Source organism: Lepisma saccharinum, chromosome 13, assembly GCF_977018435.1.
Source record: "Lepisma saccharinum chromosome 13, izLepSacc3.1, whole genome shotgun sequence".
NCBI classification, from domain to species: Eukaryota; Metazoa; Arthropoda; class Insecta; order Zygentoma; family Lepismatidae; genus Lepisma; species Lepisma saccharinum.
In genome coordinates, this window is record NC_139241.1 from 29578421 (window position 1) to 29650509 (window position 72089).

Sequence of the window (72089 nt, forward strand, 5' to 3'; positions counted from 1 at the left end):
ATGGAGTAAGCCACAATCTTTAAAATTTAATGTAACAGAAAACATCAAGAGACTTTGTGAAAACAATGGTGAATTTGAATTACCTGATGATATTTGGGATTCATAATTTTAAAAAATCTGAAATAAAAATAAAACAGACTGCTTTTTTCACAGTTAAGTTGCCAAAAAGTCACAAAAAAGAAAGACAACCTGTAAATTACAATATGAGAGGAGAGAAATGCGCTAGTGAAATAAAATCAATCAATATTAATTGAAGTGTAAAGTTTAAGTTTACCCCAGTACCCAGTTAGTCTTGTATTCCCATTTTTTGTTTTTATACACAGAAGTATATGTTCAAGATCTGTGGTACAAGAGATGCTACATTGCTACCTGCATTAACTATTTGCAATTTCTCCAGAGAAAATCTCATTCCAAATAATTTCACACACAAATTTTCTATTATATACATTCTCTATAACTTCAGTAAACACAGCACTAGCACAAATACTAAACCACTAAACACCTAAACAAATAATAAATTTTCAAATTGCCAATAGGAACACCAAGCACAACACAAAGCCACCTACCACATTCATTCAATTTATCTCGCCAATCTTCTGTTGTGTTCCTCCTTGACTCAGAATGAAATTCCCTATGATTGCTGAAAAATTCCCTTTCCCAGCTTTAAATTCCCTGCCATGTGCGAGGTTCTATAAGTTGGAATCATTGTGTTTGTTCTTTAGTTTTATATATGTTACATTCATACTCATTCATCTTTATGATCACTCTTAATCTAAAGAAAGGGAAGTGCAACGTAAAGTAACTAATACATATATAATTTATTTCTGATAGCTTACCCTTTCAAAAATGATTCATTTCCGCGAAAGAAGTAAGTACTCTTACTGGTTTTGAAGGCTACAAAGAGAAAATGATCATGCATTTTAAAATACAAAAAGGGAAAAAAAGTAAGGATATAAATAGTTTAATTACTTCATTGATAGATTGATTAAATTAAGTTATTTGACATCGCTTTTCTGCCACTTTTGGCTAATTGCGATGAGTGCTGATATGATGAAATTGATGAAGGGACTTTTTCAAAGAGATTGAACATGTATTTGAACCCTGGATCTCTGGAATTGTAGGGAGCTGTGTTAAGCACTCTGCCACAGAGGTCAGTGTAATTTCTTGAATTTTTAGTTTAAATTTTAATTTATTTAATTATCTTTATCTTTGATATTTAAGCTTTTTCTCTTTAACAAATTTTTGTTCAAATAGCAGAGATGAGGAAGACAGAAGCAAATATAAAATGAGAATTAACATAGGGTTGCTTCACAAATGTTGTTCAGATTTCCCTCTTTCTCTCGTACTTTCAGATGGATTTTACCTACTTCCCTTTTCAGAATGTAATTTGTGAACCCAGAAATTCCGTTCCTGAGAAATTTCCGCCGTAAACAACTCAGCTCCTATAATACACAGGCCATCCGGGAAGAATGGCAGAAGAGGACACCAGCCGAGGATACAGCAAAAGCTCTGGGGTGGAGATTATGACTGGTGGACTCTCTCCAGAAGGAGTTTACCCTGGCTTCAGAATCACCATACCTGAGAAGCAGTGTTTCCTCCCCCTGTCCCCCTCCCTCATCACTCCTCATCAAGGAATTTAAAAGGAGCCAGTGGAATCTCACCCTGTCAGGAGATTCCTCCAGCTGGAGAAAGGTTCTCCATCATTCAGTGGCAAACGGTTGAAAACATTCGTGTGCTGGAAGCAAAGAAATGTATTTATCGAAGATTGGTTTGGAAGAATATTGCAAACAAATAAAAAAAAACTTTAAAAAAAAATATAGTCAGGTCATCTCCAATTACCTAGATGACCCAGAGTATATGCCACTGCTATATTCATATTTTAGCCTTGTGCTGTCGTATTGATATGATATTGGGTAGAAGTATGTTAACTCATTGAATCCAGGGGTATTTAAATTGGCAATAACTCAGGAACCCGGGCATTTTATGTGATTTTCAGCAATGTGAAACAATTTATTTTTTGGTCTTACTATACATGTGTTATACATCAAAAAAGGCAATTTCTTTGCCTACACGATAAAAAAGAAACAATTAGAATCTGTGTATTCTTGCGTCTGCTAGAAATGTTCAACATAGTCTTTGTTTTTCATATAATGAAAAAGTCCATACTTGACAAGTTATTTTCCTGTAGTTTACGGTTATTACAAGCATAAGAAAACAGTTTTTTCTTTGTAACGTTTCAGGAGAACACACGCTCCTTTCATCAGACATTTATTTTCATTTTGACTAAAGATACAGTTATAACAATGGTTAGTAATTTTTAAACAAAAAGAATCTGTTATATAATGGATGTTGTCAATGTTACATTGTTGTAATATAGCAACTTAACTGTGAAAAAAACAGTCTATTTTTTTTTTTTTTTTTTTTTAAAAATTATGAATCCCAAATATCATCAGGTAATTCAAATTCATCATTGTTTTCACAAAGTTTCTTGATGTTTTCTGTTACATTAAATTTTAAAGATGGTGGCTTACTCCATTTGTGAAAAAGAAAACTCCACACTGGATCTATGTTACCATTTTCATTATTTAATTTATTCCAGTGTTCTTCTGCAATGAACGAGGCTTCCCAGACATTCAACTCTGTTTTTCCCGTTAATCTTTTTAAAACCCTTCTCTTTTTAATCAAATGCTTCTCTTCGATGATATGAGTTGACAAACCTGTTCTTGGGTTTAGATTTATAATGTCCAAATCATGTTCGTGCCATCTTATTGCCATTTTCCTTGCTGTTTGTCCCACATAATCTTTTGAACATGAACAACTTATATTATATATTCCTGTGGTTTCCACATCTGGTAGCGAGTTTCTCATTTTGAATTCATTAAATGTACATTCCAAACTTCTTGGTGATTTAAAAACAATTTTGAAATTAAAACTTCTAAAAATTTTTGCAATTTTATGTGAGAATCCCTTGTGGAATGGAATGCACACAAATTTCTTTTCAACAGATTTTTCATCTTTGTCTGTATTTCTCTTTTCCTTTAGTTTTCTTGCAACTTGTTTTTTGATTTGGTTTATTCTGGTAGTGTGAAAACCATTTTCTTTTGCTATATTAAAGAGCCTTTCTTCTTCATTTTTGATATCCTCATTATTAGAACATAGTCTTTGTGCTCTCAGGAAAATAACCGTAAACTACAGGAAAATAATTCTATCATGCAAGCAATGCGTACATACAAGAAAAACTAATACTTGACAAGTTGTGGGACAGTTATTGTTTTTCTTCTTTTGATGATAGCATAGTGGTAACATCGCCTCCTTGTAATCAAGGGGTCCCAGGTTGGATGCATGGTTGAGGTACTAGTTGTTCGGATCCCACTTTAAACTGTAGGTGCCCAGATACGATTAGCCTTCCTGTGCATAAAGTGGGTCTAGAAACAAAGCTCGACCAAGCTCTATATACAGTGGTGGGTGTGGGGAGAGGGGGGCTATACATTTTTTTGTAGCCAGCCATCTTTTTGCCATCTTTTCCTGCCTTTGGCATTCTTTTTACTGGGCCAAAGGGGAGTTATGGTACTCACCAGCCCCACTCTTTTGGGCATGTCACTGTCTGTATTGCGAAAAGAGTATGTTTGTAAAAGATTCTGTATTATTGTATCAAAGAAAACATAAACATAACTCTACAGGGTGTTTCATTTACAATGCAATCCTGAGTTGAGGAAAATACAACTTTTGAACCGAAAGTGGTACACATATAATCCTTATACCAAATTGAAGCCTTGTTCATGCAAATATTTTTAAACTGGGGAACAATGATTGGATTTCATTAGTGGCAGATGTAATGGGAAGTGTAAATAATTTTTTTTACAAAGCCTGAAAAATGGCACATAACACACATGTATGGACATGCTGTCGGTAATTTGCAGTTTGGTTAGGTGAATTAGCTCGGCATCTATGGCAGCGAACAAAGAAATGTTCATTTCTACCGATAGCCAATCGGATGAGGCATCTTTAAGGGGGAACTAGGAAAATCGTTGTTTTTAGAAATTAAGACTGTGCATTGGCAACACTGTTGGTGTTTCAGTGCTACAAAAGGTGTGTTTCGAAACTGTATACATCATGCAATTACTGAAGACAATAAAAAAGAAACTTGGAAATTTTCATGAAAATAGTGTTACCTACATGCACCTGGCAACCATGCCATGAGATTACATTTCCCCCCAGCTTGGTTGTCAGTTTTAAAAGAAGCAAAACAGTATGATTATTGCATTTTGCATTTCATTATTTTTTTATTGATACAATACTCATATTACTTTAAAAAAGTTGCGGTACAATAGTAAGCTTCAAAAATTTTAGGAAAATTAAATTGAAAAGTTCTTTTGATGCCTCAGCAGTAACTGTTGACTCAACACAAACTTATTGTACATTTTTCTTTCTTCAAACTATACACATCAATCAAATCGTCTAAGACCCGCTATTGCGGTGCAATTACTGCACATGCCATCATGCCTAATGTCAAGATTTGCGGTATGGCTTCATAACAAAAATGTAGTAACTGAACTTAATCATGTGTTATTTTTTTAGTCTTTTTTAAGTTGGGGGGTCTGGCCTCGCCAGAACTCTGCCTATGCTCTTGATCTTATTTCACTTCTTTCTTTCTATTTCTCTCTCTCTTTCTCTCTCTCTGCATTTGTGTGTTCTTCTTGCTTCCAGTATGTTGATTAGTTTTTCCCTCTGTACATCTTGTTTCTGTTATTTTATTTCTTTCTCTCCTCCTCTATTGCTCCTTTCATATCTCTATTTTCTCTCTTTTTCATAACACCCTTTATACGTATGATGATACTTAAAAATAAAAATAACAAAGCTAAACTCCATGGTGCAACAGCCCTTTTGAGGACCAGGACCAGCAAAGCAGCTTTTTGTAGGGTCATGCAGGGTAAGTTCTTCAAGTTTCATCAAAAGAGTTTCTTTCTTCATAACACTAGAGTCTACTGCTAATGCTTTCAAGTTTGCTTTATTTTTCTAATTGTCCTTACTGGTTCAACACCAAAATTTTGAAGCTCCTATGGGGATTGAATTTGTACCAGTGTGCATCAAAGGTAAAAGCACTAACCATTTAGCTACACAAGAGCTTAATAATTTTCATTGACTTAAATCAATTGATATGGAAAAGCAGGAGCGACTCCACGGGGGCACGTTGGGGGTGCTTCCGCACCCCTTAATTTTCTTCTGCACCCCCTTCAGCACCCCCTATGTTCAACTGAAAACACTAACCTTAGAGTGTCATATTATGTCATGTCGTCATATTTAGCACCGAATGTTAGGTACCGAAGTAAGACTGTCATTATTGTATGCAACAGGAAAGCATTGATACAACTCTGAAAGAGATCCTGATATACATACTTTCCTGTACTGGTGGCAGCCTCTATAAAGACCAGCAGCCATTTTTTTCTCTTTCGTCAGCATTGTTGTTATGAATTTTTCTTCTTTTGTTTCTTCAAGTGGTCTGTTTGTGGTTTTCGATAATTGCCTACAGCTTAAAGTGAGTTATGTTTTTTCTTTCTTATTTGCATTGTTGATAAATGGTTTATTTTCCACCTACTTGTTCTTTCTCACACTGGAGCAAAAATTTCAGCAGCTTTCAAGGTACGAGGTACCTTGTATCACCAAGTCACGCTCAGGAAATTATTTAATGCGAGTTGTGATTTGAAGGTTAGTTTTGTTGTTAATACGTTCTATGTATTTGTTCCACATAACATGCCTAGTAAATGTACAATTTCAGGCTTTTTCAAAAACTGTTAGGAAGAGGCCCAATGTTCACAAAGAAATTTTACAGTTCATTGTTGGGGATAGTGCGGCAGCAGAAGGGATTTTAACGAAGACAAAGTTGCTGGCTGTGCACTTTGCGTTTTGTCCTGAAGTGGCAGACGGAAAGTACAATGTACTATGAATGTTGTACCTCTAGGGGTTACATTGAAAATGTTCAAAAATTGTGTTTTTAATGATAAGGATAATTTCATTTTGTATTTCACTACATAGTTCAATAAGACTGCAATGTGTATATAAATGTTTACCTTGTACGACCGTTTTCTTGGAGTATAAGATTTAATTGGGAGAGGGACAATTTTCCCTAGGTCCTTCCTTCTGAGGCAGCTGGGAGCACTGTTGCCAACTTAGCTTTTTTGGGGCCAGATCTGGCTCTTTCGTACCCTCGTTTGGCTGTGAATTGTGGCAGTAGCCCACTGCTCCACTATGATGCCATCACTAGCCCTGGCCCACATAGACCAACTTTTGCCATGCACATACATTTTGCACATGACGTGATAATGTTATATTGGCTGCATCTTCCTTCCCTTTACCTCTCCAACTACTTTTATATAGGGGCTTGGATATGACAATATTGTTATCCTGTAATCTCTTATTTTCGATTCATACAACCATCGGTAGATTATTGAGATGGGTGATGCAGTAAGATCTAGACGGTGAAAACTAAGAATAGATAGTCATCACTTGAAAGTTACTGGTAAAGCAGCGCCCACCACCCCTTTGACAACTAAAGTTATCATGGGAGGCACTTTATCCAGCCTTCGTAAATCTAGCTCCTTGAAAGTCAACTTTAGCTCAATTTAATGTGAAATTTAGCTCTTTTATGCGCATCAGGTTGGCAACACTACCAGGGTGGCCGTAGAAGGCAAGTAGAAATGCACTACGTTTACGGGAAAAAAAATTTATTCATTTTTTGGGGGATATCAAACTTCCAATGGCGGAAAAAAATATGATCGAGTAGAGGATCCATTGAAGATGATATTTGCACTAGAAATAGTCAAAATTCCCTTTTGTTTAGCAGTAACTTGAATTTGAAATTGTCTCTTCATAAGGAATACATGGGATTCTGCCATACTTATTAATCATTTTTTTCAAACACAGTATCTAGCTTAATAATCAACTTTAAAAAACAGCTTCCATTTGCAATATGGGTAGAAATTCATACTCTCAAATTATGCTTGGATTTTCTTTAGTAGCAGTGCCCATTCCAACGATATTTAAATAAATGCATGCCTGGTGCGAAATTGTCACACCTCACCTTAATGCATATCAAAATGGATGTCCAGGTGGAGAGCAAGGGGACACAGCCCCTCTGGGAAATGAAAGTCAATCTAAAGTTATTATATTTCACACATATTATTTAATTTCAGTCAGTAATTTATGTTAATCAGTGGCGACGATTAGGAGTGAAGTTGCCCTCGTTTTTTGCTACTTTTGCCCCCGCACTATGCTAAACCTTATCTACCAAGGGCAAGTAAACTATCCTTGCCCCCCCCCCCCATTATGGCACCTTGCTTCCCCAGTTTTCAAAGGTTACTTGCGTGTTTCATGCTTTTCCTTATTTTCAGCATCGCACCCCCTAAATTTATTTCCTTCCGCACCCCCTCAGCACCCATAGATAATTAATCCTGGCTGTGGATAAGTCATACACTACAAATGCATTACTCATGTACAGTGTCAAGTTTATAGGATTTATTATTTTCTAGTTCTCATCAGTGCATACAATTCTGACTATCATGAGTGTTAAGCCGAAGTTATATTTCCAAAGGCATACCAATGAATAAGTACACAACAATATTATTGTATCGGGAAACATAGCCAAATTCACATGCAACATGCCATCAAGGCATATGAGGTATGTGGATGTAAGGCTCATCACATTCACATTCTCGGCGTAGCAAGGGGTGAGTGAAGCGGGCGACCACCTGGGGCCTCATGCCTGAAAGGGTCTCGCGCTCCCAGGTGAATACGTTACATGTTTAGCATTTGAGAAGCTACATATCTATAAACAAACTAAGAATAAAAGAATTTTCCTTTTTATCAATTTTCTGTCTATTATTCATTCGTTTTATGTGCTTGGAAGCAATGTTGGAAACCTTTGAACATAAAATGGGCCAGTTTCTGTCTCCGACGGTATGCTTGGTTTAAGCTTGACGAAAGAATGAAACTCAAACAAGAGAATAGTCTTACATATTGTTACAAACTTGCAACCCACAGCAGTAGATGTCACAATGCATTGAACAAACAACAAAAGAGATGGAAAAATCCAACAATTTTCCATTGTTTTGGAGTTCTGTTAAACACAAGCGTTATTGCGATTGTTGTAACTGTAAGATCTTCACTGCTGACATATTTTGAAGCCTTGAAGCCAGACACAGCAATGCACACAGAATGTTGTGCATGGTAACAAGTGGTTCTTAGTGTTGCTCGCTTTATTAACTCTCCACTGTGTTTAGTGTTTGGTAGTGATATTACAGTAATGTCAGGTAGAGATCGCGATGTGGGAAGAAAATTCCCATCCAGTGCATCTAAGAGAAAAAGAAAAACTGAAATAACAAAACAGAATAAAAGTTCATGTGGTTCACTGATGAAATATCTGAAAACAAATGCAGGGGGAAAGTGTTGCAAGTGATGTTAATGAAATACATGAAGATGAGTGTCAACCGGTACATTCAGAGGATGGTGCATGTGTAGATCATAGTGCAAGTGAATTACATTGTGTTACTGCTATAGAAGATAATTCAGGTTCCTGTTCGTCAGTAAGCAAAGACTTAGCGGAACCAAGTTTCAAAGATTCAGCTAAGTGGATATTACCTGTAAGTGTTCAACAGCGCTGCGAACTAGTACGCAACGGTCCATTACACCCTTTGCTGAGTGATTAACAGTACCCAAAGGATGATCAAAGTAGACATTTTAACAATTTTCACTATCACAGAATAATGAAAAATGGCGAGAACTTGAACAGACGTTGGTTAATATATTCCGTCTCTAACAATTGCATTTATTGTTTTTCAGGTAGATTATTCTCTGTAACACAGACCTCCCCAGTGCTAAGCGGATGTCATGACTGGAAACATATGAGCAGTGTTACAGAAACATGAAAACAGTGAAAGTCACATCAACTCCATGTTAAAGTGGCTTCAATTAGAACAGCATTTGTTAGAAGGGAGTTCTATTGACCATGTAACACAGTCATGTATTCAGGAAGCTAAAAAACTCACCATGCTATCGATAGAGAACGATATTGCTTCAACTCTGGACTATTTAGAAATTGTGAACGAATTCAACTCCAGGAAGAGCAGAGAATGACATTTTTAGGGTGAGGAGAATAAAATTATAATATTTTCACTTTCATAAGTTTATTGTTGTTGTTAAAAATTTGCTAACGTATGACTGGAGATTTTGTATCGAACAACACTGTGTTTCAAATTTAGAAAATGGAAGGTGGTCTCGCATTTCAATCTCACCCAGGGCCTCGCGATATGTTACTATGCCACTGCTTATGCATGTTACAGAAAATAACGTGCTTAACAGATGGTTAAATCAACATTCCATAAACAGTTCATTATAAGAGGGGCGGGGGGTAAAAATCCGAAGTAATCTCAATGAACAAAAAGGGGTTTATAGGATTGAGTGCGACTGCGGTATGGAATATATTGGACAAACTGGCAGGAACATGCATGTTAGATGGGGGAACACGATAAGAATATCAAGGAAAGGGATCCGAAAACGGGGCTTGCAGAGCATGTAATAAACAGTGGGCATAGAATAATAAATAGGGGGGTTATCAAAAGAAGTAACAGTAAATTGGATAGGAACATAAATGAAACGACACTTATTTGTGCGGGAAACAGAAATAAACTGAACCGAGACGACGGCAATTTGTATGATGTATGGATTAGCTTTTTTAAAAAGTGAGACAATATGAATGACAAAAGTGCACTGATAGGCTTCCATGTCACCTCGAAGGTAAAGAAGATAGCCAAAGTGGAACGCGAATTCTCCTTGGATTGGTGACGGAAGAAAAAAAAGGGGAGGGACCTCTCGTGGGATGGGAAGTACCCCACAACTCTGTAGCGTGGCGTCAGCTGCTTGCACGCTTCACCTTGGCAAGGAACTAGGGCTTTCAACGGGCACTCAAGTACACCATGGTGGTGATTTTAACATGTTTTTTCGTGAGTTTTAAGGGATTTTAACAAAGGTAGTTTTACTTCAGGATCCTCGCATGACACTTCTCCGACGTGGCTTGATGTTCCAAGCCTAAAATACGTCCACCTGAAGAAGGAAGCAGTAAAGCTTCCGAAACGTAGTTTACAACGAATACATACTTACGTAAGTAGACGAACTTCAATACTCTAACGTATTTTTGTTTACAGTTTATCAGCTAGAAGTTCTTGTGAGGATAAGGAAATGAAAATTCTTGTCCTATGAACTTCTTGCATTTATTTTATACTCTAAAATTAGGCCAACAACCCTCCTTTTTAAAACTTTCTGTATCTGTCAATCACTGTGCATATGGACGGGGTAAAGTTACAGTGGTGTAAGTCACTTTTTTTAAAAAAAACACTTAGACATAGAAACCAGATCGAGATAAGTTAATCTGTTAACAGAGAACGTGAACTAAATCAGAGATTCATTAACTGTCAACAGATGAGAGTTTAAGGTCTTGTAGTCTTGTAATAAAGGAAACAGCTGTTGTGTTGATAAGCAAGGTGCTGTGAGTCAAACTGTTTTCTCTTTTTAACAAAGTGACTTACACCACTGTAACTTTAACCCGTCCATATAATGTTATCAGTTGCTGCTGTGAAATATTTTATATGTGGTGCCGAGTATTCATTTGTCACTACAATTATGTATATGTATATCCACGGTGGCTCAGTCGGTAACGTCTGAGCTAATGATCCCGGGTTCGATCCCTGGCCGGTACAAATCCAGGAACTTTTCTAACGTTGGAAGTGGCCCCGGCGCCCACCCAGCATCAAATGACATGGGTACCTGGGGAAACTGTGGGGGGTAAAGGCGGTCAGGGGCATAATGCTGATCACATCACCCCCACTCACGACCGGATCAAGAAAGTGTGGGACGTTACCCCCACACCACCTATATGCCTTCATGGCGTAGTGCTAAGCACAGGGGAGCACTTTTCTTTTTACTTTCTTTTATATCCTTTTCTTTTTTTTATTTGCTTTTAGGCATTTATCTATGTGTCAGTTAATTTATTAATTTTCTTTGCTCTTTTTGTTATAATCTCTCTCTCTTTCTCTCTCTCTCTCTCTCACACACATGCATACACACAACACAACACACACACACACACACACACACACACACACACGCACACACACACACACACATACACACACACACACACACACACACACACACACACATATATATACGAGGGTCACTATTTATATTTTGAGCCTTGGCAACACTGATTGAAGTTAGGCGCGATTTGACGTTTGCACGGAATCGTCTGGCATTATTGACCATAACGTACTTCAAATGTTTTGTCAATAGCTTCATTTGTGTTGTTTATGTTGCCTTGGAGATTGCGCGACAACAATAAAATGGAATTAACTCGTGAACATTTTCGTGTGATGATTTTTTACGATTTTCGATGTGGATTATCAAGACAAGAGTGCATCGATCAACTTACTTCCACATTTGGCGATGAAGCCCCATCCTTTCCCACTGTGAAACGCTGGTATAACGAATTTAATCATGGCCGCCATTCGCTCACCGACGAGATTTGCGAAGGTCGTCCAAAATCAGTTGTTGTTCAAGAAAACATTGATGCTGTGCAAAACCTAATACTGCAAGATCGTCATGTGACATACTGTGAGATTGAAGCAACCATAGGCATTAGTTCCACCAGCATATATAAAATATTACATGATCATTTAGCTGTGAGAAAGGTATGTTCTCGTCGGATCCCACACAATTTGACAAAAACTCAAAAAGACGCTCGCGTCAATTGGTGCAAACAAATGCTCAATAAATACAATCATGGTGCTTCAAAAGACGTATATAAGATTGTAACAGGTGACGAATCATGGATATATGCATATGAGCCGGAACGTAAACAGCAGTCGACTGTATGGGTGTTTCAAGATGAACCCAATCCAACAAAAGTTGTTCGCGCTCGAAGCACATCGAAACAAATGGTCGCCAGTTTTTTTGGGAAAACTGTGGCAACTGTGCCTTTAGAGGAACATAGAACGGTCAACTCTGAATGGTACACAACAATTTGTTTGCCGGAGGTCTTCGGTCAAATACGGAAAACAAACAAACGCCGTCAGATCATTCTTCATCAAGACAATGCCAGCTGTCACACATCTCGTCTAACAACCGACTTTATGAACAGTCAAAAAATCGAATTGATGGGTCATCCACCGTACAGTCCTGATTTGGCACCCAATGACTTCTTCTTGTTCCCGAATGTCAAGAATAAATTGCGTGGACAACGATTTTCGTCAGCGGAAGACGCCGTTGATGCGTTCAAAAACCATATTATGGAGGTGTCTCAAGAAGATTGGAAAAACTGCTTTGACAAATGGTTCGAACGAATGCAAAAGTGTATTGACCATAAAGGAGAATACTTCGAAAAACAATAAAGCAGTTTTCAATGCCAAATTCCTGTTTTTTCATTGTTAGGCTCAAAATGTAAATAGTGACCCTCATATATAGTGAATAACAGAAAGGAGGGCCACAAGAGATAAATAAAAAGCAAAGGAGGAAAAAGAAAACACTCGCCAGACAGTAGAAAAACTCAAATTTTGGTGGCCATGAGCCGCGTCGTCAATGGTGATTCAGTAAAATCATACAAAATGGAAATGGGGAAATATGTGTTACACCACTGAACAATTTGAGATAGGAAACTTAAGCCCGAAGCAGCCAGCATACCTAGATATGGACTGAATCATGCACTTAAGACCATTCATAGGAATGATATGTAAGTGACACGTATTGACAGGTAGCGACACTGCTGGCGTAGAATGAGTGGTGACATTTATTTGGCATTGATTTATGCATATCAATTACAATCTTGAAATTTGGGAACTAGTGTCATAGCGCTGACAAACAGTATACAACTAAGTACCTCACAACAGTTGTTCAAAATGATGACAACTAACCAGAATGCTGGTTCTCCTATTAACAAATATGACCTGTTTTGTGTGCCTTTCTACAAACTGAAAATTCTTCATAAACTTGAAGAAAATTTCATATATGTGTAAATCAAGTGGTCATATATTCATTCAATATATTGTTGTTTCTAAATCAGCAGTGTTTCTTAGCAACACTGATGGCCCACTAGTGTTGCAATACACTATTCTAAATTTGACAAAAAAAAGTACCTATTATCTGTGAGACAACAGATGTTGTATAGTTTGTTTGTTTCAAAATCACTGGTAATCTAGCATTAAAAATGTGAGGATGCTTTTGTACAAGCAAGAATGAAAAATTCAGGTAATTCCAATAGTTATTTTATCTATATGAGAAAACTCATGGCACATGTATTTCGACTTATTGAAAAGTTACTTGAACATTGTGGCTCAAGGAAAGATTGAATCAGAGACTTTCAATTGTGTGATATTGTTCCCCCAATGAATCACCAAAGTAGCCTCTGACTTCTGTGTAAGGATGTTTGTGTAAGTTGTTTATGCTCATTCCATATCTAATTATGAGTCCAGAATTGTTCACTGGTAGAACATTGACATAACGGGACTCCCCGCTAGTGCAGAGGTAACGTCATCACTTTGTAATCAAGGGGTTCCAGGTTCGATACCCTGTGGAGGCACATAGTGATTCGGATTCCATTCTAAATTGTAGGTCCAGTCCCAATTAGCATATCTGTGCATAAAGTGAGCTTAAAACAAAAACTCAGCATTGACATGGAATGCTAAGGACCCAGGTTTGATCTCTGAATGAACCACAATTTTCCAATTTTTTTTAGTAAATTGGCTGTTATAAGTAGTTTGATGTATCAAATTCAGTTTATTTAGTTCCCTCAACAATGTTCATATTCTAGGTTGTACAATACCAGTCAATGCCTGCAGTCCACTCCCTCAAAATGACGCCATCGGTGGGAGATGACAGAAGGAGCAAATACTCTCCTGATTGACCAGTTCATCTCCCCTGTTGCCTCCAGCAAACAAGAAATACTACATAAATAAATGCCTTTTAATCCCTGACTCCCCATTCAATTTCTTCAGGCACTGTCACTCATCCCACAAACAACTAATTATGAATTATGAATAAACCTTGAAGTTGACGATCACACAGTAATAAAGGAAATGACGTTTATGATTAATTATGCACGCCTTCACAGTCAAAGTTTTTCCACTTTCTTTATGTACAAATTCCCTGGATTTAGCTTTGCAAGAATGAAATACTCATATTTTCACCTGAAATTGTCCTTATCTGGGGCATAATAAGAGGAAAATGCATCACTCCCTTCCAGACATCTAAAATCTACAATGAATCATCAGTTAATGTAAGAGTAACCATATCCCCTTTACTTGACCTCCAACAGTAACATAGCCATGGTAGCTTAGTCATTAGGGCATCTGACTACCATGCGAGGGACCAGGCTTTGATCCCCAGCAGGGGAGAACCTAGATTTTTTTCAACCTGTTCAAGCAGCTCCGGTGCCCACCCAGCGTCGTGTAAAGTGGGTACCTGGAGCAAACTGGAGGGTAAAGGCAGCCAGGGGTGTGGTGCTGATCACATCACCCCCAGGTCGACCGAGATCAAGAAAGTGTGGTGCCCTAACTCCACAACCCCTATATGCCTTCGTGGTGTGGTGCAAATCACAGGGGAGCACTTTACTTTACTTTTTTACAGTAACAAGACAGCAAAGGAGGCAGCAAAAAGAACCTCTGTATCTACCACTGATCCTGCTGATGGTGATGGGAATATGCTAATCACAGTAAATCTATCTTCTAAATCATCATGCTATGTTTTATTTAACATTTGGACATTTTTAAATCCAAGACTCATGCTAGAAAATATTAGACAATAATTACTTCAATCCAAAAAGATATAAGCAAGTTGTTTTTGTCGTGTTAATAGACAATAGAAAAACAATATTCTCATATTTGAGGTGTGTGCGACTTACTCATGTTATGAATATTAAAAGTCTAATATAAAAATATATACACTATGAAATATTTACATTTTTTGAGTATCTGTTTTGTGAAAAAACAACGTTTCAGGATCCTACTGTTCCCTTCTTCAGGTTTTCGTCTATGCCAGAATGATCATTACAAAAACAATATGATTTTTTATTATATCAGCTTGTGAATACTGTGAAAAATGTCCAATATAGAGGAAATAATCAGTGAATGGCTAGTCGTCACAGATGGTGAAGTTGATACTCCAGCTCCAGCTATCTTCTTAGTTTGAAGACTCTCAAGACAGATGTCGGCAAAGTTCAAAAACAGTGATCTGTGAGGAATAAGTCAATGGTGATGAGGAGGAATATAAAGATTTAGGTCTTGCAAAAGACAAAACTATGTTGTGGAATGAACAGGTGTTCTTGGGTTACCAACCAGGTTAGATTGGAGTTAGCTTCCAACGTTTCGAGCACATACATTGCTCTCATCATCAGGGAATATAGAAATGGAGAACAATGTAGGGTTCGGCTCTAGTAATATTGGATTTTGGTAGGACCTCTCCTGTGGGTCCAGCTGACTTCATGGTGCACTTCTTCTTTGGCATCTAAAGTCAGGCCAATAAGAGCTCGCTCTATGCTGGAAATGATGTCCTCGGTGGGTAAGGCTTTTGGTGCCAGAGCAAAATTCAGTCCCTTCTTCAATATGGAAGTTTGGGCATCGTCCAGTTGCTTGTCAGTGAGGTTGATGATGACCTTGTTCGTATCCAGTTTTGGTCTACTGGGTCTTGAAGTAAGTTGGAGTCTATATGCTTGGCTTGATGTCATGATGTCAACCCATTCCCAGTCAGAAGGTGAAATCTGCGAAGAGATTTTGAGGTGTAATGAGAGTAGGGCACAATTGATGCAATCCAACTGCTGCCGGGTGTAGTGTATCCTTTCGTTCACCAAGAAGAGGTTGGTGCATTGAAGAATCTTGCTTATGGCTGGAGGATGATGAGAGCAATGTATGCGCTCGAAACGTTGGAAGCTAACTCCAATCTAACCTGGTTGGTAACCCGAGAACACCTGATTGAATCACGTCACCAGGAAAGCTACAATTCCTATTTATGTTGTGGAATGTTTATTCATCATTACAGCATCGACGGAAAAGGCAAAATATAGTTATTTATCCACCAGGAGTCCAAGCTGTTGCACAAGGTGTAAAAATTATCCATCAAGTTTTTTAGGTTCTGTCATTGATCAAGTTATCAAAGAGATAACTCAATAATAATTCTTGAAGCTTTCCTGGCGGCGAATATTGAATAAGTTTTCTCAGGCAATCAGCCAGGTGATCTCCGGATAGGCTTCCGAGCCTTCAAGAGTTAACGTCACTCTCATCTTCAGGGATTGAAGTGCAGAGATAAGTCAGGGTTCAGTTATATGAATTTGGTGTGGGAGGGGTCCAGTGTAGGTGGTGTGTCTGCACTCCCAGTCGACTATCGCTAACCAGGCTGGGTCCAGTTCGAGTCCCGTGTCCCTGTTGAAGTTTTCCTTTTCCCCATGTATTGCTATGCTTCTTTGATGAGACTGTTCAAGTAATTTGATGATTTATTTCGAAACCCTAAAGACGACCTAGGACAGAAGACACCTGGGGCTTATTGTATCAGCTGTTCCTGTGGTAAAGCCTACATTGGACAAACGGGGAGGACAATCGAACAGCGTTGCAAAGAACATGTCAGGTACATCAAGAATTTTCATCCTGAAAAACCAGATTTAGCAGAACATTCCATTCAGGAGGGCCATAGAATTGACTTCACAACCACCTAGATCATCAATAAATCAAATTACTGGGACTGTCTCATCAAAGAAGCAATAGCCATACACCAGGAAAAGGAAATCCTCAACAGGGACACGGGACTTGAACTGGACCCAGCCTGGTTAGCGATAGTTGACTGGGAGTGCGGACGTCGGAGAAACGTCACCTGATTGGCCCATCACCTACACCAGACCCCTCCCACACCAAATACATATAACTTCACCCTGACTTATCTCTGCACTTCAATACCTGAAGATGAGAGTGATGATTAGCTCTCAAAGGCTCGGAAGCCTATCCGGAGATCACATGGCTGATTGCCCGAGAAAACTTCTTCAAATAACTCAATATGCTAATACAAACATGAAGACTATCAGAGAAAACTAAATCAAAGGAAGGAATGCTTTTGACACAAATCCAGATGAGATTATGGCTGTCATAGGGCTTCTCTATTTAGCTGGAAGATTTGTGGAGCACAGGTTAAACTGCACCAGAGTTCTTCAGGGCAGTTTTGAGGAACCACCCTTTCTTGTCAGCACTGAGATCTCTTTGCTTGGACAATGTATTACTCTATTTAAAAAAAATGAAAAATCTGGACCTTGGTTCAAAGTGGTATCAGAATCAATATACCATGTGCTTCCACTGGGGATCAAACTTGGGACTCATTGATTACAAGGTGACATTGTTGCCACTACACCATCGGAGATAGAGAAAAATAGCAAAACTGTGTATATTTTTGACGTTAGTTAATACTAATCAAATGTGATGTTAATCATTCTCTTAATGTCAGTGAAAGTGGTTCTTTATTATCGTGTATTGCTAATTGGACATTATCCATTGTCTAAAGCTTATATTGCTTATAGTAGTAATTCTAGCAATTTGCTGCAAATATGATCTTCCTTCTCAGAAAATATAAATAGTAACTTAAATGATGTAAAAGTAATATAGAATTGCAGGAGCATTTGCTTAGTGCACCAGATTTGTATGAAGGTAACCAAGAAAGTTCTGTTGGATTTTCACCCAACACCAAAAGTAATGTTAAATGGACCTGGCAGGTCATCCAACATGTTCTGGAAGACTGTGGATTTCAATGTGAGTGAACTCTGTGGAATGTAAACCAAACAAGGCGTCTAGTATTATTTACACTTCAACTAGGTTTCGGAACTGTTGACCACTAAGGTGGTTGTCAAGTGAATGGAACATATGGTAATCGGATGGGACAATGTCTGGGGAATAAGGTAGATTCGTCAGGTTTCCGCACCAAGATTGAGAATGGTATCATTTGTGACCTTAGCCATGCATACACTCACATTATCTGCTAAGTAGAGGACACCTTTGTGATTCACGAGTACTTGGTGATGGATTTTTCAGTTTCTCATGAACACTTTCCAGCTGCTGAGATTACACAGTTGCAGTGATTGTCTGACCAGCCGACAGAAGTTCCCAATGACGGATACTCTGAGCAGTCCACCAAACACAGAGCATAATCTTCTTTTGATGCAGTTCACTTGTTTTGGAACAGGCTCGTGTGATGCTAACCAATTATATTCTTCTCCAGACGTGACAGCAAAAAAATGCAAGCATATGCATTTGCTCGGGTCACCTTCTGAGCTTCAGCCAAGGCATGTGGGATTTATCAACCCACCTTATACTGTTTTCCAAGCCGATGGAGATGTGGTTGAATGGTTTCTGTACTAACATGCAATTCTTCTCTCAAGTCGCCACAATTTTAACTATTGTTCACCTCAATAACCACCTGTAGAGCATTGTTGTCTATGGCTGTCAGTCTTCCATAACGTGGTGCATCTTCAAGGAATTCATCGCCATCATTTGATCTTTGAAACCACCATTGTACTGCCCTCTTTTTCACCAAATCATTCATGAAAGTCTGGCACATTCCCTTTCCCCTTGCTGTTGTCTTTATTCCAATTTTAACTCATACAGCATATAGGCCATTATCAAGCTGTTTGGTGTACCTGTGCTTCAGCTGTCCACACTGACTTTCACATTAAACTGTACCTATCATAACCTGCTGGTTGAATGTGTTTACACTCACCCACAACTGACTTCTTATCTGTCTAATCTTGGAACTTACAGTGTGTGGATCATGTGACAATCAGCATCATCAGAAACTGACCAAATAGTAAAATCACAGGTCTGTTGTAAATTTGATGGCTACCACTAGGAAAAAATAATTGTTCACCTGAAGATGAGGGAAGAAGTATGTAGTGTTACAACAGACTGCATAAGGTCCAATTGACATTACATGCTAAATATGATTTTATACCATAATAATCATTTTTCCACTCTTCACTTGTATATTCCAGCCAGGAGTGAAGTTCTGATAAGACCTGTGCTATTAGATGTTGATGAAAATGAATTTCTAGTTCCTTCTAAGCGAGCTCTTGGACCTTTGACCCCAGGTAATACAATAACAGTTAATATTTAATTCATGGACTGAAAAGTTTGACTTTGTGTTGTTATAAACTGTACAATTAGTATTTCTCAAGTGTGAAATATATTGAGGAAGGATGCATAGTTATTAAACTATAACACTAACCAATAAGTCATCCAAGTCATTCACTTGGACCACAAGCTCATCAAGAATTTCTCAGCTACCAGCAAACATTTCTCTCTTTGCTACCACGTTGCTTCTGGAACATCTAGTATTTCCAAAAGGTAATAAAGCATTCCTAAAATAGAAATTCAGTGCAATTTGAAAACTGAATACCTGCAATGAGCATGGTTATGACATGTCAGTGTACTGCCACACCTCCATTGTCAAGAACTGAGTCTAGTCTGAGATTAAGGAACAACCATTATAACTACCCACTGTCCACTGGGTGTTTAAGAAAGACCATAACCTGAGCTGAGCTTCTCTCTGATGCATCCTTAAAAACTCTGAGTTTTTTTAGTTTTGTTATTTAACATTGCTTTTCTTCTACTCTGGGCTAATCACGATGATGTGGATAAGTGGTGATATGATGAAATTGATGAAGGGATGTTTACAAAGAACACACATGCCCAGACCAGGATTTGAACCTGGGACCCTTGGAGTCATAGCATACTGTGATAACCAGCTGCGGGTCAAAGGGCAGAGCCGCCCTCAGAAGAAACTCATACTTTGCCAAAGTATTGTTAAATTAATATATTTATAATTTACATACAAGAAGATTCTAATCTTGCAATCGGTCAAGCTGACGATCGCCCCAACCTCCATGCTGCATCGCCAGCTGTTTCGTACCCTCGCGAGGCAAGGGTCTGAGCCATCCAAGAGCTGACCTAACCAAGTTGACACATGTTGAAGAAGTCTCAGCAGGGAACAAGGTGGTTGGAGGGGATGGGGGGTAGCCATAAGACATCAGCCGAGCCCGTTTTTGCTTGGCACGACGAGGGACATAGCTGCCCTGCTACCTTTAGAGATAAATCACTAAATATGACTGATTTGTAAGACCCGTTAAGAAGTAATTCGTGAGAAAGGTACTATCCACTTTTCTGCCTACTTTTGAGAAAAACGAACATAGTATTTATCCAAAGTTAAATGACAATTAGATATAAGATAGATGCATCCAAAGGGCCATCCAGACTTTTATATTTTTTATAAACTAAAAAATTATATGGTGATGCCAGTTTTCTTTGACATTTCTTTTACAACAAATGTCTAGGATATTTTTGATGTCCAGTTGGAATACGTGTGCATTGAGGGAGCAGAAGGTGAGAGGGTTTGTTTTTCTCTTCCTCTTTTTGTAATTGTGCTTTTAGGAAAGTGTCCTGTAGTGTATAAAAGATAGATAAGTGAGTGCAGATTAATCAGATTAGTGCGTTATTACTTATTACACACACTGTTTTCCACGTTACCTAACGAGGATAAATTAAAAGTTAAACATCTTGGCCAGTGGTGCAACCACAAAGATAGATGGCATGGGGGGGAGGGGCATTGCGGAGGTTTTATTTTTTTTCGATTTCTTGATCACGTTGGCATCACCCATCAGAGTAGCCGCCGGCCACCACTGGTGATAACCACTCTACCACAGAGGTCTGCACATCCTTAAAAACAAATCAGTGATCCCTGTAATCTTACTTCACAGATTGCATCACGCAACAATAAATATATTGCTTATGAAACAAATGACAAGCAGTTCAAATTATTTGTAACTTACAAAATATAATTAGAATTATACCATAACAATTTACTAGAGATTTCCTTTAATAAATTCATAATTTCATGTAAGATAATCATTTAACCACAAAATCATAATTCCCACAAGAATTATACTGTTGCCAGAGTAATGAAAATTATGCATTTTGCATAATTTCCAGGGTATATAGACTCCATGAAAGTGTCGCATGGCATTTTTGCAGACTCTGTGAGGTTCCTGAATTCCAGAAAAGTCTACTGATACAGTCATTAAATTCTATTGGTATTGGCTCAGCTCTGATATTAAAATTTTATATAAATATTCTATTGATAGGACATAGCATTATACTACATTTGTAAATATCAGATCATATAAATTATCAGTATTTGTACTGATAAGTTGATATGTCAATATATCATTAGCTGCCATTATCTTCCAATTAATTCTCCTCATCCACAGTGTTTACTTTGAAAAGAGAAAAACATTATATCTAGGTAATAGTGTACTTAAAACTGTGTTTTCATCACCTTTGCTCTCTACTCTTATAATTCATATTCTTTGTTTCTCTTGATCGCACAAGGTTGAGGAAAATGTTCAAACTTCATTGTTTCTTACAAGCAATTTAAATTATGCTTTAACTTTGTTTCAGTGGCCCTGTCTTCACTAAGCAGTGATGAGAGGAAGACCCAACAGCCACGCTCTCAAGTCAGCAGGAGGAGCTTAGATAGAGCAATAAGAGCTCATCGGGCATTTGTGACAGAACACCATCCACTTCTCAAGTATATTTTTGTGCTTGTTAACAGCTTTGGACTGGTATGTCTGAAATCATGTTTTTTTTTGTTTTGTTTTTTTCGGTAGTGTGCTATATGAGAATTCAAATTTAGGACCTTTTGATTACTAATAGGGTGTGCCAACCATTACTCTTTCTGTGCTTAGTGTAGCAAGTGTCTAATAGAATATATGTATATTAATAGGAAACACCATTAAGCCTTGTTTCCATGATAACTAGAAGCTCAATATGCTGACCAAGGCAGAATTTATTTTATTTTAAAACATAAACTAAACGTTACGTTTCAACCTTCTAGCAAAGTCTTCATCAGATTTTTTTTTTCTTCATTTGTATTTGGTACAGCATCTGATGACGACCTTGCTAGAAGGTTGAAACGTAACGTTTAGTTTATGTTTTAAAATAAAATAAATTCTGCCTTGGTCAGCACACTGAATTAATAGGTAGTCTATTGGTGTTGGCCAGCTCAAGTAATCAGAACTGTTGGGCCACAGTTTTTACATGGGAAAGGTTGGTTTTACGTTAGTTAGCAAATTGGAGTTGGTCTTATGTTGGGCCAACAGTTGTTGCCAATGCTTGCCCAACCATGGAAAAGTGAGTCAAAATTACTTTCTCCTGTTAAGACAACTCTCAAGAGTATGCTATAAATGCTAGTGTGTAAAATAAATTATGTATGATAGTGTTTCTTTCCGAACATTTCAGTCAAAGCACATACTGAAAATATAATATTTTGTTACTGAAAGTAGAAGTTAGTCACTCACCATTCCTTTGTCAGCTGCCATGGATGAAAGGTGTGTTGGGAATTGCTTATGGTTTGTCTGTTTAGCTGTAGCAGAACAAGAACATTTTTATATGTATTCATGTATTCTTGTGAAGGTGGTTCATGATCTATCTACTCTATCTATCTATATATGTATAAAAAATGTTATGTGCAGACCAAATTCCATGAACAATGGAAAACTAAGTAAACTCTAGAAAGTGTTTTGTGCTACCACTTGAAGGTACCATGAAAACAATAATACCATATGAATGAGAAAGTGCTGTGTATTTTTTTAATCATACACAAATAATTTGCACTGGTCTCCTCAGGGGGCCTCCCCGATGGCGCAGTGGTAGAGTTGTCGCCTTGTAATCAACCATCGATTATGTAACAAATGCTAATATTTTCATTACTTAATTTTAGTACTTGGTAAGTCTTTCAGGGGTCTGGACCCCTGGACCCTTCCCCACAAATATGTCCTCCCTGCCCTTCAAAGTAGCTGTATGATCCTAATATAATCCTTGTCTGCCAATAAGTTCAGAGGAAATTATACAACAAATGATAAACGAGTACATTTTCATTATTTAATTTTCGTACTTAATAAATCTTTCAGGTGGGGGTGAGGTGTCCAGACACCCTAAATACATCCTTCCTAATCTTCAAAGTCATATGATCCCAATATAATCCTTGTCTTCCAATACGTTCAGAGGAAATTATACAACAAAGGCTAAACGAATATATTTTTCATTATTCAATTTTAGTACTTGATAAGTCTTTAGGGGGGAGGGGTCCGGACCCCCATGGACCCCCCCACCCTAAATACGTCTTTGGTTGAAACCAGAGCATAAATTGCCATTGTCCAATGGTATAGTCTTACATTTGGCCAACCATTTTTAGTATGGTTGGCTCAACATTGGGCCAACCTCTCTTGGTTACTTGGGAATATGGACATATTGGTTTATCAGTAAAATTACGAAGATTTTACTGATCTGACTGGCCTGTAATTTTGCAAGTTTCTTTTTTACCATTTTAATGAAGATAAACATAAATCATATGCCTTGAAATCTCAATACAAAGTTTCACTTTAAAAGGTAAAACCCATTGAAGCTACAGTAATTAAGGAGGTTAATGAAGTATTTATGTTCTTCAAGGAAAATTTCAAAATTTATATTGGATTCATAGAATAATAGTTATCAGTAGAGGTACTTTTATGGTATCAGCGTATTTTTTAAAATTTTCATCAGGGTATAAAAAAATGACATATTTTATTTACATTTCCTTGAGGCATGCAGCACTAAAGAAAACACTAATGAAAGGTTCAAGTGCTTTGAGAACACTAATTAATGCATTGGATTGCAATGAGGAAGTTTTCAAGTGCCAGAAATCTTTATTGATATTTTAATGCTGTTTATTTCAAGATCATGTAAGGTGCATCTAAAATTATTGTAAGTAAGTTATATGTTATTCACTAATTAATATAGCACATTTTTTGTAACTGCCCTGCAGAAGAGTTTCAATCAAAGTTTGTGTAGTAAATAAATATCATTCATGGCTTGTTGACCTACCACATTATTTATAATTCCAATCAGCTATGTGTAGATTTGTTATGATGTGATACATTTCTTAATATTAATCATCTCATTTCTCTTCAGTTCATAGGTTTAGTATTTGCTGGTGCTGGGATATGGTGCCTTGCAAGTAAAACATTACTGGAGATATTTCTCCCATATATTGTTCATTTAACATTCTCTTCGGTTCTTGCTTCAACTGGCCTCTTCATGGTGGTAGCCTCTCACATTGGATTTTGGTCTGTGCTGAAACAAAGGAAGTGGGGGATGTTAGTGGTATGTGCTAGTAACAGTAAGTGAAAAATAGTTGCATGATAGTTTTACAGTCTTTCATAGTATACTGGTGTGTTTTTGTTGTTGTTTATTATTTTAATAATGTGTTGCTGCCTTGGTGGACAAGTACAAACAATAGCAAGGGTAATAGTAGATCTCATGGCGAAGTGGGTTAGAAACCATGCATGCTTCAGGACAGCTTTGATAAGGTACCTGAATTGTCTCGAGCTAAACCAGGAAATGGATGATCTTTAATCCTCAAGGCCATTCTGCAAAACGAATGCCAGAAGAGGTTTGTGTGTGGATTTGCTGGGTGATGATAAGTGGATATGTTCTTGTTTTCTGTTTCCATTATTTTACATTGCTTTGCTACCTCTGGAATTTGAATGACGGATAGAGTGATTTGATGAACTGAAAACCAACTCTGTGGCAAATTGGTTAGCGTAATGCACTTCAAAGTCGAATAGCTGGGTTTAGAACCTGGTCTTCATCCCACCCCCACCTATCCCATCTTTAATCTTTATTATCGCAATTAACAGAGACTGGTCGAACAATGGAATGAAATAACAAAAATCTAACCTTCGGTGTCGGCTTCTGAGCTTGAAGCATTGTTGTTTCGTCAATCAATAGCAACGATTGACCGTGAGAGTGAAATGAAATAATTCTTATTTTCGAATGAATAGTAACAACAGAAGAGCAATAGGTATTACTTGTATTTTCACAAATAAATAATTTTCAGTCTGTGGTGATAATGGACTGAGGACTAAAAGTGGCAAACGTTGTAAGTGCCAAAAGTGAAAATGTTGGGAAATCGTATCGTTCCGCACATCAGCCCTTAAGAACGTGCACACTAGTGACATCTTTACACGACCTTTGAACTACTTAGAGGGCTACCAGCCACATTTCACGTTTACCACATTATAAAGCATGCCACATTTCACAGTTTAACATGGAAAACGGTGTTTAAATTATTGTGGCACTTACAGCATTTACCAATTTTAGTCTTCAACTCTATTTAGTGTCCGAATATGTTTAAAATGAATGCATGTTAATCCATGCAGATGTAACCCATTACGGAGGGCCTTCACGATGACGTAGTGATAACATCAAACCTTGCAATCAAGGGGCCTTGGGTTCCATACCCGGTGGAGACATATAAAGGTTTGGATCCCATTTTATACTGTAGGCCCAGTTCCGATTAGCCTATCTGTGCATAAAATGGACTTGAAACAAAAACCCAAACTAATTAAGAACTTATTGTAAAATGCTGCCTATTTCAAGAATGGTAACAATGAAAATGATTTCGAAAAGCAACAACATGCAAAGCATCTCAAATCCCCACTGGCTTACAACATGATACTATTCATCACATAAGAATTATTATTTGAGAGTTCAAACCAGGGTGCAAAACTGGGAGGGGGGAAGGGGGGTTTTCTCCCCACCAACAATCTTGGCCTTAAAAATTCCCCCACCAAAAATTTCAGGGGGGATTTTTCTTATAACAAACAAAAGATAAGTAATTACTTTAATTTTAAATATACTTTACTAAGAATAATATCGAAAACACACACAAATTACTGTAGTGTGAGTATTCTCTCTCCAGAGATCATTAACAAATCTACATTAATACACACAATAAAAGTAATAACACTACAAATATGTATATCATATTATTTACAAATGTGTTTGTGGAGGAGGGACTTTGTAGATGAAGTACTTTCTCTCCCCCCACCAGTTTGCAATGATTTCGCACCCTGGTTCAAACTCTGACATTTGTAGAATTGTGCAGCCTTGAAATTCATTGTTTCTCTCAATGATTAAGTGCTTTCTTTGCTTTGCATTGCTCTGGTTCACTCAGTTGCTATCTTTGTGTGAGCTTAGATTAAATGTGATAAAAGCTTACAATCCTTCACACAACTTTGCTATATGCTTGCTACAGGTTTGACATCTTAACAGAACTTCTATCGAACATCGCTCATGAAATGTATCTTAACCTATCATCCTTAACCTATCAGCTCTTAATTCACTTTTTAATTTTCACATACTGTATATTTTTGTTTTTTTATTTAGCGTCGCTTTTCTGCCACTTTTGGGCAATTGCGACGATGAAGATGAGTGAACATATGATAAATAGAACATTCAAAAGTAAAACCAATGACCAGGCCGGTATTCGAACCTGGGACCTCTGACGTAAAAGTGTCTAGTGCTACCACTCAGTCAATTTTTACATAGAAACTTACACTTACACATCTCTTCCTTACATATATATTTCGTTTTACCTGCTGCACTTCTCTTATGGTGAATACTTTCAGGTTTATCTAATGTTTATAGCTATTGCTTTATAGTGAATGATAATCCTATTAAGCCCTCGTGAATCTTATTTCGAAGAAAAACCCTGTTAGAGGATTACATGCAGTGGTGGCACCAGGATTAATCATCTAGGGGTGATGAGGGGGTGCAGAATGAAATTTAGGGGGTGCAACGTTGAAATTAAAGAAAACATGAAACTGGACCTACAGTTTAAAGTGGGATCCGAACCACAATGTGCCTCCACTGGGTATCGAACCCCAGATACCTTGATTTCAAGGCAAAACCAATTGAGATACAAAATTCAGTTATTAATCAAATGTCAAATCCGTTGTATAGGTGACAACTGCTGAGTGTTCAGTCTGTGTACGTTGGGTAAAAGAAAGAAATCACTACTATGAAACCTGAAGAAGATAACACAATAAATACCAAATTATGTAGTCACTTTCATGTAATTATCAACTCACTTTTTTTGGACTGTTTTACTTTTCTGAAAATGTTCTGTTGCTTTGTTACCTCTCTTTTCTTATGCATTCGTTTTACATAATACATAGCCTACCTTCCATCTGCCCAGATGCGGTGTTGTCAGAACAAATGCTAAGTGCGCAGCAACTTCTTAGTTAAAATCCGTTGGGCAGCAATGTCCCTAACAATGAATATTTCTTTTAGAATTTTTGGCCTCTTGATAACAGTCTTTGAAAAAGTCTGAAATGGTATGTTTACTAGAATAAATAGAACGAATTAATAAGGAAACGATCCTCACGATACAACTCACATTAAATGATTTCCCGAGAACTGCCTGATGATACTTGAAAACAACTGAAATTTTTGTTCCAATGCGACTTGAAAAAAGAGGAAGAAAAAGTAGGCGGACAATAAAACTGTGTATCAACAGTGCAAAGGAAAACATACAATAACTAACACTGAACTATAGATATATATTTACCAAAAACCACAAACAGACTACTTGAAACATAAGAAGAAAAAAATGTTAACAACAATTCTGAAGAAATAAAGACAAGTGCTACTGATCTTTATAGACTGCCAACAGTACAGGAAAATGCATGCGGAGTCTCTTTGAAAGTAGGATCAATGCTAGCTGTTGTAATTAATAACATCAGTCTCACATCAGTACCTAACATACTGCTCTCAATATGACAATGACATGACATAAAATGACACTGTAAGAGATAATGTTTTCGTTAGAATACAGATTTTGGATAGGGCGTGCGGAAGAAAATTAAGGGGTGCACAAGCACCCCCTCGAACCCCCCCTGGCACCACCCCTGATTAAGTGTGTAGTGTTATTCATAATATATAATATATGGGTGGGTCATTCCACGTCAATTCATCCAGGCCATGTCACCCACCATCACCGATTTTGATGAAATTCGGTATACTTATAGAACGTTCGATGCTGATTACAAAAATGACAACTTTTTTAAAATTGGCCAAGGGGTTCAGAAGTTACGAGCTTTTTAAGAACTCCCTGTATGTCACATGCAGCTCCACTTTGAATGACACTCATTAGGTTATAAACGATCATATTTTCCCTCGGGTTTGCCGTAGAAACTTCAAGTTTGTTTTCTTTTGTTCACAATAATATAATCATTCAGATGAATGCATCAATAAACATGTATTTTTATTTATAGTTTTATGTATTTTTTTAGAGAAATAAATGACTAACTTCAAGAGCGAATTTCATGCAATGCCCCCCTTCAATTTCCCCCCAATTTGATATGTAGCTAGCTCAGAGTGTGTACTAATGCCTGATGGAAAAATTGGGATGGGCGGTTCAGAGACAGGGTGATAAAAAAATAATTTGCATAAAATGACATTAAAAGTAAATCTTATTAAAAATGCTTATGTATTTAGCACAAAGCCTGAAGTACATTATATTTCAAGCTACAATATTCAAAATTTATGTTCACTATGTGTGAATGTAAGCATAGGCGTAACCTGGTGGGTGCAAAGGGAAGCTCTTGCCCTCTCCCAAATTTATATATTAATTTAAAATTTGCAAGTAATCATTACAGTGGAACCCCGATTTAAGTTCCTCGATTTTACATTTTCCTTCATTTGCATTAAATCGTGGTGGTCCCAACATAGCAAATTGTTTAGAAATTTTCCAAGATTTTACATTTTCTCATGTATTAAGTTTTTTCAGCTTGGTCTCCTGGATAACTTAAAATCGACTTTCCACTGTAAATTAGTTTCAACAGTCTTCATTTTCTAAAAAAAATTATATATTATATAATTATATACATAATCATCATTATTAACATTCCCAAGTTTAGCAAATTTATCTTCGAGAACATTCTTTTTGTGTATTTTATCTCAATATGGAAGTTCTTTTTTGGCTACTCTTGATGGGGATACGTAATATGAAGTAAGAATTAATACTACACATTTGAGCTGATTGAACTTTTTTGAAATGGAGCTTTTTCGCCACATACCACAGAAAATATCCTTGTGACGGGATGCTTGGAACAGTAAAAATACTTGTATAGACTTCTATAGTATAAAGCAACAAGTACGGCAATTATGTACCAATTCCGTAGAAATAGTATTCAAGGCATAAATTTCTTAGTAATCATCTAGGGTGAAATGACAACAACCCACAGTACAATGTGTCAGTGATTGCAAAGTACTACAACAGTACCAGGAAGTATGCACTAATTTGAATTTACAGGTTCCGTAAGTTACTTTTTACAAGTAACTGAGTTACAGTCAATAATTAAAAAAGTTACTCAGTTATTGTTACTGGTACTTCGAAAGTAACTGAGTTTCTTTTACAGTTACTGTAACAGTAACGTACTGTTAATGATCATTGATTTGTGTAAAAGTTACACAATATCAATGATCATGAAGACTTCCGGGTTTTACTTATGTTTCTAGTACATAATATGCATTTATATATTTACATTATTACTGCTAATAAATGATGGAAAACACAGTCAGCTTTGCTTGAACGATTATAATTTAAAAAAATCATTTGTATGCTGACCAAGGTATTTTGAATATGGTGTCATTGATTCCACTTGCACCTATTTCTTTCTCCTCCATTCCAAGTTCAACAAGATCCAAAGATCCACTCCCTCGACAATGACTTTTTCCTAGCTGGACAACAACATTCCAAACAAACGCAGCAGTCTACCAAAAACAATGGAGTTTTCACATAGAATTAGAAATGAATTACAGTAAAGCGTGGATGTTCTAAATTTAGCATGCAACAAAGCATAGCTTCCTTGCCAGCAATTCCAAGAAAATCCTTTCACTTAGCATCCGGAGAAGGTACATATTTTATTTTTATAGTCTGGAACAGAATTGTCCAATTTAGCTATTTCCCTACTGCAAAAAGTAACTCTGTTACCGCTGTTAACGTTACAGGTACTTACTTTTAAAAGTAGCTAGTTACAGTTAGAATTTCTAAATAAAAAGTAACTGTACTTGTAACTTTGTAACTATTTACTTCGAAACACTAGTTGTTTAACAGCCAGAGCAAAAATAGTACTATCTTAATGGGTGTCACTTGGAAACTATCTTCGGGTTGGAATAATCACAAAATTTTCCATCGCATAAAAATAGTGTCCAGGATTATTTGATAAATAAATTTGAAAAATCACAATTATTACTCTTTATTCGTTCGTTCCTCAAGTGCCAGGAGGATCACAAAATATATTTAACTTGTAAATTTTAATTAATATATAAATTTGGGATAGGGCAAGTGCTTCCCTTTGCCCCCGCCAGGTTACGCCTATGCTTATATTCACACATAGTGAACATAAATTTTGAATATTGTAGCTTGAAACATAATGTACTTCAGGCTTTGTGCTAAATACATAAGCATTTTTAATAAGATTTACTTTTAATGTCATTTTATGCAAATTATTTTTTTATCACCCTGTCTCTGAACCGCCCATCCCAATTTTTCCATCAGGCATTAGTACACACTCTGAGCTAGCTACATATCAAATTGGGGGGAAATTGAAGGGGGGGGGGCATTGCATGAAATTCGCAAATACATAAAACTATATATAAAAATACATGTTTATTGATGCATTCATCTGAAACGTTATTTCAATGAAAGGTTATACTATTGTGAACAAAAGAAAACAAACTTGAAGTTTCTACGGCAAACCCGAGGGAAGATACGATCGTTTATAACCTAATGCGTGTCATTCAAAGTGGAGATGCATGTGGCGTACAGGGAGTTCTTAAAAAGCTCGTAACTTCTGAACCCCTTGACCAATTTTAAAAAAGTTGTCATTTTTGTAATCAGCATCGAACGTTCTATAAGTATACCAAATTTCATCAAAATCGGTGATGGTGGGTGATATTTTCACAAAATTCTGGATGATTTGACATGGAATGACCCATATATTATGTATAATAAAGTCTGCTTTGGTCAGCATTTTTAGTGTATTTAATGTAAATTGCATTTTCATTTCATGTTGAGGCACATTTTCGTCACCCAGATTTTGCATGTAAAAAATGTAGGTCAAGTATATATTAGTCATTGTGAATTCGAGTCAATTAAAACCTTTTACATTGTTGCAAGATTATCTATTAGATAAAATTTGGACATAATGAATGTAAGTAGAGAAAATACAACTTGTATATCAAAATTGCCATGTCCAAATGATCTCCGAAAGTAGTGTTTAGCACGTGGCGGCCACCATGACAGAGTGGTTAGCACATCACACTACGATGCCAGGGTCATCAATTTCATCATATCATCACTCATTCATCCTCATCTTAGCAAATTAGCCAAAAGTGGCACAAGAAGCAAAGTAAAATAAAGCAATATAATCAATCAATTCAAGTATAGGCCATGGTTGTATCTGGTATATGAACTAGATGTGTCCCTCCTCTCAAACAATACGTGGCTTGCCCCACCAAATGAAGTGTGGATTAATGTCACTTATAAATTAATTGTCCGAAAGCAGGTATTAGGTATGAACAGAACAAATACCGCCTGAGGAATTACAAATGTTATAAGCCAGTTCATGGCCGGGAGTATTGACGGTCTACGCCAACCTATCCACTTTAGATTCCTGTTTTGAGTCCTGGTCTGGTAATTTAATCTGATTATCATCAATCTTCATAGTTGCGATTAATTATAAAAGTGACATAAAATCAAAGCAAAATAAGAACAAATAAAAATAATTGGAAATGACTACAATATCAGAACTACATTTGAGAAATAAAATGGTAGCAGAAGATTCATCTTCAAACAGGCATTTGGGGAGAATTGTGTAGACAGACAGTATGCTCCCAAAAGTTGCCAATCCGCGTGTAGCATGACCTTCGATACTAGAGTTGTGCTTTTCAAGAAAGTTTGCTCGACGCTCCTCAAGCGTCTTATCAAGAATGCCTCAGTGTTTGCAGCATTGCCAACTTATTTTCCATTGGGAAAATATTTTTCCTGCTATTTAATTTGCCGTTGGCTGTACATTTATGATCTCAACACCAAAGGTTTAAGTTCAAGTCCTGTATATTGTGAATATCTTCCCCAATTTAATCTAATCATCATCGTCATGATAATAAGCATTGTTATATCTGAGTTTCTGGGATCAGAGTCATGCTATGTAGTACACCAATATTTTATGTACAATATATTTTTCTGAATTATTGGAGGGGACACATCGCCCTGCCACTTACACTAACAATACCTGTGGCCATGATTTGCAAATAGTGGCTGAAAAGTAGCACAGAGTCAATACAAATACAAAAATGTGTTACTCCATATTAACACTATTGAATTGTAATAAAGGCAAACTTTATCATCAGCTTTGCATTTTTCTTTTACATGGTAATTCACAATTCCCCTCTGAGGCTCTGGACTCAATAGAAAGTAACCAAGATAAACACAGTAGATTGATTGAATGATTGATTTAGTTTATTTTACTTCACGTTTTGTGCCTCTTGGCTAATTTGCGAAGATGGGATGAGTGATGAAATGATGCAATTGATGAATGGACATTCACAAACAACCAAGCCTGAGCGGGATTCGAACCTGGGACCCTTGGCATCACAGCACGATGTGCTAATCACTCGGCCACAGGGTCCAGCATAAACGCAGTAGAAAGAAGCATATCATTAAATGCGGAAACTTACTGCATGAGCATTTGTTGGACAATACATATGATTGTTATCTTCTCCCTTGCAGGCTAATGTTTCCATAAAGCTTCAGCTTTTGGGAGTTTGTCTCATGCTCAATAACAGCATGAAGTTATGGAGAAATCCTGATCTGAATGTTATGTAAGTTTACATTGCCGCTGATGTGGAAGGGCACCTTATCACTGAACACAGTCCTTTCCTGAAATCATCATTCTCAAGCAATTCCTGCATGTTCATACTCATACTGCATGTTCATACAGAGTAAAGTGGTGCTTTTGTCTTTACACAGGCAACCTTTATCCAGGAAATGAATATATCAATGTTTCATGATGTTCTTATCAGGTAAAGGCAACTCAAACTGACACTGAAAACTGACACTGAAAACTGTGTTGACCTGTGTTCACAATTGTCATTTTTACACATTTTACAAATGCTTTTAACTTTTTGAGAAGAGTCTGTTTTACACTATTACACTATTTCTGGGGAAGTTTTTTAGTCGATTCTTACCTTTTAATGCGTTGTGTATGTCCTGTGCAGGTCCCTTTACAATCTTACACTTTTAATCTTTCTCAAGGGACTCCTTACGCTTCTTTTTTTTAACTTTAAGGTAAGTGTTTTAGATAAGAGAATTCTCCCTTGTATTCTTTGAATGGTGAAAAGGCCATTGTGTGCTAATGCACCCCAAAAGTTTAAAAACATAGATGTACACACATTTTGATCATGGAAAATTTTTATTTCATGTTGTAGCATGCAGCGTTTGTATCATTCATGTCTGTGGTGATGTTTATAAGTGCCATTTTGGAAGGAGCATATGAAGAAAGTGTAGTGTCCAAGAATAGTGAACAAATGTACAAATCTTTGGAAAAATACTCCAGCTCCAAGCAGGTTAAAAGAACATGGAACACTATGCAAAGCAATGTGAGTACAGTCTGCATAAAATGTCCAAGGGACACTCTAAGGCAGCTTTCAAACCGAAGTGACAGGCAACATGGGGATTTCATACCAAAGTGACAGCAATAAGTGACACATCCCAGTTAGCACGTAAGCTTGTGGTAAATTTATGATAGCTTGCTTGTAGCTTATCAAAGAAAGTTTGATATGGCAAGCTGGATGCAAGTTCGATTTAAGAGCTACTCGGTAAGTGAGTGTTTGCAAGCACTTGTGCTTTGCAGAAAGGTTACTGCCGATAGCTTACAGCTAGTTATGACAAGCTTTATGCAGGCTTGCCTTGGCAAGTTTGCTGCAACTTCGACTTATGGTAACGAGATAGCTTCTTCACTTGGCAAGCTTTCTTCAGACTTGCAGAAAGTTTTCTGTATGCTCTCTCAGTCTCTAAAAATACATTCAATGTGCATGCGCAACCAACAGAAGGTCATGTGGTGCACATTATTGAAAAAATGGCCCAGTCTAAGTGACATGAAGGTGACAGGTGACATGCAGCTCATCTTATCACTCTGCTATGAATGGTATTTTTTCTGAAGGTTTGTTTCCAACAGCCATGTGTTGCTTGTGACGTGTCACTTGTACGAGGGTCACTATTTATATTTTGAGCCTAACAATAAAAAAACAGGAATTTGGCATTGAAAACTGCTTTATTGTTTTTCGAAGTATTCTCCTTTATGGTCAATACACTTTTGCATTCGTTCGAACCATTTGTCAAAGCAGTTTTTCCAATCTTCTTGAGACCTTCATAATATGGTTTTTGAATGCATCAACGGTGTCTTCCGCCGACGAAAATCGTTGTCCACGCAATTTATTCTTGCCATTCGGGAACAAGAAGAAGTCATTCGGTGCCAAATCAGGACTGTATGGCGGATGACCCATCAATTCGATTTTTTGACTGTTCATAAAGTCGGTTGTTAGACGACATGTGTGACAGCTGGCATTGTCTTGATGAAGAATGATCCAACGGCGTTTGTTTGTTTTCCGTATTTGACAGAAGACCTCTGGCAAACAAATTGTTGTGTACCATTCAGAGTTGACCGTTCTACGTTCCTCTAAAGGCACAGTTGCCACATGACCAGTTTTCCCGAAAAAACAGGCGACCATTTGTTTCGATGTGCTTCGAGCGCGAATAACTTTTGTTGGATTGGGTTCATCTTGAAACACCCATACAGTCGACTGCTGTTTACGTTCCGGCTCATATGCATATATCCATGATTCGTCACCTGTTACAATCTTATATATGTCTTTTGAAGCACCACGATTGTATTTATTGAGCATTTGTTTGCACCAATTGACGCGAGCGTCTTTTTGAGTTTTTGTCAAATTGTGTGGGATCCAACGAGAACTTACCTTTCTCACAGCTAAATGATCATGTAATATTTTATATATGCTGGTGGAACTAATGCCTATGGTTGCCTCAATCTCACAGTATGTCACATGATGATCTTGCAGTATTAGGTTTTGCACAGCATCAATGTTTTCTTGTACAACAACTGATTTTGGACGACCTTCGCGAATCTCGTCGGTGAGCGAATGGCGGCCACGATTAAATTCGTTATACCAGCGTTTCACAGTGGCAAGGGATGGGGCTTCATCGCCAAATGTGGAAGTAAGTTGATCGATGCACTCTTGTCTTGAAAATCCACGTCGAAAATCATAAAAAATCATCGCACAAAAATGTTCACGAGTTAATTCCATTTTATTGTTGTCGTGCAATCTCCAAGGCAACATAAACAACACAAATGAAGCTAATGACAAAACATTTGAAGTACGTTATGGTCAATAATGCCAGACGATTCCGTGCAAACGTCAAATCGCGCCTAACTTCAATCAGTGTTGCGAAGGCACAAAATATAAATAGTGACCCTCGTAGTTTTAGTCTGGAAGCTGCCTTAGTAATGTCTATAATTTATGTAGATTATATCAATGAGTAAAACGTATATGGCCTAAAATTATATGGACTGCCTCTCTCTCATTAAGTTCAAGTATCCCTGCCAAGAATGGCCAACAAGGACATATTTACAGAGTAGTTAAGTGTATTCTTCCACCACCTGCACCTCAAAGAGTTGCCAACTATTAAAATTAAATGAGCAAATACTTGTATGTGATCTGGTGTATAATATGAAGTTTATTTATTATTACTTAACTTATAAGAAGATTCAATTGTGATTAATCAGTCTTCTGTTGAAAACATTTACAAAATTTCATGAATAATAATATTATTTCTTAATAATGTGCATAATATAATAATAAAGGGCTTTGTTTTTCATTAGCTGGAAATAACCACCATTGTGGTTAACTTAAAATGCATTGTTCCATTTATTTTGATATTATTTTCCTTTGTAAACAGATTTATCTCACTGTTGTTTGTGACCTCATTTCAGTTCATGCTATTACTTCTGGTACATCCTGTATAGTAGAAGTACAGAGTAGTGCAGTCAGTACAGGAATATAGCCAGAAAGAAGTGATAGATTTGCAGCATTGATGAGAAACTACTTTTACCAGTGCTTACTGCATAGTTGGTGCTGGGTGAAGTTCAGGAAGGGAAGAAAAGGAAGGGGTGGCTATTGGGTGGCTAGGTTAAGAGTATTTTTGAGTTTTGGTTTTAAGTCTACTTTATGTACAGATAGGCTAACCAGGACTGGACCTATAGTTTAGAGTGGAATCCGAACCACTATGTGCCTACATCTGGCACATCTGGGACTCCTTGATGGCTACCACAATGCCATTGGAGAGGTCCTGGTAGCTGGGTTAAGTTAGGTGTGTGTGTTTGGGGGGGGGGTATAGTGTCATGCATGCCTGATATGTAGGTTTGGTTTGGTTTGATTTGGTGTTTTAAGTCTACTTTATGCACAGTAAGGCTAATCGGGACTGGACCTACAGTTTAAAGTGGGATCTGAAACACTATGTGCCTCCACCGGGTATCGAACCCGGGACTCCTTGATTACAAGGCAACGACGCTACCACTGCGCCACTGATATGTAGGCCCTTTACCATTACCTCTGGAAGGAACTGTCTGTGCATGGGGGTAATAAGTGGATTATAGCCACATGGAAACATTTGTTAAAGTTGGTATTGTGGCTGTTGATGAGGTTGGAGTTTTGGGTTGAAGATCGGTGGTTTTGATTCTAAGGTTTAAGGGGGTAGAGTTTTCGCCAAGGTAGAAGTTACCTATTATACACCCTTATCTGCCAAATCTGTGGTAACTTCTACCTTAGCGAAACCTCTACCCTCTTGAACCTCAGAATAAAAAATCACCAATCTTCAACCCAAAACACACACAACCATCAGCAAGAAATGTTATGCTGAAGCTTCTGTACAATTTGGAACACTACATACCCAGAAGGAAAACAGTCACCAGTGAGGAGAAGCACTTGCATTATGCAGCAGTACTCAGAAGTCAATGTCCAAACAACATGGATTTCTGAGTACAGTTGTTCTGTTGCAACATAACAATACTCTATACTTCCCATTCAATTGTTGCAACCATTTAAGATCTGTATTTTGAGTGTTTTCTACATCCACCGTATTCGCTACACCTTCCCCCAGTATCTTTACATCTTTGGACCAATGAGAGAGGTGCTAGGAAGCAAGTCTTTCAAGTCTGATGAAGAGGTAAAGCAGGTAGTGTATGACTTACAGTCAAAATACTTTTTCTAGAGGTATCCAAAGCTCTGGAACACTTGTTTTGCATTCAATGAAGACAATGACAAAAAATGATGTAAGTTTATACCTTTTGTATTCAATGCATTCGAGATTGAAAAAAAATATTTAGTTTTAATTTGACTCCTCTCGTTCTACAAGGAAATATTCCTGTCACCTTATGGGCCATCATTTGTTTTCCTTTGTGGCATTACTTTTTGAATTGGTGTCAATTCATTGTCTATATTCATTGATAATAATTCTAAACCACATATTTAATAATTTATAGTGATTTAGTTAATTTTAGCATTTAAATATACCTGCTAACAAGAAATACAGTGCTTCTCTTTTTTGTAGCTAGAATGTTGTGGTGTTGCATATTTTAAAGACTGGTGTTCCTTGAAGAAGAATCATAGTGCAGTACCAACTACAGTCAACACCTCATTAATGGAGATCGATGTGAACTGCATCTACCCATCATCTTGTCATGCCCCTCAAAAGGAACACAGAAAAGTGCCTGTAAGTCATAACATTAATAAATATGCAGTAAAATGAAAGTAAAAAAGATTTCAAAAAGTGAAAACAAATGTGCTGTGTAGTGCACAGGTATGATTTTGAGCCAGAGTGATTTACAATATGATTTAAGAAATAGCTGTCACACAAAATAACTTCTTTTATTTATTTGCATAATAGATTTAAGAAAAATGGCTGTTGCTGAATCCAAATTTTGAAAAATAATTAAAATTAATCACAAAGTTATTAATTTGTTTTGTAAGTTCTATCACTGCTTTAAATTTACGTGATGTATTTAGTCTGAATGCAGGCTTTTGTGTGTGATGGGGATTTAAAGTATTGATTGCTCTCAGTTCTTTTTTTGTTCAGAATCAAGCAGTGCTCAAAGTGGGTGGACCCCATGGGTATAGTGAAGGAGGAGGTTTGATCGAGGTCATTGACACCCCTTGGAAATTGACATAATTTATTTCAAATGAGAAAAAGCTTTTCAGGTTGATAGTCAACAACAATAATAAAGATGAAGAGGTTTTCTCGCGATATCAACCAGGTAATTTCCATCATTCTTCCCTTCATCATTTGCCACCAGGAAAGCTGCAAGAAGTATTAAAAACAAATAAAGTTCTTTCAGAATAACCAAAGGAAAGAATGAATTAGTTCAAAAAATTGAGTACAAGATGCAATAACTACCTTACCTTCATCTTCTATCACTTACTCTAAGCAAATGGTTCCATGAATTTTAAAAATTCTAAAAATTGATTTTTATGTGAGAAGTAACACAGCATAAATTTCATGATTAGAATATTTCTGTAACTTTAAAAAAAATTGGGTTATCTCATATGAATTGCGTAAAAAATAATAAGAGTACAAAAAAAACTGGCAGTACTGGGCATTATGGATTTGTCTTCTTCACAAAATTTATCAAAGGTTAATGAATATGAATGATTATCAGCATATTATTGGAATGAAATGTAAATAAATATAGAAAACCACTGGTGCTAGATATTCATGTTCTTGTGTGTCATACAAGTTGAATAATAAGCCAAAATGTGAATTTTTAAAATTATTATTATTATTTTTTTTTTTTACGAAAAATAGGTAATTAGCATTTTTGGAGGAAAATTGTTATAACTCGGGCACTATGGGAGCAATCTACTTCGGATAAGTTTTGTTTTGCAGCTAAAACATCATAGCATGCAACCGTGTACAATTAGGATCCCCAAACCGAGGATGGGGGGGTTTGGGGGCGTGACCACCGAATTTCAATAAAAAAACCATAAAAATCTGGAGTTTGCCCCCCTCTTCTCTCGCTATTTTCGGGAGAAGGCGCAAACCTTAGTATTATCTTCAAAGAAGATTGAAACTTGTTTCCAAACGATTCCAAAGAGATTGAAACTTGTTTCATGTTCCTGGGTGCCATACAAGTTGAATAATGAGCCAAAATGTGAAACTATTCAGAAATGTGTCATGGATATGTTGCGGAGAGGGGGGAGGTTGGTCATCAATATGAATTTCCCAGGCTTGCTCCAGACCTGACCTGTGTCAGAATTTCCACCCAAACATTAGAGTATGAAGGTCCAAAAAGCACATTCATATCGTAATCAGCACTATGATACCATATGGTATCATCGGGGGAGTAAAGGTTAAACCTCTAAATATTATTTTTTCTTGTCCATATGGGAGTAGTAAGGAGACAGAACTGTCAACAGATGGAGGGGATGGGAGGGAGGACGCCGTCCGATAGTTGTCGGACGTAGTAGTAAGTCATTTTGTTGGGCAAACTGAAGGAACATGGAAACAAATAGATTCCATTGATACATACGATTTTTGTCGAATATCACCACCCGACAAAGTATCTATCTCACTACAACATGTGACAGAAATTGCATGCATGGGACTGCAACATCCAACAAAAATCGTATGCATGAACAAGAAGAGCTTTAGACTGCAAATGTGCTGCTGGAATTTTATTACTCTTCTGGCTCACTTCACCTCATTTAATGTAGCAGTCCTTACAAAGGTTTTCTTTCATCATCCTGACGTATTACTGGTTTCGCACAAGTTAACATACGTTTACAATGACATTGCACTATTCTTAGACATCAAGAAGAATCCAACAAAACTGGATATATATTGAATACTATCACGAAAAAGTGAACATAAACTGCATTGGTGAACGTTATAAAAATTGGCAAGTGCATGCTCCCAACCTCAAATTTACTGCAACACTAGTATTGCAATGAAATTAACGCCACTCTCTGTCCTGTCTATTTAAACTCGTGAGAGATGGTCATTAATCTTTCACTGAGTAAGGTTAATGTCCAATATTATGAAATAAAATACTAATAATAAATACGTAAATATTTTAATGTCATATTTACTCGAATCATTCAATCATAAAAGCAAATCACTTTCTTCAAGAATTGACTTTTTTCTGCCAGCCCTGCTAAATTTTCACTTTCCATCTACTGATTTATACGAGGGGTGGCCAGAAAGCAATTTCCGATTGATTTTTCGCAATCGCCAAAACCGTGAAAAATGTTAATTGCTGCGAAGTTATGTTTAGGAATGTGCAGTGATGTCTGGACACATTTTTTGCCCTTTTTAAATATCGAAATTAAATCCAACATTCTTGTCTTTTCTAGGCCATGTTTGTGTACATAGAACATGCAAGTTTTTCAACATTTTACTCAAGAGTAAACTATAGAGTTATACCATGGAATAATTCCGACAGCCACATTAAATCATGTATTTCCCACGATTTTTTCAACTTCTATCAAAACCATTTGCATCACAGAGTAAAGTGGCAGGGTTCTAACAGGAGATCGAGTGCGTATCTACCGTCACATGGGAGCCACCACATCTTCGTATTTGTCGCACGAGATATGTTTTGAATTACCAAGCTAAGTGCGCTCCATCGACATTTGTCGAGCGAGTAATAATGGAGCCCAGTCGTTAGGGCGTCTGACTACTATGCAAGAGACTGGGGTCGATTCCCTACGGGGGAGAACCGGGATGTTTTCCACCTATTCAAACTGCTCCGGCACCCACCCAGCATCATATGAAGCTGGTACCTTGAGGAAACTTTGAGGGATAAAGGTAGCCAGGAGGGTGGTGCTGATCACATCACCCCCACCTTTAGCCGTGATCAAGAAAGTGTGGGGCCCTAACTACACACCCTTATACACCTTCATGGAAAAGTGCAGGGGAGCTATTTACTTTTACTTCCTCAAAAATCTGTTCCAACATATCAAACTGTCACGAAAATACGTAGACCATGTGATCTACAATTTAAAATAATTGTTTAAAAGCACAATGGAGTATTAAGTTTTGGTATATTTGGCAGATAAATGTTCTAAAAAAAACGTGAATTTTGGGAAACGTAATACTGACAAGTCAAAAAAAGATAATGCTAATGTTTGGTGCCATAATATACCGGTATCTGTCACGTGAGATTGATTGATTTTAATTTTTTGGGTGCGTCGCCACTTATGGTCATTATGCACCCTTCAGTATATACGGGGAAAATTCCATTATCTAAAATCCTTACCTTAAAATTAAAAAAGGGGTATGGAAAATAACTTTCAAGATATCAAACTCTCACGAAGAAGCGTAAGCCATGTGACTTACAATTTGAAACATTAGTTTAAAAACTCCATGAAGGAATAATTTCAGATATTTGCTAGAAAATGCGCTAAAATGAAAATGTGAATTTTGAGAAAAATAACGCCGTATAGTAAAAGATAAAAAAATAAGAAAATACACCAATTTGAAAAAAAATAACAAAATATCAAGGTCCCTACCTATTAGGCATAAATAAAACATGAATATCAGTTGTAATTTATTGCATTAGTAACAGTGAGTCTTAACCTAATTTTCGGCATAATCACCACCGTTATTCTGGCATTTGTAGTAGCATGGCACTAAATTTTGTATGCCCATGGTATATGTGTCGGACACAAAGACTGGAACTATCTCTAACGCAGTGTAGCTGTCAAATCCTTGCCCTGCCAGAAACCTCTTCAGTTAAACAAAGAGATGAAAGTCGGTACATTCAAGGCCAGGGCTGTACAGGGAGTGGGCCAAGATTTCTCACCTGAAGTGATGCAAAGGGCCCCGCATGTACTCAGCTGTATGGGGTTGTGCACATTCGATTGGCCTTCCGTGAATTGTCTGCACCATCGTCTGACCATACTATCACTCACGACGTCCGGTCTGCACACCTCACACGATTGCTGGTGGCTCTGATTACTACACGTAGGCTACATCGCAGTCAGTGGGAGACTGTATGAGAGCTGCAATCTTTAACCTAGAACTGTCCTAAAACGGCTGCATTGCAACTGTACCAGATTACTGCTACATGCCACTTCTTCCTGCCTGCATGGGTGTGTGTCTATCTCTGACCACCAGTGCTGCTTATAGGCACCATTGGGTTTTTTTTAGGATGCCCCTCGTATATAAACTTTCAGAAGCTTTTATTATTAGAGTGTTCCTGTTTTAGTGTTTGGTTAGCTAAATCAGGTACCTATACAATGCAATTCTATAAATTCCTTGCGTTAAATTTCTAATACCTACATACCCTTTTCGACAGCATTAATGGTATAACTGCATGTTGTCAGTTTCACAGTACTTGGGTATACTGTACTGAAGCAGAAATCCCATTGATAATGTAAGGAAATATGACACTTTATTTTGTTCGATTCAATTGTTTCACTTATATGAAAGAGTTAAGTTGTTACTTTACAGGGAAGAGAGCTTTATGCATTGAAAAATGAGTCCGCACTCATGGTTCTTGCAAGCAAAGGGTTCCAAACCTCAGTGGAAATATCAACATATAATACCGAGAATGTATAAGGAGACTGATAAATTACAAATTGTATTTCTTAATGAATCACTCTTCACTCTAATTTCATAACTTTAAAGTCGTAGCTTTAAAAATAATCAAGTATTTTATTTTAAACTTACTGCGTATGACAAAATTCCGTAATCCTTCCCTAGCTTGTGAATTGTAATAATTTTCCAAATTCACTATTTTGCAGTTTGAATTCAAATCATAGAGAATAGAGAAATTGAGTCAATTTCATAGAAGATAATATTGGTACTTAACAAATCCATACCTAGATCTGTATGAGTTTATTATTTCAATTTGCAAAAACATGGATTTAGTTTAATTTGTAATTGTCAGGGAAAAATTTAAATTTTGTCCTGGAAAACCTGGAAAAGTCAGGGAATTTCATTTCTGCTTGTTTGTAGCCACCCTGGTCCATGGAGAAAATTTGGATAAATCATCCCCCATTTTTTATATTGTCACTATATTGAATCATACATACAAGCACATCCCCATCTAAACACAGTTCAGGCAAATACTCCACACCCCTTCCCTTTAATAAATTTCACACATGACCCTAGAATCAAGCAAGATACAAAACAACCAAACAAATTTCACAAATGATATTGGTGCAACATTTTCAAAAATGTTCGGGGAAAGTTAATGGGGAAAGGAGAAATTTGTTGATAGAGATAGCAGTGAATCAAAATTATTTGTAAATTGAACTTAAGTATTGTTAAATAATAAATGTATCTGGTCTAGACTGCCAGAAATAAGGAGAGATGAGACTTAGTGCACTGCCTGTGCATCAGAATATCAAAATTGCTGGTAGGCCTTGTTTGTCAAAGGATTGTTTTGCTATGCAGTTTAAAATACATTCCTTCACTTGTTTTGGTGGCATGTTTAATGTACTGTAATTTAAGACTGAGGTCATTACTGGTGGCTAATGTATCGGTATCAGAAAGGATTGTTTCAAACTTATAATCACTGATACCAGCAGATACTTTCTGGAATCTATAATTAAATGCTGCACAAGTCTAATTATGCTGTAAACAGGGGCAGCGCCAGAAATTTTTCACCGGGTGGGCGCAAACTGTATATTGATAGATTAGGGTGGGCAGGTATAAATGTAAGGCCATATACGTATATGTATGTATATGTACCCCCTCCTCTCTTACACTCCCGATTTCCCTACACTTCTTTTCCCTTTACTTTTCATTTTTTTTTTTTACTCTTTATAATGCCTTCTTATATCTTTTTCAGCTTGTTACCTTCCACACTCTTTCATTCATGTCAATATAGTGAAATAAATGTGAATCGGTGCATCACATTTTGTTCTTCAAGTGCAAAAAATACAAGGCACATACTCAATTTTATATATCCAGCGACAGTGATAGAAAGTGTGATGGTAGGCAATGGTGAAGAATTAAATTACTTTTTTGTAATTTAAATGCATGATCACTTTTCTTGGCTTACAAGCTTATTGCAACTGACAAATGTATCTGAATGTATATTTGCAGTAACGGTGACGAGTGCCAAAACTTGGGGGCAAGGACAGTTTACTTTTGTGGTAGAAAAGTCTTGGCATTAAGAGGCCATAGTGCGGGTGCAACAAGTGGCAAAATGTGGCGAGGGGAACTTTTCCCCTTGCTCCTCCTAATCGCCGCCACAATTCTTTCTTCATTCTGCATAAAGTATCCTAAGGTTTATGAAAGGCTATTTTGACAAAACATCGCCCAAAAGTAATAATCAAGTAACATTGAAAAATCTGTTAAAAATTGAAGAGATTATTTGCTAAGTTGCTATTCGTTTTCTGAAGTTAGTCTTCATTACTCATGCGGGAGAAGTAACACACATATGGTTAGATGAACACATGCACTGAGGTAACAAATAGTTTACATTTTGTAGAATGTGATTTCGGACATAAGGAATTCATCGAAATTGATCACCATACCTGGTAATTCATCTCTTTTTGACAGATAACTTGGGTTGTATGGTGCGACCTTTGCGAAAGCGCTCAAATGTCAACCTCTATCCTGCCCAGTATAGCCTGGAAACTTTAATCTTGCAGGTGAACGAATCTCTGGTGCCTGGAACCACAGTTAAAATAATAATTTTTGGGGGTTGTATTTTCAGTGTCTGCATCTACGTGTATTTGTTTTCGCCCTTCGTCACTTTCACCTAATCACCATTGAACCTCATCGTCACCATTAGAAAAATTAGCAGAAAAGTGACTTCACATAAAACAAATCAGTCGAATCAGCAACAACTTACTCTTCATACCCCTTCGAAAGTTGAGGTGGTAGTTTCAATTTCATATTGTTTCATTCTTGGATCAAGGCAGCTAACTCCGTGAAAAATAACGTTGTTTTCCGAAAGTCTCAAATATTTGTCTCTGTCAATACACCCTCTTAAATGAACACATCTTTTATGGTGATAATATAACACGTTCCCTGTGAGTTCTTCTGTATATTTTATTCTCCAATGCCATAACGTTGTCGCCTTATAATGAAGAGGTTCTGGCTTCTGCTGCCCCTCCCCTGGTGGAATCACAATGCACACTGGTTCGGACTCCACTTTAAACTGTAGGTTTAGTCCTGATTAGCCTATCTGAGCATAAAAGTTGATTTAAAAACAAACAAACAAAATTTTCTAATGGACACTTCGTGACACCTTCTTTTCTTTATTTCATCTGCATCTACAGATTCTGTTGACCTTTTCGGCTGAACCTCTGATGCTTCTAAAGTTTAAACCATTCTCATCGTGATTGATTAGTTCTCTGACGCCCTCAAAACAATGTTTTCCTACCAACCCCTTTCTTCTTTTAATTCTACGTAAGTTAATCACAAGAAACATCGCATGATTACGTAACTGATAGGTTATTATCAATTCAATAATTCTGTAGCTTTTTCCAAACCCACATAACTGTTACATCAAAATTTATACACCTCGGTATTGTAGTAATTGCTTCTTATTAGTATTTATTAGTAGAACAAATACAAAGTTGTTGTTTGTATACCACGTAGATATTTGAAGATGACATGTATGTAAAAAGTTTAATGAAATAAAGAAAGAGGCGCTTCTGGAATTTCAATGTAGACCTAATTAAAAAGTCAAAATAATTTATTGTGTTGCTGGAGGAAGCAACGCTAAGATGGATTTTTTATTTGTTTATTTAGAGATTATTTTAACCATGCCCAGGCCGGGATTTAGTATATATGTGAAGGCCTGGAGCTTACAACACCAAGACCCAACCCAATTCCTTCCACAGATTCAGCATTTCTACATTTTTTCATCATATCCGAAGTACCTACTTTTTTTATGCAGTACTTTTCCAAGCACTTTTTCCCAGTGAAGGCCCAGAGCTGCAGCCCTCAAGGTCACCCTAAAGCCTAATCTCATCTTGACCATACTCCGCATAATTTTGCACCTCCTAAACCTACTAGCTGCTTCTAATCATAGAAGTATTCAATTGGTAACAGTTTATTTTGTTTCAAGTTCTGTAGTAATTCTTTTTGCTTTCTAATGACAAAGTTAAGACAGCTTTTTATGGGATGATGATATGTGAACATTTCTAGTACAGATAATATTCATGAGTAAAATATACATGTAATGAATACCAGAATACACTTATTTATTGAAACATTCACATATCCCCAAGTATATGTACTTAGTGAATTTGATTGGGTGGGCAATTGGTTGGGCACAGGATTTTTTGGGTGGGCGCTTGCCCACCCATGCCCATCCCTGTCGCCGTCCCTGGCTGTAAATTATGCAAAATGCATTATTGCATTAAATTTTGCACCAGCATTGTGTGGCAGAAGTGAATCGATCTTCATAATTAAATGATAGTTATTTCAATATTTCTGTTATGTCTTATGTAATTCTTTGAAATTTTTTAAGAAAAACTCTTGCACATTGTTGTGGTATAATTGCAATGGAATATTTATATATTAATATTTTAATATTCGAAAACAACTTTTAATTGTTACAATGTTCAAGCACCAGTATCAGTGAGAATTGGTAAGAGTAGTTCATCTCTAGTGTTAACATAATAGTATTTGGCTTTCTGAAAAAATATGCAGACTGTTTGAATCTGTTTAAATATTGTGTAAAAAAATATGTGCTGGTGAAAACAATAAAACAAAGTAATTGTAAGATTCAAAATTCACTAAACAACAATAAGTCATTTTGGCACAAGGCATAAGCCAAATTTTAATTAAACTTACAGTAGTTAAATAGTTGCTTCAGATTTTATAAAACCAGAGTTTAGCAGATAATGTAAGGAGAAGCTTTGCCCGAAAGCATGCAGCATGTATAAATGTTATGTTTATGTGACTTCTATAATAGTTTGTACCATGCTAAAGGTCCCGGGTTTGATCCCCGGCCGGTTCAAATCCGGGAACTTTTCTAACGATGGAAGCGGGCCCGGCGCCCACCCAGCATCGAATAACATGGGTACCTGGGGGAAACCCTGGGGGGTAAAGGCGGTCAGGGGCGTGATGCTGATCACATCACCCCCACTCACGACCGGATCAAGAAAGTGTGGGGCATTACCCCCACACCCCCTATATGCCTTCATGGCATGGTGCTATACACAGGGGAGCAGTTTACCTTTTTTTTTTTTTTACAAAACTGTTACTTCTTGATTTCATCAACAATATATTATCAAAATATATATTATATATATATATATATTATCGATGTAATTGAAGTTTATGTAACCAAGATGTTTCATGTAAGTTTGCACAATCGCAGCCATATATTATGCAAAAGTTCTGTAGTGCATTATGCTGCACATTTTGACACTGTCTACTGTGTACAACACTAACATGTGACTGAAGAGATGGTGTCTGTGAGTGATATTGAAATATCTAAGTAGAAGACATTATAGTAAGTGCATAGTAAGTGAATTGGAATGGAATAGTCACAAGCACTTCTGGATTGTAATGATCCCATTGAAAGCAAATGGTATCGCTACAACCCAGAAGTGTCTGTGACTACAATATTGTTACAAGTCCAGACACCTTGTATGTTTTGCAGGAAATGAATTGTACTGCTGCATCTGATCTTATGACTCTCTACAAAGATGGCTGCATAGGCAGAGTTAGAACTATTGTCCAACTTGTAGGCTACATATATCGTTCTACTGCTATCTCAAATTCAGTGTTTATGGTAAGTAATTGCATCTAATTTTGAATTCTCTAAATATATCAGAACTATAAATAGCATAGAATGGTCTCAGTTTTGTGGATAATTAGTTTCTTTTAGTGGATAGTTTGCTACAACACCTTTAATTTTTGTTTTCACAGTTCTTTACAACAGTATCTTGTTTGATATTAAATAAATATTTATAGAAGCAAAACTGCAAAGAAAACATATATTCAGTTAGTGGCTTCTAAATTGGAAGAAAAAGAAAGAAAAGTTACTGAATGTGTCACATAGTGTTATATGTAACAACGTTAGGAGTATTTTATTGGATTGTATATGTTCTCATGGCCCTAGGTGAATGCTGTTGGGAAGCACAAGCCTCTAAATTGTGTCTACTCATACACGTAATGTCTATAAAGTTTTTACACTGGCTTAATAAAAAGTGTAAATATGTGAGACTTGCCAGAAGTCTTGGTTGGTCTTCGATGTACATCCCTCCTAAGTCCACACACTTAGTGACATGGCTGTACAATTGCTGAATGCCCCTGCAGATATCTTCTTTTGGGATTGTGTTTAGGTGCCTCGTCACAGCTCCTTCAATTTCCAAAATGGTGTCAAGATGTTGGCCCTTCAGGTGGGATTTCAATTTGGGGAATAAAAAGTAGTCAGCCAGTGTCAAGAATGGCGAATGAGGTGTGTGGTTTAACATAATCACTTGTTTTAGTGCCAAAAACTGTTGAACAATAATTGCCTTGTAGCTTGGCACATTGCCGTGCTGCAGGAACCAAGCACCGGTTTCAACCAGCTCTGTTCTCACTTGTCATAATCTCTTTAGCAAGTGCTTTAAAATTGATCTATACACAGCTGCAATCATCAATCATCATCAGCAATCATCCTCAGTGACTGTGTTCAGTTTTCATTTAATTTTTGTCAAACTTTTTCAATATTACCGCCAGTTCAACTGGTGGATGGACGACCCTCACTGGGATCATCTGCCACACCTTCCTGACCGTCACAGAATCGACGATGCCAAATGAAAACATTGGAATGACAAATGGCTTCATTGCCGTAAGCATTTCAGAGGATTCTGAAGGGTTTTTTACTGAGTTTTACCCAAAACCTAATCGCCACTCTTTGTTCTGTTTTCAAATGCATGACAAGGATACAAAACACTGCACTAGTTTAAAAGCTGTAACTCACTTAATATTGCACCGAATCAGACACCAATTTCACTACGCACTTACTACATGTGAGTACATACATGTACCAAATGGCACATTGCAGCATTTATCTTGTTACAATGTTGCCAGTCTAAAAAACTTAGAAGACACACTGTGTATTACCACTTCAGACCTCCCCAGTAGCAGAGGGGTAATGTCGCCACCTTGTAATCAAGGGGTCCCGGGTTCAATACCCAGTGGAGGCACATTGTAGAGTGGTTGGAATCACACTTTAAACTGTAGGTCCAGTCCCGATTAGCCTATCTGTGCATAACGTGGACTTAAAACAACAATCCAAATTCAAATTCAAATTCAAATTCATATTATCACTCGGATACCATTTATCTTTTCGGTTATGAAGTCTCTGGTGGACACTGTTAGCAACCATATGATCTCAACTGAACATGTACGATAATTTCATGTTCTGTATCGTCCAGGAAAAAAAAAAACTATACCTAAAGCAAAACTTTTCTTGGAAAAAAAAATGTAACTTGCATAATTACAAATTTGTGTTCTGGCAGTAGCACTTCAACAAGGGAAAGGATACTAACTTAGTTCACACGATGGTGATAATATATAATATTTAAGTATATTGTTTCTTTGGAGGACTTCTTGTAATTAAATATCATGTAATGTTATAATTACTAGTTAACTTATTATGATAGTAGGTACATATAATTACAGGGATCGCTAAGATAGAAGTGTACTATTCAAGAAATAAAAGTACAGTTTTGTTCAGTCATGGCACCAGAGGGAAGGCAATTTGGGAGTGGATGTCTCTCAGTTGACCAATCCACCATCCCTCTTACCACCACCAAATAAACAAAAAATCCTGTATAAATGTATGGCATTTTAGTGCAAATATGCATTTTTTTTGTATAATATTAAGGTGTATATTAAATGTGACTGCCACCAGAAAATATTTCCACCCTCCTTTGCCTCCTTACTCTTTTCGCATGGGGAAGGATTCTGCCACAGGTTATGTTTATTTTCACAAATATAATATTTAATGTTTTGACCTTCACTTCCTCAAGCTTTTGCCATATCAAGCAGTTTCTTGAGGAGGGTAAACAAGATTTAGGTTAAAACATTATAAAAAGTACATTGTTGAAAGGTTGAACAGGGAGTCAGAAGTTAATATCAAGGTAACAGTTGCCCTGGCTGACAACTGGTCTTCAACCAATGTGTCTGCCATACAACACTAATCTCCAGGGATATCCATTGTGAACATTTCTGGATATCCATTAGATGTAGAGTTTGGGATATCCAATAGATGTAGAGTTTGGGATATCCAATAGATATACTTTCCTGCATATCGAGAAGATATCTTTTAGATATTCAATTCTGGATATCCAAAAGTGTTGTTTCAATGTTTAAAAAGAATATCTAAAATTTGTCCATTGTTTTATATCCAGTAAATATCTATATCTTATCCAAAAATCATTATATTTATCATGTGTCAAAATTCTACAAGAGTACATATGAAATAAAACTCATTTCTAATTTTGTTCAATCATCATGATACTGAAGTGCCTTAAATTGCAAGTTCCAAAACATCACCCATTATCAAGCCTGTGCCCTCCTGATGGGCTGGATTCCTAGGCAAAATTTTAAACATAAATTTTGAGATAAGAATAACACAAGAATGACTTAATTGAGAATATACAAATGAAATTTATTTCCTATTTGTATTTCACGTTTAAATTGTTTATGTCCTTTTATAGCTATGATAATCTCTTGAACACACTAAACCTTGAACCACTTTCATCTAGTAGAGAAAAATGATCACAAATTTGCTGCAAAAAAATTTAAAGGTGATTAGTCTTTCCCCGATCTATTATCCAAACTATCCACACAAACTACATCATATCCTATAAGAATCAATAGTTTAAGAATATTACATATAATGATGTTTTCCAAACTCTATTGTCAACAATTAAAGCGATTTTATCCATTCTTAAAATTGTATTTACGATGTATATGTTAATGTACTTTTTATGTATTTTGAATTGTTCCTGTACTTTTGTTATGCACTATTTTATTGTTAAATTTGTATTTTGAATTTGTAACATGCACATTCTTATATGAAGTGGCAAACTGCTGTTTGAAGGCTCTTTAGCTGTTCTTCAATAGGATAATATAAGTACAAATAAATAAATAAATAAGTATTGATATTTGTGAATATACATTTTCTCTTTGAGAATTTGGCCATCTAAACCTTTGACAGTTATGCACTGGCTACTGGACAGTCATGCATAATACTGTACCAATTCATGAATAAAAAATTTAAACCATACGATTCTATCATGCTATTATACATAAATGTAATATGTAAAAATTACGTTCGTAATACTACAGAAATTTCTTTCTTGAGTTTTTGGGTGGAATGAAAGGGCATCAAGGGAAAATCATCACCTACCAGTCCGTATAAGTGACACCTAAAACCACGTCCTATGAGCCATTGCATCCAATGATGGGCTTGAGGCATTGATGGGCTTGAGGCATTCATTCTGCCTGTAGCTGCACCAAGGGGTAAAAAAGGCAGTGTTAAAACGAATGTTGCATATGAATCCCAACTTTGATAGGATAATAAATATGATGATATAAAAAGCTGGAAAATAAAGTAATCTTCATTGCTAGACTCGCTACTCCTCAGTGCACGGCACTGCATGTTCAGAACTTTGGCATGAATATTCAAGAGACCTCCACTAGATGTCCCCTGCACATTTGTGTGCTGTATAGGCAAGTAGCACCATCTTCTGAAATGTTTTGCAAAAAATACTGTTACATTTAACTAATGTTTTTATTTTACTCTGATAAGCTTACTTATTACTGTACACACCTGACAAAACCGCCAGATGGGTGGTGAAATTGATTGCAAAGAACATTTGCGTGGAAAAAATGAAAAGTGGCTTATCAGAGTAAATTACCTATCTCCACGTAACTGGCAAACGGATATCTTTAGATACAATATCTTTTATATGCAAAATTCCAAGAGTAATGTATTAACTGTCTTTTTATTTCAGCTTATTGACATGTGTTTCTCCCTGGTACTGTTTGCTATCATGTGACAAGAAGGAGTTCTGCAGAAATGCATGGGATATCTTCTGACATTTATTTTGTATGGTCTTTCATGTAAAATAATAAATACATATTTTTTTATGTTAGCAGTATATGACTTTTTATTATTTTTTCCATAAAGGATATTTTCATGAAAGAAATCACACTTTGCAACACTTTTCACAAAAGTGTATGTATTCACAGAGAATTTAATATCAATAATTAGAGGAGAAGGTCTAAATATGGGCAAAGGTTTAAATATGTGTTCTGGAGTTATCAGTGCTCCCGGGTGCTGCAGACTGGCAGAGGCTATGGGAACTGGTTATCTGTCAAGGACAAGGTTGCGGCGCCAATTTGCAAGAGAAAGTAATGGTTAGTTTCGGCCTTGGACTCTGTCACAGAATTACGACCTCCAAAAACTTTTTGCAGGTATGTTTTAACTCAGCGTTTTCTGAATTGTCATCTGCTTTGTATAGGTTATGACATTAGCGGTACATAAAACAAATGTGGGCTTTTATAATGTCATGATTTGTTTGTGAAATATGTACCACAGAGAGTGAAAATAAATTGAAGAAGAAAAATAGCATGATGGTCTAAATATGGGCTATAACATGAGGTCTAATGCTGAGATCACATTTCCAACAAATATTTGGATATTTTTCTTAATTTCGATTTTTCTCATTTCGCGTGATTTTCAAAACAACAGATTATTCATAAATATGAATTTTATAATGTTTTAGCGATAAATGACTGTTTTTTTAAATTTTAATTGCTTTTTGTAATATTGCTACTAGTAGCCCATATTTAGACCACAATTTTGAAATACATAATTTTACCATTTTTTGGAAATTGCTTTTTTTTTAAAAAAAAAAAATGGAGACCTTCTATACTTTAGCATGCTATTACATTTAAGTATATATTTCATAGATATGCATTTTAAAGGCAGGTGCTTGATATTTTAATTTTTCTCCTCCGAAAATGACAAAATAGAAAGGGGTCCCATATTTAGACCTTTTCCTCTACTGTGTAGCAATAAGTGGTGAGGAAACAATACAAAAACAAATATGCTGCAGAACCTTGAATATATGCTTTTCTGTTGCTAAAATACTTATAATGCAGTAAATATAAAATCCATTTAATATTTTTTATGTTGAGTTATTTTGGTAATTTTCTTATTTGGGGGGGGGGGCATCATATACACACAATAACTTTACTGCTTCTTTGGCTAATCACAATAATGAGAAGATGATGAAACAAGCAACACTCTCAGCTACCAAAGTTGGTTCATTAACAAGGTTCTCTCATGGGGGAGGAGCAATGTGGATGGCTTTCTTTCAGCCATCATGTACTAGATTTATTGAAGATTTATTGCTAGCTTTAGATATTATCTTGGAGGTTTTTAAGTTTAGATTACAGGGGACAATTGTCATGGTATTTTGTGTTAATTCACGATTTATTGCAATTTGATGTCCCTTGCGTGCCTCTAACTCTTGGCTTTTGGAGTTTGTCCAAAGATGAATGTTAATGGTGATCCCCTGTTCCAGAAAGTCTTCAAAGATGATTCTTTTTTGATCACCAAAGAATGTAACTATCAATTGGCTGTATGACTTGAGAGCCTTGGCTTATCTTTTTCTGAGATCCTATGTGATCCATTGACTGATGTTTGCTTTACAAAACAACCACAAATGAACTCCATCAAAGCATTGTAGAAACCCACCAATGGAACTTTCTAGAAGATCAGCATAAACGTCCTTTATGCTTCTCATTATTTCTCTTGTCAGTACTCTTGGTGTCCACCGAACACAGATTTTCCTTATCCTAATCCTTCTATAAATGTTAAAACATTTCCTTTGTCATTCCTGTGTGGTCCACGAGCTGTCTAGTCCTCTTATCAGTGACAGCCTAATTGTCATTTTGATGGTTTTCCAGAACATGCTTGTTCTGGATACTGAAATCACATCACCACTCTGAATCACATCCACATAGAAAGATATAACTTTGGCTGCCTCACCTGTAAAGGAATGAGACACTGTTCAGGGTCAATTTGAAGCTAGCAGAATGAAGTCCCCATAAAATCCCATTCACCTCTCCTTTCACACAAGAAAATTCTGATGATTGTGCATACTTTTTGATCGACCCTTGTACATTTTAACAGTGCTTAGGGCAAAAGGGGAATCATATAAAAGAATAAATATGGGCATCAGAATAAGCATGGGAGAGGTAACTATGAAAGTACAAAAATAAGTGCATAAAGTAAATGTGTATATTCTCATTGGATGTTAGAATTTCTCACTTCACATATACATACTAGGGATGGCCAGATCAGGATCCTAGCGGATCCGAAATCCGGATCCGGTTGGTTCTGGATCCTAAATTTTTTTGGATCCGGAATTTTCAGATCCGGATCCGTTTTGCCATCCCACATGCGCTTCTTTGGAAACTGAGAATGTGTTTATAACATATTGTTACCTGCTAAAATATACATATATATGTAATATACATACATACACATATATATATAGTGCGCGTGCACGATTTGTAATTAATTAATACACTTACAAGGGAGGTCTAAGTCTCACCCTCCGATTTCCATGAAACTTGGCAGGTGTATAGAGGCCCCCTCAAATGTCAAGATGAGGAGAAATTGAAGTGGAGATCTGACCCCAAATCCACGTAAATAAGGCATAGGAAGAAACAGGGGGCATAGGGCCTCTCTATACACCTGCCAAATTTCATGTAAATCGGAGGGGGACACAGGGATCAGATGATCCCCACATCAATTTGTCCTCATCTTGACATTTGAGGCAGGTTTTGCCCCCTAAAACAGTTTTTTTAGCCGAAACAAAAAAAACACGTATTTCTTCCTTTGGGCCCCTCTCTACACCTGCGAAGTTTCATGAAAATCGGAGGGGGACACAGGGGTCAGATCCTTACTTCAATTTGACCTCATCTTGACATTTGAGGGGAGGTTGCCCCCTAGAACAGATTTTTAGCCGAAACAAAAAAAAACATGTATTTCTTCCTTTGCACTCCTCTATAAATCTGCCAAGTTTCATGTAAATGCCACAGGGGTCAAATGCCCACTTAAATTTGTTCTCATCTTGACATTTAATGATGAAACTGGTAAGAAAAGAAAGAACATGAATGAAAAAATTGAAATAATGGCTGATGGAGAGAAAATAAGCAATCCCCTTGATGTAGCACAAATTTTTAATACATACTTTGTGAACATTCCCAATACCATAAATAAAAATGCAGTAATCTCTACACCTAGATTAAGAACATATTTCAACAGTCCCCGAAACACAAACACTATGTTTCTCACACCAGTAACTGAGGGAGAAGTCGAGAAGGTAATTATAAATTTAAAAAATAAGTATTCATCAGGGCCAGATGAATTTTCAAGTTCTCTACTAAAAAAATGTGGGAATAGTATTTTACAACCACTAGTAAGTATTTGCAACACATCTTTAGAAACAGGTACTTTTCCTAGTGAGTACAAAATAGCAAAAGTGAGACCATTATTCAAGGAAGGCAGCAAAGAAGAATGCTCAAACTATAGGCCAATTTCTCTTTTATCGGTCTTCTCTAAAGTAATAGAGAAAATTATGCTAAATATATTAGTAACTTTCTTAGAAAAATACGACATTTTATCCAAACATCAATTTGGATACCAAAAAAGTAAGTCAATATCAGAAGCTATTTTTGAATTTACAAATAACATTCTAAAATCGAGAGACAAAAAAATGCATGTGCATGGATTATTTTTAGATTTTACCAAAGCTTTTGATTTGGTTCAGCATGGCATTTTACTAGATAAAATGGACCATTATGGAATCAGAGGTTTAGCAAAAAAATGGTTCAAGTCTTATTTAAAAGACAGATGTCAGTATGTAGATATTAACAAAATCAAATCAGACCAATTGTTCCTCAATACAGTTGTACCGCAAGGCTCAATTCTAGGACCAGTTTTATTTTTACTCTACATAAATGATCTTCCAGAAACCTTATCAGAGTCTCAAACAATACTTTTTGCAGATGATACTAATATCATAGTAAAAAGCCTGGAATATGAGCAACTTCAAAAGAATTCAATTTCAACAACAACACAACTAAACACCTGGCTAAACAACAACAAGCTTTCCCTGAATGTTAATAAAACAGTTCTAATAAATTTTAATCCAGCAAAACAATTAAAAAACTTAAATGTAATTATTAACAATGAAGTCGTCAAAGAATGAAATGCAATAAAATTCTTAGGAGTATGGATAGACTCAAACCTGTCTTGGGACATGCAAATTACTAATTTAACTCAAAAGTTAAGCAGGCTCTGCTACATGATGAGAATTTTGAGAAATGTTTTAACTTTGAATGATTTAAGGACAGTATATTTTGGACAGATTCAACCTGTACTTACATATGGTATCTCTTTCTGGGGCAGCTCACGCAAAATGCAGAAAATTTTTATTTGGCAAAAACGCATATTAAAAATTATGAAGAATGTATCCCTCTCAAACCCAACAAAACAAATTTTCAATGAATTTCAAATATTACCTCTTCCATGTTTGTACATATTAGAAACATTGTATTTTATTCATACAAATTCTAAAATCTTCTAAAAAATTCTGGACATACACAAGTACAGCACTCGTATGCATAACTCCCTCCATCTTTCTACTGTCCGCACATCCAAAACACATAGTGGTCTAGGATTTCAAGGTGTAAAACTCTATAACAAGCTGCCAGAGGAATTCAAGAATCATAATCCAACCAAATTTAAAATAACAGTAAAAAGCTTGCTTATGAAGTATTTGTTTTATAGCACAGAGGAGTACTTAAATCATATTTTTCATTAATAGACATAACCTTTGATTTTCTTCCATTTTTATGTTCACTAATAGCCATAACCTTTGATTTTTCTTCTATTTTTTAAGTTATTCTATACTCTTTTCTACTTTTTTATATGCATAAGTATGTGTTAATTCCTTTGTACTCAAAAGCATACATGTAATTAACCTATCCCATATCATAGTGCTATTTGTACTTATAAGATCAAGTGGACGGAAATAAATCATATCATATCATATCACCTGTCTCGTGACTGTTAAACTAATGTAGTAGCAGTGTCATATTGTTTAATTGATTGAAATGAAAATTTTTTACATTTTGGGGGAGGGGACCAACATACATTCGAGGGTATGTGTTAATTCCTTTGTACTCAAAATTATACATGTAATTTTATGTAATTTTATTTTATTTTTATTTTATACTATACTCTTTATACTTTTAATATGCTTAAGTATGTGTTAATTCCTTTGTACTCAAAATTACACATGTAATTGACCTATCTCATATCATAGTGCTATTTGTACTCATATGATCAAGTGGATGGAAATAAATCTTATCTTATCTTATCTTGAGGGGGGTTGCCCCCTAAAACAGTTTTTTAGCCGAAACAAAAAAACACGTATTTCTTCATTTGGGCCCGTTTATACACACACCTGCCAAGTTTAATGGAAATCGGAGGGGGACACAGGGGTCAGATACCCACTTCAATTTGTCCTCATCTTGACATTTGAGTGGGTTTTGCCCCGTAAAACCGTTTTTTAGCTGAAACAAAAAAAAAACGTATTTCTTCCTTCGGGCCCCACTATACACCTGCCAAGTTTCATGGAATTCGGACGGGGACACATAGGTCAAATGCCCACTTAAATTTGTCCTCCTATTGACATTTGAGGGGGGTTGCCCCCTAAAATAGTTTTTTAGCCGAAACAAAAAAAACATGTATTTCTTCCTTTGTGCCCGTTTGTGCCAAGTATCATGGAAATCAGAGGGGGACACTTAGATAACCTCCCTTGTTAGTCTTACACTTTGTAATTATATAACACTGCATATATTATAATGTTTTATTTTAATTTGTAAAACTGTAACTGTAGAACAATTGTATAATTTTTGTATAACATTTCTATCTTGTTATATGTGTTAAAGGTTTCATCCTGGAATGGAATGTCTCACATTTATGTGTATTTTCATATCCAATACATTCGAATGAATACATATTCGTTTCAATGGCATTTACAAAATCACCTCTGACATTTTATGTTAAACAAGTAAGATTATTTTTGTGCACGAGTGTGTTATTTTAGTATTTTATTAAAGTATTTTAGGAACAACACTTGAAAAAAATTCTTGTAGGACTAACTAATGAAATGTCTTTGTAATCGAAGATCATAATACCTTTTAAGGTGTGGTAATATTATAATGGGATTGAGATACGAAACTCTCGGATCCAGATCCGTAACTTTTGGATCTGGATCCGTTTGGCCATCTCTAATACATACATAATTTACACATAAGAATCAATCAATTTGAACCCCTCCTTCTTTGAAAGCACCCTCTTGCATTAGTATAACTTTATATTTATGGGCTCCAGGTTAATATTGATTCTGATGCACAAATTATTATTATGTTATATGTGAAATGAGAATTTACTGAGAAGGTCAGTCTGGGGATATCAGACCCATCCACTGGTTACCCCCATGTGCCTCTGGACATGACATCTCCATTAAGGTAAAATGAAAGCTCAAGATAACTCCATATGAGTTGCACCATGTGTTTTATGCAGTGACATTTTAAACATTTGCAATATTATCCAATTCAAAAATGTTAGCCCATTGTGACATGATTCATTCAACCTCCTATGCTCTCTCTCTATCTCTCTCTCTCTCTCTCTCTTTGTGTGTGTCTATTTTGTGTACCCCTTCAGTCACAGTCACTACTATCATCGAATCTTCCGGTCTCAAGCCCTGCATGACCATGGAAAGCAAAAATCTTCATAACTTGATGTGTATAATTAGAGTGGAAAACTTACACACTAATATTAATAAATATTTTGAACAACTTCTAATTATTATAATTTTCAATCATCGGTACCAGAGGTGATCAGTGACAGTATCTGCATCAGTATCATATCAATACCAGGGGTCCCGGGTTCGAATCCTGACCTGGGCATGGATGTTTGTGAGCAGTGTTTCTTTCAGGCACCTTTCCGGGGGTTCTCCGCACTACCGGAGGGAATCTACCCCCCCCCCTCCAGACAAAATTGTACTGTACAACAAAACCAAAGTATAAAACTTTTCTGCTACCGTTGTTTCCCTCGCATTGGACCACATTACTTTGTATGGCGAATATTCTTGCCTTTATATTTCCCTCTGTAAATAACAATGCCCTCACTTGTCCAATCTTACATAAAAAGCAGAATAAAACTTGCAACCGCACTAGCCATCTCCTCTCTCCCATCTCGAATGTGCAGTAGTGCTTTCCAAACCAAAAGCGCCGACTCGTTGTCATCAAAGCCAACGTGGTATTTTCTTTGTAATTGATACACAACAGTATATTTGTAAATGATAAGAAAATCGATTGTTGAGTCAAAGGTGACATGACCGACTGAAAAGTGTTGATTCTTAGAATGTAGCCACCGCATTGCTTTTTTGTACCTTCGAGAATGTAAACATTACAGACAAGTAGTGGTCTACAAAAGACAAGATGTATTTGGCTGCATTGCAGTTGCAGTGGGATATTACGGTTCTTTGCTGCATGACAAAAGAAGAATGAACAGAACAATAGACTCTTATTTTAGTGTTTCAGCGGCAGGACCTAGCAAGAAATCGCGGGAAGTTGTAGGCGTGTCTCCTACAACACAGTCTGCAGTGGGATTATTCATCCTTTACATCAATGACATACAGAAGAAGAACATGACTCAAACTATCACTTACGCAGATGACACTAATATAATATGTAGGGCAAGAACAAAAGAACAATTAGAAATCCAAACTTACACCTCAATTAATCAAATAAATCAGTACTTAAACACTAATAGCCTAAATGCAAACCATCAAAAAACAAATTTCATGATTTTTAACCTTGGCAACAAGAAGAACTTTGATAACTTGACGGTTTACTTAGATGAAAATGAAATAGAGTATGTTAACCAAGTATAATTCCTAGGATTGATCATCATGATAAATTAAATTGGGAATGTCATATTGACTATATCTGTGATAAACTCACAGAAAATCTTTATCTATTGAAAATCCTTTTACAATATAATATTAAGGAAATCAATATGAGCCTGTACAGGGTGTATCAGAAGTCACTTACCACCCTTTGTAAAATCCGCAGTGATATATTTTCATGAAATTTGATACGGGCGATACAAAATAGGCCTAGGGGAACACCTTTTGGAGTATGTCACGGGCACGACCGCCATCTTAGTTCCGCCATCTTGAATTCAACATTTTTATTTAAAATGATAGGTGGGTCATGTGATACATGAATGACCATAGGCTAGAATTTCATCAGGATGTCAAATCTGAAATCAGATTTCATGTAACTTCATTTGGTGAAAAGTTATTGGCAACTGAAAGTGATGTTTACCTGTTTGTTGCAGGTGCTGAACCATGCCATTAACAACTGAGGAACGCATCCAGATCGTCAAACTGTGGTGTGGGAGAAGTGCTTGTGGAGTGGCTGCCGATTTCAACCTACGTCATCCAGAACGTCACCTTGTGTCACATGTTGCAGTGGCACAGTTATTAACCAAATTCGAGGAGATGGTCACAGCCTTGGACAGACCGCGTAGTGGACGACCGCAGACAGTCACGGTTGAAGCAACAGCTACGGCAGTGCTGGCCTCCTTCTTGATGTCACCGCAGCGAAGCACACGTCGTATAGCAATGCAATGGGCTATGAGTCACAGTTCAGTGTACAGGGTGCTACAGAGGCACAAGTGGCATCCGTATAAGGTGCAAATGCAGCAACACCTCTCCGAGGACAAGCCAGGTCGCTGCGTGCAGTTTTGCGAGTGGTCTATCGTGCAATTACGGCTAAATCCAAACGTCGCTAACAGTGCGAGATCTACAAATCTTGCCCCCCCCTAAATATTACCAAAGGCCCCCTCTACCTACCTTCACACACACAAACACACACACACATTATATATATATATATATATATATATATATATATATATATATATATATATATATATATTACACATATATAATGTCTGTGTGTGTAATTCTTGATCTCATGTTGACAAACTCTCACATACGAGGGCCTACAGGGTGATTCAAAAGTCCGTTAACACCCCTATAAAAAGTAAAGGAGTTAGGCTGGGTACAATTGATAGAAACAGGTCAGGCCATGCACGCCGACTACGTGGGTGCTCCGGGGCTCGATCACCCACATAAATAATCTTGTGGGTGGGCCGCACCCACAATATTTTTAGTTTGATAAAAACAAAATAAGATAAATATTTCTCACTTGCCATTATCAAAAAAATAATAAGCAATTAAAACATTGAGATGGAAGTTAGTATTTCTAACCTCTAAAACATAAATGTTTCAAATGTGCAAAGGCAATAGACAAATATTTTTTTAAAATAATTGATGTGGCTGTGGATTCGCTAAATCGTAGATTTCAAACAAAGGTTTTGGAACTTATTTCACAACTTGAAGCTTTTGGTATAGGTCAAATTGGTGCTGATTGAATTCTGCAGTTCTATGGGACAGACTTTGATAAAGACAAGCTAACATTGCACAGGAACATGTTTCTAGATGTGTGCAGAAGGAAGAAAGAAAAAGTGGCCAACTTGTCAGACATTACAAATATTTTAAGTAGAGAAAACAGTGGTCCCATGCGTGAAATGCTCACAGAATTTGTGAAGTTTGTACGGGTGATTTTAACTATACCTGCTACTTCTTGTACCTCTGAGCGGTCATTTTCTGAACTTAGACGATTGAAAACGTTTTTGCGGTCAACAATGACCCAAAAAAGATTGAATGATTTGGCAATTTTGCATGTTCATAAAGAAATGACTAAAAATATTGACATTACCAAAATTGCAAACAAATTCATAAGTGCAAATGACGTAAGAAGGAATGTGTTTTATATTGAAAGTTAACATGTCATGATGATGATTATTATTATTATTTGGTACATAAAGTTAGTCATTCTGTAGTTTCTGTTCACAACAAAATCCTTGCATAGTTCTTTCTGCAATACAATTAAAATTATTTGCATTTATGAAGAATTTTTCATTTAAATTTGTATGAATGTGGCATTTTCTTTTAGTAACGTGTTGATAATATCATTGCCTCTTGCAATCATTGTGCATGTAAGTTGTTTAAAGAATACAATACTTAATAATTACAGATCTAACCGCCATTGATATGCATGCACCCACAGAAATTTTGGAAAGTCGGCGCCCTTGGGTCAGGCTTAGGGGGAACCACGTTGGTGTGTTCCAAGCGGATGTCCACCATATTAGTGGCTGCCATATTGAATTAAACTCAAATTTTTTTTTAAATGGGAAGAGGGTGATGTGCATAGGTGCTAATTTGTTAAGAGATTTGGAGGGTGATAAAGTTAAGAAAAGCATAAATACTGATTTCTTTCTGTTTGCGGGAAGAGGGGTAATTTTTTTTCCTTAAGGAGGAACCTAATACACTTGAATCAACCTTTGAAAAATAGTAATTACAATAACTGTATTTGACAACAAAACATATACAATACAGGGTACATCGAACTTTATTAGCTGGACAAAAAAGTCACTACACTACTGTGATTATGTAATAATACAACATAATACTTTACATGTAACTTTTGACTGAGAATTTTTTATCATATTCTGTTTATAATACTTATTCTTACAATCCTTTATAGGAGTTTAATATCTTCACACATATTTACAAAAAAAAGAAAGGCCCGAGATAAAAGTTTCATCTGGGCGAGCGATTTTTGACATTTCCGAAGGGAAACAAAGGAGCCTATTTTTCAATGGATTGGCTCATTCAAGAGTATGAAGACTGCAGTATTCCCATGCTTCTTCCTCTATTCTCGCACATATTCATTCATAATATGCCATGCGTTTTCCTTAATTCATTGTCAGTTTGAAAAAGGAAATACTGAAATAGTAAACGCACAAGTACAAGAAAGACACTCAAACTGAGTGATAGTCCCACATTATTGATTCTACCCATTTCAGAGCAGAATCCTGCGTAATTTCCCACCTGTTTGTGTGTGAAGTTTCTGTGGGCAAAAGTTATGTAATATGTTGGAAAATATGCATTGGGCCGATTATTAGGGGGTCAAACGAGAACTGGATGGGCCCAGGCCCCTCTGCCCCTCCCTCCCGGTTTCGACACCGGTGGTGACGTGATATACATATATGACACTATTTTCTCATGTAATTGTAGCCTGATTTGATCTAAGGTCGGAATTTTTCCGGCTTTGTCCCCGCAAAAAGCTGATCCAGGGTCCACCCAGCATCAAATCAAATGGTACCCATTTGGGGGGGGGGGTAAATGCGGCACTGGTCGATATGCAGATGCTCCATTCCGAAGAAGCGAACTTCTACGAAAATGGGGAGGTGAATAGTCAAAACATGCGCTATTGGTTGCATGACAACCCCGCATGGACAGATCCCTCCAAAATGACCGGTGCAGGCAAAATTATGGTGTTGGCAGGCATTTGGGGAACACGGATAATCAGTCCTTTTTCATTCATGGAAATTTTATTGTGGAACGATACCTGGGGATGCTACAGAAACAGATACTGCCACCTCTGTTGTTGGAAGATGGTACATTTCCCAGGTTTTTTCCTCCTCATTATGGTGTCCAGGTGCCATCTGAAAATCAAAGTAAGCTGATCAACGTGACCTTCGTCTGGAGTTCAGTCTAATGATATGGAATAGTACTTTGAGTGCTTGATTTGAGAGATAACTTCATTGAAAACTCGCTTGCCAATTAGTTGCACAACTTCCTCGAAAACCGTCAATAATAGATAGCTTGTGTGGCCACTTCCACGGTATCCATGTCTGTGATTGCTTAAAAAGTCGTCATACTCTGCTAGTAGTCCCAGGTAGTTACCGTTTCTCGGTGACCCAAGTGACCGATTTTCACCTCTAAATGCTAGACGTCTTTCATGATTATAAGTATTAAAACAAATATATTTTATTTTATTTTAGTCGATTCAAAATTAAAAATTTTCAACAGTTTTTTTTTGTGGTGCGAGCCCCACAGGCTGCTGCCTAGATAGCATGCGCGTAAATGCGGCCCTGGGAGAAAATGCGATCTAAAATGTCTGTACAAACTTCGAGTGCAAAATGCTTAAACTTAGCGTTATAATGAGTGGCATTTTGCTGTTCTTTTTAGTTTTGTAATGAAATGTATAGGGACATTTTTGAGAATTTGCATTAAAAAAAGCAAGTATGTTTTACAATGTTTATTTTTACATACGCTTCAGTATGTATCAAGTTTAATTATTAACTTACACTCTACAAAAATATTTACATATGTACATCTGGTACAATTATTTACAGTTTTACAAAGTTCCTATTTACAGTTACTTACATTTCACAGAACCTATTTACAGTGATTTACACGAGTACAATGACAACTGAGCAGACACAGCTAACGATGTCAAACTTGCTGGCACCACGATTTCCGTCGTGTTGCAAAGTTCATCGCAGGGCTGGAAGTGACTCCCGACGACCACCGGCGTTTGTTTAGGCTCCCGCCAAGAGCCCTTTCCTTCGGACCTGCAGCCTCCAAGGGGCGAGTGGTGTTGTTCGAATTCAGCGCCCGGTGCCGAACCCCGGCCCGGCTGGCAGGTGACGTCATCTTCCCTCGCGCAGCGTCTAGTCAAGCTGTTCGGGATTCCACCGGCACGTTGCTTTGCGCTGGGACGCGGCTCAAGGAATCACCTCGGCCCGCCGATCGTTTCCACGATCCCTAGACGTCGCGCTACCGCCTACGTTGAACCATAGGTTGAACTGCGTGGTCCAACCTTGCACAGACATCCTCGCCTCCGTCGCTGACGAACGGAGCTGCAATAGCTATTTGGTACGTCAGCTGGCTGCTTTCACAATTTTTCGCCATCTTGGCAAGACGTTGCTTAGCGACAACACTTTATTTTATTATTAGAAAAAGCAATTATTGCCAACAAACCATTTTGTAGGTTTTCGTGTTACCGGTTTGTATGGTATCGGTACATGACGAGATGAATGTCGTGAATGAAGCCATCTATCTTGTTCTCGGTCTCGGCATCAGTTACAAATGCCTGTCTCGTTCTCGACTCGTCTCCAGTCTCTAAACATTTTACATCAGAATTGCATTAACAAAACAGGCTCGTACCCAGTGGAGGGCCCATGGTACCCCCTCGAGCTATGAAATATTTCAATGCGTACCAAAATTAAAAAGCTACGAAAATAACCGACGATTTTTCAAATTTGTAAAAATTTCAATTTTGTCCTTGCATAAATGAATGCGTTTCTGGTGTAGAGAGCCAGGCTTCAGAAGTCTGGAGTCTGCAGTATTAGGTACATAGGCGTAGCTACTGGGTGTGCCGGGTGTGCCTAGGCACACCCTAATGGGCTGCTTTATCAAAGAGAATTAAAGACAGATATTTCAATAAGAGACAAAATTATTAAAGTATTAAATTAAATTAGGCACTTGGAATGTTCTGAGCCTTTACCGGCCTGGGGCATTTCAGTGTACAGTTAATGAGATACTATAACTCTGATGATACAAATCTAAACAATTATAATAGCATAAAGCGAGAAGTTAACCGCACGTTTAGAAGTAAAAAAAGAGATTACTTGAAAAGCAAAATTAACTAAATTGAAACAAACAGCAAAAATAAAAATATCAGAGATTTATATAAAGTTGTAAATGAGTTTAGAAAGGGGTGGCAACCTAAAGTAACATGATAAAAGATAAAGACGGTGATTTTCTAGCTGACCCAAGCGATATTCTAAATAGATGGAAGAACTACTTTAATGACCTTTTAAATGTCCATGTATAAGATAAATCAGAAGTAAATGAAGTACACATTAGTTCCAGAACCAATCTTGACTAAAGTTAAAGATGCTATTAAAAGGCTAAAGAATAACAAATCACCTGGCATTGATTTAATACCAGCTGAGTTAATTAAATATGGTGGAAATTCATTCATATGTCAAATTCATAAATTAATTTGTTTAATATGGAATAAAGAAGAAATCCCTCAAACGTGGAAAGAATCCATAATTGTTCCTGTGTTTAAAAAAGGTGATAAAATGAACTGCAATAATTACCGTTTAATTTCTCTACTCTCAAAAACATACAATATACTGTCTAACATTATTTTAACAAGACTAACACCATATGCTAATGAAATTATAGGTGATTATCAATGTGGATTTAAACATAACAGATCAACTACAGATCAAATTTTTCACATCAGACAGACACTTGAAAAAAAGTGAGAATATAATCAAAATGTCCATCAGCTATTCATTGATTTCAAAAAAGCATATGATTCGGTCAAAAGAGATAAATTATATAATATATTAGTAGAGTTTGGAATACCTAAGAAGCTTGTTAGTATGATAAAAATATGCACCAGTGAAACAGAAAGTAAAATTCGTGTGGGTATTAATATGTCTGACAAATTTACAATTCATGATGGGTTAAAACAAGGAGATGCATTATCTCCATTGCTCTTTAATTTTGCCTTAGAATATGCTGTTAGGAAGGTAAAAGAAACTAAAGAAGGACTAAAATTAAATGGTGTGACTCAGTTGTTAGCATATGCAGATGATGTAGACTTACTGGGGATGATGTGAATACAATTAAGAATAATGCTAAAATATTTTTCAAAACTGCTAAAGAGATAGGTTTAGAAGTTAACAAAGAGAAAACTAAATATATGCTTACAGGCCGAAACCAAGTGTTAGTTAATAATCAAAATCTAATTACTGATAGCAACTCGTTTGAACCAGTTTCCAAATTCAAATACTTAGGAGTAATATTAACAAATGAAAATTATATTAAAGAGGAAATAAAAAGTAGGCTTAATTCAGGAAATGCATGTTACTTCTCTCTTCATAAACTTTTGTCTTCTCGTTTAATATCTAAGAAACTAAAAGTTAAAATATACAAAACAGTAATTTTGCCTGTAGTATTATATGGATGTGAAACTTGGTCCCTTACATTAAAAGAGGAACATAAATTGAGAGTATTTGAAAATAAGATCCTTATGAAAATCTTTGGCCCTAAAAGGGATGAGGAGACAGGTGAGTGGAGAAGGTTACATAATTTAGAACTACATAATTTGTATTCATGTCCAGATATTATTAGAATAATTAAATCGCGAAGACTTAGGTGGGCAGGCCATGTGACACGAATGGGAGAGGAAAGAGAAGTTTACAGAATTCTTGTTGGGAAACCTGATGGTAAGAGACCTGTAGGAAGGCCAAGACGAAGATGGAGGGACAACGTTGAGATGGACCTATGGGAAATCGGTATGGATGGAAAAGAGTATATAGATCTTGCTCAAGATAGGGAAAGATGGAAGGCCTGTGTTGCTGCAGCCATGAACCTTCTTGTTTAAGAAGGCTAGAGAGTTAGTTAGTTATTATTAAAAGTAGACATTATTTGAAATATTGAACTCACTGAGTTTATCCCCGAATCCCCCCCCCCCCTTCCTCAATATTGGTCTTAAACTTACCTATATTTGTGGAAATGTGGAAACAGGTTCTTTTCTTTACTGAACGCTCAAAATTAAAAACTGATATAATACAGGGAAACAATATGTATAAGAATAACAACAATGTCACAGTAACATATTTGCTGCCAACAATCGCCTTCCCCTCCATTCTCAAAATCAACTAATTATTTTAGGCTTTCTGTGGGGCAGAAAGCTTATCAGTAAACATTTTGACAATGCAACTATATTGTTGGAAGTTTATTTGTCAATGTCGCTGGTGGCTGGTATTTAAATCTCTTTCCTGAACCAACTAGTTTACTTCATTATAACTGTCGTTGTACTTGTTTTTTCGGATTCTGTTACAAATTCGTCTCTCGGAATGATGGAAGGAGCCATTATTTGATGAAAATTGCCGCTTGTGGACGTGATATTTCGTTCATGTAAACTTACCGTACTTTTTTTTTAAATATTGAGTTTATGCTCTAAAAGAAGATGGTTTGTTTTGTCGTAAGACTGAAAAGAAACGAAGGTGGCCCCGATCGAAAGCAGACAGTTGAATGTTCAAACACCTGTGATAGTGCCAGTTGTAGTAGTATCGGTGAACTTATAAATAACAAACCACCCTGTTTCGATGCTCCTGATGCTGAACGAACACCAGGTAAGCCTATTGACATATCAGCAGTGGCGGATTACCAAATAGGCCCACTAGGGGCAGCAACTCTTGGGGGCGGCCAATCTTTTTTCCAGAATATCAAGAATAATAAAAAGTGTCTTACGTACACAGTGACAATTTAGACCTATGAAACCAATGTTTCAAATCAACAGTTTACAACACTTTCCCTATACGAAAGAAGTAGTGCAGCAAGCAGTTGCAGGGAAGCATGTTCTTTTTTCATTATGCTTCAAAATATTTACAATTTTTTTTCCAGTTCAACAAAACGCTGGATCTTACTTGCTTCTTTCATGTATCCAGGAAGCAAAACACTAAAATCCTTATCACAGACACGTTGGTCAGCACAAGAGGAGGCTTGTATGTACATGTATATATGAAAACTGAGATAGTGTAATGAAAGCCCTTACTCATGTAAGCGATGATCCTTTTGAGAAACCACTAGTTCGAAATGAGGCCTTATCCCTCTTGAATCAACTAAACAGGCTGGAGACAGCTTTCATGATCACTATTTGGAAGGATATACTGCAGAGATTCCAGAGTGTCACCGTAAAATTTCAAAGTGTCAACATAGATTTAACAATAGTACATCATTTATTTGAATCACTTGTGAACTTTATAACTTCTCTTCGTGACATGTTTGACTCTTATGAGCAAAAATCCATGGAGAAAACTGATATGGATTACGAGTGTAGTTATAAAAGGTTTAGAAAACGTAACATTCAAGCCGATGAAGTAAGAAACAATGAGGTTGTTCTAACAGGAAGAGAAAATTTAAAGGTGTTTCTTCCTATTCTTGTTAAATTGCACGCTGAATTAATTAGAAGAAAAGAAAGTTATAAATAAATGTCTGACAACTTCATGATTTTTAGTAAGTTTCTGCAAAGTTCTTCTTGTCATTTCTGAACGCGCAGCTAACCTTCAGGCTGCATATGAAACTGATCTGGAATCAACCTTTCCAAACGAATGTGTGCATTTTACGGGGCTTCTGAAGACCAGAGGAATCTGTGACTCGCCAGCAGAAATGTTAGCCTTTATACGGAAAGAAAAGCTGCAGTCTGCGTTTCCAAACGTGGACATTGCATTAAGAATATTTTTGTGTACTGCTGTAACAAACTGTTCAGCTGAACGTTCGTTTTCGGCCCTAAAAAGACTGAAGACTTATCTCCGTTCAACCATGTGTAATAAAAGACTGAACGAGTTATCTATTCTCCACATCGAAGCAGACATCTTGACTGATGGACACATCAACTTTGAAGAACTTATACACAAGTTTGCAGCAACCAAAGTGAGGCGGAAGCTGCTTCATTTATGACTGGTGAGTGGTGAATTTAATTTCTCAATACATTCCTTTGTTTTTTGTTTCAGTATGTTCACTAATTTTTATATTAGCCTGTAAAAATCCAGTAGCGTAGCGTCCTAGTACGCCCATACGCCCGGCGTTCCCTGATTTAAAATTTTAAAAATGCGTAAATGCTGTAAATATAAAGTAAAACGTGACTAATTATATACATGTTTGAGCATTATGGCATTATAAAAGCTAACTTCTCGATCCGTCTACAACGCTCCACTAACAGCTCTCGTTGTAGCATTTCTCTAATGTCTCTGCTTGCCGGACGCCGGCTAGGTTTGGCGTACAGGACCATGCCTTCCTGGAGGCAGAGAGGAGGAGGGAAAGCTTGGATCTCTACACCACGGGCGAAATGCTCTCGCCAAACGCGGGCGTACGGAGCACCTGATTGGTTCTAGGGGCCATGTGACCTTTCCTGCCTTCCGATTCAAGGCGCTGTACTTCCGACGCAGACAACAGAAGTAGGATTCCTACCCAGTTTTTCGCGCTCGTGCCCATAGACAAACCTCGTGCTGTGTGATGCTACAATACGCAATATTCACTGACGTATCTTTAATGACCACTGCATTGTGTAATTTATCGCAAGAACAGTGAAGTTCATTAAAAACTAAAACAACAAAACAGTTTTTGTCAAACAAGTTGATAAAGTCCTCGTGGTAAAAGTTCAGCCTGTGGCTGCTCTACCACCTAACCCGCAAAACTATTTATTTAAAAAAATATTTTTTCGTTAGTATCTTACTGCCTAATATTGTGCCAGTGGAAATGTTTAGCATTCGTTTCAAAACTCTTAACATCGTATGATCTCTTGACAAAATTATTTTAAAATTTCTATCAGCATTCTCAAGATGCAATAAATAGTGGTCTGAAACTCTGAACTACTAATAGGCACTGTTACGTCAGTAGAGTGTACGATTGTACAGTGTGTTTTGCACAGCGCGCTAAGACGCCAGAGGTTTAAAGTTTGTTCTTTGTGAGTGTGACTTCATCAATATCATCACTCATGTTCATATTTGCGATTAGCCAAAAGTGGTAGAAAGCGAAGTAAAATAAACCAAATCAATGAATAGTTGTATCATCCACATCAATGAAGTCTACTGTTGTTCTAGAGGCATTTGTCATTCAGGTAGGTTTTTTTAAATTACTTGCGTCATGCCGAAAGGTTTCCTTGATTATAAAATACTGTTTTGCTACACATGTATTATACATGCTGAGCAAAATACTCCAAATGGTGTAGGGGAGAGCGGGTTCAATTGTAACACGGGGCAAATGTAACAATCGCTACTGTGCTGCTCTCGTGAGGTATTTTTTAAAACTATTCAAACCTGTAGAAAGGAGACGTCAGTTGGGAGTGACTCATGTGGTGGTGGTGCTTACGTAGCGATTGTTCCGGCTATTATTGGGAGTTTTTCAAATTTTCAACACGTAAGTAAAAACATAAGATTCCTTTTTATTTTTTAATAGTGATTTCGCGATGTCGTCTGATAAAGGTTTGTATATATCATTGCAATACACAATATTTGATGTATTTGTTAAGATAGTTGTGATCAATTTCTGGTGTCGGGGTTAGTAGCTGCAAGCCAGCAAACAATATGGCGTCAGGATGGGGCAAATGTAACAAATGTAACCGGGGCAGTTGTAACACTGTTACAATTGTCCCTTATGCGTTTCTTATGTAAATTATTCACTTGCATTGTAATAAAAAACATTGTTCAACCATCCTGAATTATTACATTCTGTATGTTTCAGAATGGTGAGAGACAGAAAAAGAACTACCGAACGAGTCCCTTCACAAGATAAGACTGAAGAAGCTGCAAAGTTAGTTTTGGAAAGCAATGTTTCAATCCGACACGCAGCAAAAGCGCACAATATTTGTCATGTGACATTGGCCCGTTTTGTTAAGAAGAGACAAGAAAAAGGGAATCCTGTTATGGGTTATAAACCACACAATAAAGTGTTCTCTGCCTACATGGAGACCCAGTTAACTGAGTATATAAAGACATGTGCAAATATATTTTATGGACTCACCCCAAAAGAAGTCAGACAGCCTACCAATATGCAAACCAAAATCAGTGTAAGTTTCCAGAGTTCTGGGCAGATCGTCAAATGGCTGGTGCAGACTGGTTTACCGCATTTATAAAGAGAAATCCTACTTTAGCAACAAGGACCCCAGAGTCAACTTCCTTAGCGCGTGCTATGAACTTTAATAAAGAGAATGTTAAAAAAAAATTGAAAACCTATCGAAGGTTTTGGAGCAATATCAATTCGAACCTCATGACATCTACAATGTCGATGAAACAGGCATATCAACAACCCCTAAGCCAGACAAGATAGTCGCACCAAAGGGAAGCAAGCAAGTTGGAGGAATCAATTCTCATGAGAGGGGCACCTTGGTAACGATGTGCTTAGCCGTTAGTGCCATAGGCAACAGCATTCCACCCATGTTCATTTTTCCACGGAAGAACTTTCGGGATCATTTTCTCCAGAATGGTCCAA

General features: G+C 36.8%; 1 protein-coding gene across 2 annotated transcripts; it reads left to right on the forward strand.

Annotated features, from left to right (window-relative positions):
* The first annotated feature begins 13150 nt into the window (after positions 1–13150).
* On the forward strand, positions 13151–52149 carry LOC145996913 (leukocyte surface antigen CD53-like). 2 transcript variants are annotated; one of them, XM_083133480.1, is made up of 8 exons: positions 13151–13290; positions 19058–19153; positions 21519–21682; positions 24069–24260; positions 33435–33605; positions 37633–37794; positions 47657–47788; positions 52011–52149. In XM_083133480.1, the coding sequence occupies exons 1-8, from the start codon at positions 13278–13280 to the stop codon at positions 52053–52055; spliced, it is 975 nt and encodes a 324-aa protein (XP_082989606.1). In that variant the 5' UTR covers positions 13151–13277; the 3' UTR covers positions 52056–52149. The 2 variants fall into 2 exon arrangements, with proteins under 2 accessions (XP_082989606.1, XP_082989607.1); XM_083133481.1 differs by lacking the exons at positions 47657–47788; positions 52011–52149 and adding an exon at positions 43877–43999.
* The last annotated feature ends 19940 nt before the right edge of the window (positions 52150–72089 follow it).

Bases quoted from the DNA above. Each gene is read 5' to 3' on its own strand.
- LOC145996913 (XM_083133480.1), top strand. The intron at 19,154-21,518 runs GTAATACAATAA...ACTTTGTTTCAG, and splicing joins TCTTGGACCTTTGACCCCAG to TGGCCCTGTCTTCACTAAGC. The intron at 21,683-24,068 runs GTATGTCTGAAA...ATTTCTCTTCAG, and splicing joins TTGTTAACAGCTTTGGACTG to TTCATAGGTTTAGTATTTGC.